Genomic DNA, 71,806 nt, shown 5'->3' with positions numbered 1-71,806 from the left:
CCCTGCAATTTCTTTTTCGGTGAAATTAGTGATAGTTCAGTGCTACCTTTATTCTATTCCAGAAAAACCACACGGGTCTTGATTTTTGGCTCAACACTGAACCATTGTGGTCGAAAAGCGGAAAATATTCCACTACGCTGTACACGGAAAGAGCGCAGTACCTCATCGCTAACAGAAACAAGTCAAAGGTATTGATATGTGTACTACTCTGATTTAAAAATCTTGGCAAAAATTTTCTATTAAACACATTTTTGGCATGTACACTTTTCTGCCTGAAGATTGTACGATTCACAATGAATCACTTTCGCAGCCGCTGTTTCTGCTGCTCAGCCATCAGGCCCCACACGGTGCGGAAGAATATGCACCCTTCCAGGCGCCGCAGGAGAATATCGACAAGTTTCCCTACATAGGAGAGGAGAACAGAACCATTTTCGCAGGTAAAGGAAGCCATCTGTTTACTATTTGATGCGCTGGTTACTGCCACATATTTGATTCGTTGCTTGAAGAACGTCTTAATGAACTGGTGTTTTAGTTGTGTTAAATTGACCCTCGCCTCATGTATCTATTTAGCATAAACGACCACGTTAGGTAGACCAGGTGGTTGTGTTTGTATCTGCAAAACATTACCGCTTTGTGTTTTGCGAGAAATGGTAAACATTTTAAATGTAGGCCCTCTCGCGCTGCCTCTCGGCACTAGCAATCTTTGAGGTGAAATATAATTTTTCAGCTTAATGCGATTCGCGATGTGATATTGTGTCCGGTGCGAATTAAGGCTGAGTTGCATGTACGCGAAAACTCACGCGAATGCGACGGCGACACGCGGCGCGCGAAGACTTCGCGCGAACAGAAATGTATGTGTCGCTTGGCTCGTCGCTCGGATCTGCCGAAATTGAAAATTTCGCCCGTTCGCCCGAAAGTGCATGCGCGATCAGCCAATCGCATGAACGCTCAGCGTCCGTCACTGCCGGTCATTTCGCGTGCTTTTTTTTCTGTTTTGAAGCGTTGCATTGCGATCATCGCGTATTCGCGCTTCCTACAAAACGATGGCCAACCAGAACTTCAATCAGCGCGTTATTGACGCCGTTGGGTGCGAGCAGGTCCTTTGGGACCTGCACCACAGGTACTACAAACATCGCGGCCATTTGATGCGGCTTGGCGCCGAGTTGCACAAGCCGTCGGTGCACCAGGCGCACCAGTTTTGTAAACAATTTCAATGAGTTGGTTTCATGTACTGCTAACTGCTTCCGTACGCAGAGTGGATATTTACGAAGCGAAAGCGCTCATTTGTTTCATGCATGTGGTCTTAGCTCTCGTCGTGCGATCGTTATCATTCGCTAGAAAATACGCGCTGCCGCGTAGCAGATTTGCCTTACAAGGAAAGCATGCACACAGAACTAGAATTATACTATCTTTTATTTGTGGCTTTTATCTTGTGGCGGGTTTAACGGCGGCCGGTTCAAATTATTGCAATTTTTTTCACTGTTGTTGCATTTGCTAATACCTTTGCGGTGTGCTGTGCCAGCAACACTGAGCGCTGTCGCCGTTTCGCGTTGCCGTCGGTTTCGCGCTGTCGCGTGCATCCGTCTTCCCCAGTACGCGACAGAGCGAACCATGAACGCTTTCGTCGCGCCGCCTTGTCGCGTCGCCCTCTTTTTCGCTTACATGCGACTCCCGCTTTAGGTAAAAGCTCGGACCTCAGAGCCTATCCTCAAAGAACGCAAGGAAAGAAGCTTGCCGAGGCTATGGCAGTGGAGATCGTGTTTGAGCGAACAACAGCAACAACAGTGGAGATAAATCGTGCACCCTGGCGAATCCCCCGCCGTGGGTATGTGCCGTTAAGCCTGAGGACATTATCATCATCATAATAGTAATCGTGCTATGGTTGGCATGGTGCCAACTTAGCGAAATACTTATGGCAGGACATGCATAAAGACTTATTGCAGGAATCTTAGTGAAGCAGCGCAATGGCACAAGGCCAAGGGAAGAAGAGGAAGTTGTGCTCTTTCACCGAGATGGCAACGGAAGGAGTGCTGATACAATTCGCACCCAGCTTCATGATCTCAGATGCCTCAATAATCTCTCGTGTAAGCTTATCCTTGTGTTTGGTAACAACTTGGCTGTTTTTGAATTCTGGGTAACATGAACAGTCACGACAGTTAGCATCCGGAATAAACATTTGTTGTCAGTTCAGCGCTGTGTTTGTCCTCTTCTTCCCTTGGCCTTGTGCCGTTGCGCTGCTTCACTAAGATATGTCAGACCAACTCGCCCACCAGTTCATATTGCAGAAAATGACAGGAGGGGCACTGACAACTGAACTATGCTTGAACAAAGGCTGGCTTGAACGAACATAAAACATACATCTATTTTAGACAGTCGCAAAATTAAAAATTGGAGGCTTAACTTAAGCCCAGTGGATGCGAAGCATGTCCTTAGCGTTTGGAGACATCTTGACCGCATACACGCCCGGCGCAAAGACGCTGGCGCTGTTGCGGGCACAGACTGACGCGACGGCGGGCGCGCGCCGCCTCATCCCTGGCGTGACGTCACATATCACGTGATGCAGCGATGGTGGCGCCGCCGGCGCCAACCGAAGCGTGGAGGCCTCCGCCGGGCGACGTCCGACGGCGCGATATGAGGCCCCATCTGCAGCCGGTGTGACGTCATCACGTGACGTCACATCATGTGATCTCACTTCAAGGTCAATGGTGGCCACCGCCGGGAGGCGACCGACGGCGCGATATGAGGCCCCATCTGCAGCCGGTGTGACGTCATCACGTGACGTCATGTCACGTGACCTACTTGAAGGTCACTTGAAGGTCACTTGAAGGTCACTTGAAGGTCAATGGTGGCCACCGCCGGGCGTCGCGCGAAGGCCCGAAACCTACGTTAATATGCTTAGCATAAAATCTAAAGTAACCACCAAAAGAATTAAATACATACATCCTCACAGTAACCACCGCCCCGCCGCGGTGGCTCAGTGGTTACGGCGCTCGGCTGCTGGCCCGAAAGACGCGGGTTCGATCCCGGCCGCGGCGGCCGAATTTCGATGAAAGCGAAATTCTAGTGGCCCGTGTACGGTGCGATGTCAGTGCACGTTAAAGAACCCCAGGTGGTCGAAATTTCCGAAGCCCTCCACTACGGCGTCCCTCATAGTCTGAGTTGCTTCGGGACGTTAAACCCCAAGAAACCAAACAGTAACCACCAAAACAAATATATACATACAAATATATACAAAGGTAACTACCGAAACAAAGAAATACATACATTATGAACTCGTTGATGTCATACTCCTACGGACCATAGAAATGTAAAAGATGACGAATTTCATAAGATATCAAGGGGGTAGACGGCTGGCTGACGCACTTCCCCGCCGCGGTGGCTCAGTGGTTACGGCGCTCGGCTGCTGACACGAAAGACGCGGGTTCGATCCCGGCTGCGGCGGCTGAATTTCGATGAAGGCGAAATTCTAGAGGCCCGTGTGCTGTGCGATGTGAGTGCACGTTAAAGAACCCCAGGTGGTCGAAATTTCCGGAGCCCTTCACTACGGCGTCTCTCATAGCCTCAGTCGCTTTGGGACGTAAAACCCCAACAAAAACCAAACCAAAAATTCCGCTCGTACAGTTGTAATAGTAGCAGCAAAACATTTCTACTACAATATGAAGGATTCTGCGTCCGCCAGTAATGTAATAGCTCTCGTAAGTAACCATCTGGAAATTGATGGGCCTATCGACACTTTTATTATCGTACTCCATGAAGAGACGAGTGTCAGTGAGCAGTCAGTGACCTTCACATGTCAGAAATAAAGTTAATATTCTGTTACATGCTTGCCGTGTGCAGTACTGTCAACACGGGTATGTTTAGTTTTCTTCTTTTCGTGATTATTTTAAATTTATGCCCCTGTATAGCCTTTGGCAACAGGTTACATATAGTGTGTCCAATCAAAGAAGGCTTACACTCAAATCCCGCTAACGCTTACTACAGTTAGCGGGATTTGCGCACTGCTTAGAATCTGCATCACTCACTACTGCAATATCATTTTTTCTTAGACTGAAGTGATTTCGAGAGCTAGAAAATGAGCGAACTGAGAGAGTCTAACCACTAAGAGAAAAATGGTTGCCCGATGCATCAGCGGCGGCTTTCCTTCATAACTTCGTAGCTTTGGAGAGCAAGATACGCAACTTTAGGGCGCCTCAGAGGTAGCGTCACCCAGCTGACGTAGCGGTCTAGCTCCGTACCAAACAGAGAATTGAACGGCTGCACTGGACGCCAAAGTGACACACGCGCCCGCGAGCAAGCCGCTTAATGCGGCTGGGTGATGTATTTGCCAGCTTAAAACATGGTTTAAGTCACAAAGATTGCAAACAATGGGAAGAGGCTATTGGCGAGTTTTGCGTAATCAGTTGTGGATCATTCCACGCAAACGCCGTGCACTTCTTGATAAAAACAAATACCAATCACTCTTTAAACAGCTGTTTCTTTGCATGAGTGGCATTCAATATCGTTGTAGAGAACAGATGCGTGTGGTCTTCGTTGCGGCAAGCGCCTGATACCAAATTTTCCTGGCTCAGGGAGCTCCTATTTGAATTCGTGCTCGTCTTTTCACGTGTCTAAGTGCCCTTGCGGATCAAATCAAATTCTCCGGCTGAATGACTGCAGTTACAAAAACAATTCACGCCAGCGTGCACTCATTGTGTATTGCAGGGATGGTGGACGTGCTCGACCAGTCTGTAGGCAAGGTATTCCAGACGCTAGGCGATGCCGGCATGCTGGACAACGTCGTCGTCGTTTTCAGCAGCGACAACGGTGGTGCCCCCTTCGGCCCCCACGCCTCCCGCAGCTTCAACTGGCCACTGCGCGGCGCAAAAGGCGCGCTCTGGGAAGGAGCCACTAGGTCTGCCGCCTTCATCTGGAGTCCCCTGCTCAAGTGCAACCGCACGGTGTCCAACCAGTTGATGCACATCACGGACTGGGTGCCCACGCTGTACTCAATAGGCGGTGGGTGCACAGGTTTCTGCTCTTGAAATTTCCTCAGAAGCATGACGTCAGGATATAAGCATGCAGTACCTTAGGAGATGGTGTTAGGGCGGTTTCTAAGGGAAGGACAATGATTTAGACTGATAGGATTATATTAGGGGAGAAGCAACGAACACGTATGGCATAAAAGAGATCGGTGATTTTGCGCAACTAGGACACTCTACCAAAACGCTTTGGAAGCTGGTAAACGGCTATAAATTAGATTTATTAACAACCCGGCTCTGAACAGATTCGAGAGTTTTAATGAGGTTAATATGGTGAAGATGATAAAGACCACAGGAAAATTCAAGTTCTGAATGCATGTTTTGAAACAGAAGTGAAAGTGATGTGTGTGTGTGTCAAGTAACGGCATAGTTTTTGATGGATGGTGGAGACAATGTACAAGAACTTGCCGCCTTCAATATACGGTGCGTGACGACCTCGAGAATACCACAATCTCAAAAGAACGACGCTGACATCATCTACATTCATGACAAGCGACACCTCATGGACTTGAGCAATTACAGACCGATGAGCTTACTTTTCGTTGTTTACGAGGCATTTACTAAGGTATTCGCTAGTCGAAAAAGATAAACCTCAGGAAAGGACCAGGCTGGCTTTAAGAAAGGATACTCAATGATAGATCAAATTCATGCCATAAGTAAAGTGACAGAGTAAAGCGCAGAATTTAACCACCCTCCATATAGGTTTCACGAATTACGAGAAAGCATTCGACTCTGTCGAAACGTGATCAATCATGCAGGTTATGAAAGAATACCTAGAATTCATTTTGCGAAAGTAGAAATATTGGTTAACATGACAAGTATTGTTAAAAAGTTATTAGATTAGAGATAACAAATTAGTTGTGGGAGGTAACTGAAATTGTGGGAGCTAACTGTGAGGTTCTTGTAGGTCGCGCCGGCGATAGAAAGAAAAGTTTCAGTGGACCGAAGCGACCGAAGCCAGTAGCTGCAACATTCTTGGGCGGGCACATGGTCTTCCAGGACGGTAATGTGTGACGGAGGTAAATTACACAATCGGTGAAAACAGCCTCACACCCAGCCAGCGTCTCACTGCGGCAAAGAATAGAGCAAAATGTCGTCATGATTAATGGATATTTTGACTAGAGGCAGAATGAGAGCCGGCGTAATGTTCTTTGAAAGCGAAGTTGTATGACAGCGCGAGGAGAATGTGCAGTGCCTGTGCCAAAATTATCCCCGGTAATTACTGTGCTGATGAGCCAATAAAAAAAACCCATGCAAAATATTACGATGTCTCCATTAAGAAGTTGTCGGCCCAAAGCCTGATCTGCTAGAAAAGGTGGCCCACACCAGTGGACAATAAAAGCTTCTTCTCTCTCCCTGTTACGGGATACGTAATGCAGCATGAATTTTTCCGGACGCAGAAGAACAGCTGATGAGTAAAAAAAAAAGTGCGTTTTGCCATTAAGCCCGAAATTGAGAAGCAGCAAGTGAAAACTGACACCAATGATGGTAGTTAAATGTTTGTTTGGTATCAATTGCACAGTAAATAACAAGCTTACGACCAATTCTGTATATTCAGTTGAAGGAGAGTGGTATGGGTCCAAATACGCACGTGAGCGGGAGACAATAGCCACCGTCTCGGCCCATGTGGATAACTGACCGCTGGTTGACTGCGGATGTCTCATGCCTTCCACTGCACTGAAAACCCTCTACCATCCTTTTCTTTTAGAGTGAGAACTTGGTTTCTTCGCCTTAGCGTCGTAGGAATAGTATAAGTCTGTTTAACCGCAGAGCCGTAACCATAGGAAAAGTGAAGGAAGGGGATTATAGCAGAAGGAGGGCACAGCGAGAGCGTAGCCGTATGGCTGCGCTTGGGTGGGCGCCAGTGAGTAATTGCCCCCTTATTACAAATCTACGACACCTTGGAGGTTCCCCTAAACATTTCACCGACACTGTTCCCATTTCGAGTTATTGATCAATTCGCTCTCTTCTTACCAGATGCTTGACGTCCCGGTTCGCTCAGCTCGTAGACCGACTGCTCCGGTGAAGTGGGGGTTCCGGGTTCGAACCCCGGACCAGGGCGGATTTTTCTTTAACGAGAAAGTTTCTGTGGAAACTGTATAACTTTCCTTTGTAGCCATATGGCTGCACTTGAGTGGATGCCAAATAAGTATCATCGGAAGTAGTGGGGCCAGTTGGCTCATTTTTCTACTTAAAACAGTGCACAGGGACAGGACAAAGTCGAGAAACACACAGACACAGCACTGTGTCGTGTGTCCAGTGCTGTGTCTTTGTGTTTCTCGACTTTGTCCTGTCCCTGCGGACTGTTCCAAATAAGTAATTACTCCCTTATTACGGAATGTGGTTACGATGAAAGGAGGGAGGTACTGGACAGCAGGGAAATGCGCAAACAAAGAATGGTTACGGTGAAAGGAGAGTATGCGTAACTTGCTAGTGGTTACTAAATGAACCACCTAGAATGCGGCTAGCGCGGAAGGAATAGGTTGGGGCGAGAGCGGTGAATTGCACAAGCCGACGGAGGTTACCTTAGAAGGAGTTGAGAGAGTATGGCGAAGCGGATTGGATTGTAAAACATTTATTGTGTCGAGAGCAGGTTGCGGAGGCACGTACTAGATGGCCGCTAGCCCATGGCTAGCGGCAACCTCGTTGGCCCGCTCGATTGCCCGCACTTGAATCTTGGGGTCCGAGCTAACCAGCACGGCCTCCCACCGCTCGGGAGAAAGGAGCTGTATCAACTCCGCCGGAGGCGGATCATCTGCGCAATTCCACAGAATGAGGTCATATGTTGCCCTTTCACCAGATTTATGGCAGTTTGGGTTGTACTGGCCAGGGTACATGAGGGCAAGCAGTGCCGCATTGAGAAGGGAGCGTGTTTGCAGACAGCGCCAGGTAACTTCCTGCGTTTTTGTTAACGATTTGTGGGGAGGGGGATATGCGCGCCTCTGCAGCCTAAAGTCATGGGTGATGTGATGAAATGAGATGAACCCGTCCCTCGTGAAATTCTGGTCAGAGGGCGCGCTCACTGCGCGGTCGACGAAACCTCGGGCTTGCGCGTGAGCCGCCTCGTTCCCCGGATTAGACGAGTGGGCCGGGACCCTGATCAATTCAAGTTCTCTGATCGGAAGGGGGGTGTTTTGAAGGATGCGGAGTGAGGTAGATGTTATACGGCCGCTCGCGAAATTGCGAATGGCTGTTTTGGAGTCGCTTAATATAATATCAGAGGAAGTATCAGTTGCGCCGCGCGCATGGAGCGGTGGACTGGGTTTATGGCCTTCGAGCGACTCAAGCTAGAGGGACGCTGCAGTGGAGGGCTCCGGATAATTTCCACCACCTCGCTTTCTTTAAAGTGCTCTGAGATCGCATGGTACACATGCCTCTGGCATTTCGCCTCTATCGAAATGCGACCGCCGTGGCCAGGATCGAACCCGCGTCTTTCGGATCTGCATACGGGCACCATAACGAGTGAGCCACCGCGGCAACAGTGATATATTAGGATGCAACTAAGAAAATGGCTAGCGGTTTAGCATTAAGTATGAAATATTGCGCGAAAGCAGTTTTTGTTTTACAGGTGAACACCAACGCCACGAACCTGAAAGCGCAGTTGAGGTGTCCACTGACCCAGAGAGCCAGTTAAGCGCGTTTTCGACTGTTTCATCGTCAATCCCAATTTACTCAATGTACGGTGGCGGCCTATGCTCCAGTGCCCAGTTTCTGAAGCAATGTTGTCAACGCCAACGCTTAGTGCTCTTGTGCCTTGTTTCTGCCATATCGTTGTCCACATCGCTGTTCGCTGCGTTAACAAGACAAAGCGGTTGCTGTGAAAGGACGCATCGATCATATTGCACTCACGATGGCACTTCGGTCGCTGTCATAGCAAGTTAAACGCTTCGCCGCTGGCCTTACCCTTGCGTGGCATTCGTTTTCAGGAGGCGACGTAGCGGATCTGGGGAAAATGGATGGAAGGGACATGTGGAAAACATTGTCTCGTGGGCTGCCCTCACCTCGCGTCGAGATGGTCTACAACTACGACAAGTGGATTTTGAATGCCTCGGGCATTCGCCATCAGGATTACAAGTTGGTACTGGACGGCACCCGCCTGTTCAACCTGCGCTATCCCATACCGGGCGGCAGTCGTCCGTACGACGACCTCGACGAGCTGCTCGCTCAGTCAAGGGCGGCGAAGACTCTACGGCGTTTCTACGGAACAAAGCATCTGAACTTACCCAAGGGCTGGAGAGATACAGCTACTCTGAAATGTGGAAAGACTAAGGAGAACTTTTCAGAGGGGGACTCTGTATACCTGTTCGATATTGTCCAGGATCCCTGCGAGCTGAACAACATTGCAAGCTCGCATCCTAAGGTTAGTACGGATGTTTGTACTCTGTAGCCTCACATAAAAAAAAAACGCACGAAAAAGAGGGAATACGCGGTGAGTATGGGTGCGACAAGCAGTAAACTGAGCACAAGATCAGCCATTGAGAAGTTAGCGCTTGGCTTAATCTCTCCGTCGTTGAGTGCAGTTCTGAGTAAAAATGCACAAGTGACAGACAACCGGAAGGGTGCTAATCCATCGCGCGGCCCTGTGGTTTGCGAAGTTGCTGATAACGGCAGTGGCAGGGCGCTCCGATGTTTACAGCTAGGGGAGGTCCGCAGAAAGCAAATTTTGCCCAGCGCTCCATTTCCCAAGCGTGGCAGTGGCGCTGGGCCAGTTCAGGCGTTATTCCGCAGTGCATGACTCGGAACATTGGCTTTCTACACTCGGCGACAAATTTACATGGCAGTTAAGGAAAAGGCAAAGGAGCGGAAAGTCTGCAAATGTTCCACCCAGCCAATAGTTCGGTCGTAGGGGGTGGAACGGCCGCCACGCATATTTCTCGCTCGACGGTTGCTCGCTGCGTCGCTGTAGTGTTCCACGTTTCACTTCACATAGGAACACTACGTCGCTGGTGCAGCTGGCTCCATCTCTGGAAGCGCCTTGCAACTGGATGTGCCTAAGCACAGTCCTTGCCAAATCAAGACGTGGTGATCAATGAAAGCGGTTATTCTGTGAATTTCCAATAGTAAAATTAGCAGTTGTGGTAAACATATGCCTCCAATGAAGAGTATTAAATATATTACATTTTAAGAGGTAGATATTAACTGCAACCGGGGACTATACTGGTAGCGCAGGAAGAGACACTGCGGGTTGGCGCTCTGCATCTTTGGCAGCATTGTCAGGAAACGTTGTCGCGAAGTATAGCGTTGTCGTCTCTAACGGCTATATCGATTTTTATTAGCGTGTTACTGCAAGAGCATTTCATCAATAAAAGAGAACAAAGCATTTTGTCCAAGCGATGACATGCTGCTAGCTTCCCCTAGACTGGAGAGCATGGGAACAGCCTTTCGCTCTCGTTTGCTGCTTTCTCTTGCAATTCCAGCGCCACGCATTGCCATTCTGCCGCTCTGGGGATCGGTCACTTGTACTCACTTGTCACTTGTACTGGAGATCGGTCACTTGTAGAGGTGGCAAAGGGCAAATCGTGAAACAAAACAATTAAAGAGGTTCAAAGGGCTGTCTAAAAACACAGCTATTACCTGCGACCCATTTTACCTTGCAGCGCCCAATGTGTCATATAGAGCCGTTGACAAATTAAGGAGCCCAAGGGATTTGTTTCTAGCCCATGTGGTGGGGCTATTGTAACATCGGCGTCGAAGTCGTAACTTTAATATGGGTGAGGACAATAGTTCCTCTCGCATTCCAGAGATCTGGGACAATGGCGATGTCATGACCAACCATTCCGACAAAGGCTTTGCGTTACGCACACTGCTGCCGTAATTTCAACAGGAAAATAAACGCGCAACTCTCTCCTTCCTAGACTAGTCTAATTTCCCAGCGTCTTTCTCAAGGAAGAGTTGAAATACAATCTGCTTCATATGTAAGAGGTACGCTAAACATGACTTAGTGCTTGGACCGAAAGCTTCAATTCTTAATTGCTGTGTTTTCACAATCGCGGAAGTATTAGCAGGCGACTGATTGATTCTGATACGCGCTATGTATTTGCTGCATGGACCACTCTTTCAGTGCATGGGCACAATGAGAAGCGAGGCTTAATTATGCGCTTTTTAATAACTCAAGGATTCTAGTTAACGATTACTATCTGCACTAGTATGCACAACGTTGCCATTGCGAAAGAGCGAAATGTGCTCATCGGAACATTTCTTTTTTTGCCACTGCATGATTCGATTTTAACCGAGAGTAACTGGAAGTAGCTCCCTGCGGGAGCATATACAGGAACTCTAACTGGATGGAGCGTGCAGAGCCGCGTAGTGGTGACCCTGCATACTGTGATTCTGCGTAAGAATCCCATCGGCCTGACGAACTATAGCAGACATTTGTTCTCCAAATCAGCGCTAAGACGGAGCCCCGTTGTAGCTCTGTGCTAACAAATTGCTAACAAATAACGGGAGACAGAATGACACAAAACAAAGCAAACCAGTGTTGAGAGGGATTTGGCTAGCGGACTGAAGCTTCCTCTTAACCCTTGTTAACTTTGTTTTGTGCGACGTGTTTTTGTTTGTTTTGTGTCACATGTGTTATGCGTCCTCTTAGGGCGAGAAAAGTAGTGGAAACGTGGTTAAAACAAGCATTCTTGTCCCCTTTGGCGGATCCTAGTGTTCTGTGAGGAAGCGAATGAATCCAGCCCTAACGTTAATATTCCTATCCTTCTACTGGCTGGTTTCAGATGCACACTATATTGCGTGCTAATTTTCGCTTGCACATCCAACAGATTGTGGAGGCCCTCAAGCAGCGCATTGCTTCGTACGCCGCCGTAGCGGTACCACCGATGACAGCACCGAAGGATCCCGCCGGATTCCCCGAGAACAACAACGGAACCTGGGCACCCTGGTTGGATTCGCCACTTTGAGAGCGGCTTGCTACGATAACCAGATCCGCAACAGTATTTTCCTGCCTCAGTGTGTGCCTGTCGTCAGAAATGACGGTTCATGCACAATGCGTCGTCTAATATGCGCCCTGTGCTAAAATGCCAAAACGCTGAGATTATAAATGCCAGGTGGTTTATTTTTCTCCGCGTACATCGCCCAATAAAATATCGCTTGGTGAAAAAAAAATCACAGCAAAAGGCCGTGATAGATCTATTTTGATTTTACTTTGCTTTAGTTCCTCAACCCGGAGATCCTAAGCGTTTTTTATCTGTAGAATATAAAGGGGACTACACTGATGGAACTCTGCCATGCAAATATGCCCCGACGAAGGGAATACCATTGCCGAAACTGCTGGTGAAATAAACAATATAGGAGCTCTGAAAGGGGCTCCCAGTAAAGTTGTGGTGTGCCTAGGGTGTTAAAGGACGCGGCTTTATAAATATCATCCAGAAAAAAAAATTGGCAGTGGTTTAGCTTTCGTTAAACCGGGTAAATTGCATTAGCAATGGTGTGCGCGTACTTCTGGGGATTCTTCGGCGCGTTGCCTTCGCCTGATAGCATTTCGGCGTTCCTGAGCAGTCAGGTGTTGAGATTCATCGGTGACAGATGACGTGGAACCACTCTGCGAGGCAGAACGTTGTCGCGTCGCCGAGCTGCATCTTTAGCACGACGCTTCGCAAGACGTTCTTCACGCTGTTCTGGCGTCCCTTGTGCGCGTTGTTGCTTTCTCTCTTCTTCCTTTCGCTGTCACTTCTCCTTAGAGGACTGCATAGCAAAGCATTCACGCTGTTGTTGTTGTTGCGACTGAGAGAAGGATGAAAAGGAAAATGCACGGGCGTGCCTACTGGCTCGAGCCAAGCCACCACCGCTGCCACATACAGATAGAGGAGAGTTAAAGATCAGAGGAAAGAGAAAAAAGAAAAGACGCGCGTCGCAGCAACAACTGCGTCCGCCGGAGCGGACGCTGCTGAAAAAAAATGGCTGAGGCTTAGCTAAGGTTAAGCCTAGTCAGATGCGAAGCATATTGATGGCTAGGCTTGGTAATACATGGCTTTCCTTGGTTGAATACTTGGTCATTTTAATACAACCACTAGAAGTGTAGGAAGGATTGCCGTGGCAGCTATATACGGGATCATCGGTGAATTCAATGCAGAGTGTACAACCGCTGCCCCAGCACCGGCTACAACAGCATTCTTGGCGCCCATGGAAAGTACATTGGAAAGCTGAGGCAAGCTCAGCTTTATACCGCTGCTGTAGTGTCACGTGGTCAGCTGCAGCGCCTTTGATGTGGAGCCTCCACCGCCGCGGCCGACCGCGCGAGCCGGCAGCCCATCTGATTGATTGATTGATAACAACTTTTATTTCCACCGATGTAGGAGGCCCCCTACTCCCCGTCCCTGGCACGCAGGCCTAGGGGACGGGGGACGGGACCTCCGCGACTAAAGACTGGCGGCTGAAGCCGAGAAGAGACAATGTATCTTCGGCAGCCCATCTCTCCTCTGCTGTGACGTCATGTTGTCACGGGGTCAGCCGCCGCGCCTCTGATGAGGAGCCTCCACCGCCGCGGCCGACCGCGCGAGCCGGCAGCCCATCTCTCCTCTGCTGTGACGTCATGTTGTCACGTAGTGTCACGTGGTCACGCTAAAGGTCAATGGTAGCTCCACCGCCGCGCTCGACGGGCTGTAGTGTAGCTCTAGTAATATGCTTCGCATAAAACATAAGCGGCCGAAGCCGCGCTCGCCGAAGCGAGTAACACTCGCTTTACTCAATCAGCATTCGGTTGGTTGCGACTGAGAGAAGGATGAAAAGGAAAATGCACGGGCCTGCCTACTGGCTCGAGCCAAGCCACCACCGCTGCCAAGTACAGATAGAGGAGAGTTCAAGATCAGAGGAAAGAGAAAACAAGAAAAGACTCGCGTCGCAGCAACAACTGCGTCCGCCGGAGCGGACGCTGCTGAAAAAACAAGCGGCCGAAGCCGCGCTCGCCAAAGCGAGTAACACTCGCTTTACTCAATGAGCATTCGGTTGGTTGCGACTGAGAGAAGGATGAAAAGGAAAAGTCCCCCTGCCCCCCTATACAGGCGCCCCGAATGCCACCCTCGACGCAGAGATCACGGAGACAGAAGTCAGAGCGGCCCTCCTGACTCTCCGTTCTAACTCCACCCCAGGAGTTGACCGGATCTCTAATGCCATGCTCCGCAATTTGGACGATCAATCGATCGCCCAGCTCACGGAGTACTTCAACAAATGCTGGCAGGAGGGCACTCTTCCCCAATCATGGCGTCACGCCAAAATCATATTCATACCAAAGCCCCACAAACCACTTACACCCTCAAATCTCCGTCCCATTTCACTAACCTCATGCCTAGGCAAGCTTTTCGAACACGTCGCACTCGCTCGACTCACCCAACACATGGCGGAGCAAGACTTCTACCCCCACAGCATGGTGGGCTTCCGTCCCCATCTGTCAGCACAGGACGCCATGCTCCAACTCACGCAGGACATTTTCGACCCCCTCATTCCGGGTCACACAAAAGCTGTCTTAGCCTTGGATCTCTCCAAGGCCTTTGATCGCCTGGACCATCAAGCGATCATGGCGGCTCTCTCCCCCTTGAACATAGGTGAACGTATGTACACCTATATTCAAACATTCCTTACTAACCGCACGGCCGAAATTCACTTCGGTCCCCACATCTCCCCCCCATACACCCTTAGTGGGGTCGGAACCCCCCAGGGGTCCGTCCTCTCCCCTTTCCTCTTCAATGTCACTCTCATTCCCCTTGCCCACAAGCTACAAACCATCCCTCACCTTCGGCATACACTCTATGCCGATGATATCACGCTATGGACCACCCATGGCAGTGATGGAGACATAGAGAACACCCTACAGTCCGCGGCTATCCTCACCCAAACGCATGCGCGGAGTATCGGACTCTCCTGCTCACCGGAGAAGTCGGAGCTCCTCATAATCCGCCCCACAACACGAAACTGTCCCACAGCCCCCATCACCGTGACACTGGAAAACCGGCCCATCCCGGAGGTAAACACTCTCCGGGTACTTGGCCTCCACATCCAGAACAACGGGAAAAACACACTCACCATACGGAAACTCAAGCAGACAACTGTGTCGATATCACACCTAATCCGCCGCGTTTCTGCACACCACAGGGGCATGAAGGAGCATGACCTATGTCGTCTCATTCATGCCTTCGTCCTCAGCCGCTTTATCTTCACGCTCCCCTACCTGAAACTCCAGGCTGGGGAAATCTCCACCCTGGATGCCATGATTCGAACAGCATTTAAGATAGCATTACACCTACCCCAAAATACCTCAAACGAAAAACTCTTTCAACTAGGCCTGCACAATACGATAGGGGAGCTTATTGAGGCCCACCGACAGACACAATACATACGTCTCGCGAGAACCACCACCGGGAGACACATCCTACACACCCTCGGTATACGCCTACCAGTTACCGATCCCACACAGCTCCAGGTACCCCGCCTCATTCACCGCGATTTATTTATTAAACCTCCACCCAAAAACATGCATCCCACCTACCACGAACCCCGCCGCAGAGCTCGCGCACGGGCACTCCACAAATACTATGGCACGGAACCGTATGCCGTTTGGGTGGATGCCGCATGCACGGGCGAGGACGCGGTTGTCGCCATCACGAACCCCTCCCTCCAACCCATTGCCACACTTCACATAACCCCTACTGCCACTTCGGAGGAGGCCGAAGAGGCCGCCATTGCCCTGGCCATCACCCGCACGGAGGCGCGATATATACTGTCAGATTCCAAAACTGCCATACTAAATTTTGCTCGCGGGAGAGTTCACGTCCCTGCATTTCGCATACTGGACTCCCTCGCCGCGCACCCGCCCCGCCATGTGGAGCTGATATGGGTGCCTGCCCACTCCGGGAATCCCGGAAACGAGGCCGCCAACGCTTTAGCCCGAGCTTCTCTCAACCGGGCACCGGCGGCCTCCGACCTGGGGTTCTCGCGGGAGCGCATGCACTCATTCAGTGAAATGACGCAGGCCTACAAAGCCGAGCGTCGGCTCTACCCCCCACCTCATCCTTCCCTCGACAATTACCATCAGACACTTTGGAGGCGGCTCCAAACACGCACTTTGCCCTCCCCTTATATACGCTCGCGATATCACCCAGTCCACACGAACCCTTCCTGTACCCTCTGCCACCACCCCAAAGCCACCCTCGACCATATTCTTTTCCTCTGCCCGGCGGATCCTCCCCCGCGGGGCCTGGAGCACCTTACCTCATGGGAGGCTTGGGAGACCCTACTGCGCTCCGAGGACCCGGCCAAGCAAGCCATCGCCACCGGCCGGGCTGCCAGCGTCATGAGCCTCCGGGACATGAACGTTTGAGTGCAGTGGGGCCGTGCGGGGGCCCAAGGACCAACGTGTCCAAAACTCCCTTGTTATAAATAAAGTTTTCATCATCATCAAGGAAAAGTGCACGGGCCTGCCAACTGGCTCATGCCGAGCCACCACCGCTGCCGCGTGCAGATAGAAGAGAGTTGAAAGATAAGAGGACAGAGTAAAAGAGAGAATAAAGACGCGCGTCGCAACAACCGCGTCCGCCGGAACGGACGCTGGCTGAAAAAACAGATACACGGCCGCTGCCCGGAGGCTGCAAACCGAATCGTCACCAGCATTCACGCTATGTCACGCTATGGCAAGTGCGCATTTACAGACGCTTAACAGCGCGGGAGCATGGCCGCCGCCATATTTGGTCACGTGACCATTCCGCTCCGCTGCCAGGGAGTCCACAGAACGCCATCGCCCGTTCGGCTGTACGCCTTGCTCGTCGGTAAATTGGTTTTTGAGGAAAGGATAGGGCGTTTCGCGATGAATCTAAAACGTAGAAAAGCCTCAGCGCCAGCAATATCGAAAGTTGGCGACAAAAATATTGCCGCCAGCTATAGACCCACCGCCAGCTCGGTTGACCGTAAGCACATTTCCACTGGCCCTCTTTTTTCATTTCATTTGATTTATTTTCTCCTTGAACCCGATGGCATTACATAAAGGGAGGCGAATTAACATGATGTATATTTCTTGAGCATCGAAAAAGGTGAAGAGAAAGATACAAAATACAACGAAAGCAATAAAGAGCAAGAAAAAAAAACGCATTAGAAATGCAGAAATACAGCTAAGTGGAATAACAGCAAACAAGCAAGAGCAAGAGAAACAAAAATTACACTAAGGCGAAGATATACACGATACGTCACTCCTCGCATTAGAACTAATTACAGTATGCAGATGACCTCGTAAGCTCTTAATTAATCCCATTCATTTACACCTTGTCCCAGGATTTCAAAACTCCTCGTTCATTTAAAAGTGTTATTAAACTTTACATTCTTTCAATTGTTTGTATTTGAAGCGGTTTTCTTATTCTCTATTTGCTGTTTAAGGCCTTGTCCGCTGTGTAGTGTTTCATGAAATGCGTGTTTCATGCTTCAGTGGATGTATTCATTTCCTATTTTGTGTTGATGCAAGTTTCTTTTTAAGCATTGCCCGACAGTGAACTGCTGTAAACGTATATTTGTACTTAAGTTTTTTTTGCTTGGGGCCCGTGGCCCTGTCAGGCAGAATTTATCTGCCTTTAGCTCCGAGGTCAAGGATTTTTGACAATCCGAAATAAAATTCAATTCAATTCAAATGCAACTAAACGAAATAACAACATAATACAAAGGGTGCAGTTTATTCTGGATGGCTGAAGTTTTAGCTTATTACGGAAATGAGTTCTATCTGTGCATTCGACTATGGTTTCGGGTAAGGAATTCCATAAGACTATTGCATGAGGAAAAAATGAGGTACTCATTGCAAGGGTGCGGGTAAACATTCGTGCTAGATACTGGCTGTGGCTTAAGCGGGAAGATATATTTAGTGGTGTCGTTAGTAGCTCATGTCTGGACCGTGGGTGATAATAAAATGTGTGAAGATGGCACAAACTAGATATGATGCGGCGTGGTGCGAGGGACGGCAAGTCGAGGTCTCCCTTCATTGAGGTGACGCTGGAGTGTCTTGAATAGTTCGAGGTGATAAATCGTGCTGCGGTATTTCGAATGGCTTCGAGGTTTGCGGCGAGGTATGATTGTGGCTGTTTCCAAATGGCTGACGCATATTCAAGCTTTGGTCTGGCGAACGTGAAATATGCTAGCATTTTAATGTCTGGGGATGAGTAGCTGAGGCTACGCCGCATGCAGCCCAGAAAGTGTGAGGCTTCGGGGCAAATGGTGTCGATATGTGTAATCCATGATAGCGATGGTGCCATGTGCGGGCCAAGATATATGTATGATAGTGCGTAGGCAACGGGGGTAGAGTTGAGGTAGTAGGTAGTCATAATCTGGTTGCGAAGGCGGGAAAATGCCATGAATTTACATTTGGTTGTGTTTAAAGCCATAAGCCATGCTTCACACCAAAGTGAGCGTTTAGGTCTTGTTGGATGGTGCACGTGTCGTCTTGGTTGGTTACGGCGCGGTATACGACGCAATAATCAGCAAACAATCTCAGTTTAGATCTGATGTTGGAAGGCAGATCATTGATGTAAATTACGAACAGTGATGGGGACAACACGGCACCCAGAGGGACACCGGATGCCACGCTCGAGAGAGGAGATATATAGTTGTTAGCGCATGCGAACTGAACACGTGTTTTCAAGTAGTGCTCTAACCGTGATAACCGTTTTTGTGTTAAACCAAGGCTGGACAGCATTAGCAACAAGTGATTATGGGGGACATGATCAAACGCTTCGAAAAATATAAACAAAGATGGAATCAATCTGCTAATGGTCGTCCGTGTACTGCAATAGATCATGAGTAAACACAGCTAGTTGTTTTTCACATGAATATAGCTTTCTAAAACCGTGCTGTTGAGGATAGAAGTCAACTGATTCAAGCTGTGCCATAAGGTTAGATGCAATAATATGTTTGAAGAGTTGTGGAAGAATGCTAGTCAGGGATATTGGGCGATAGTTAAATGGTTGGGTGAGTCGGTAACTGTGATTCATGGTATGCGAGGTAGCGCAAAACGGGACAAGGGACGCAGAAATACGCACAATACAGGCGCTATGTTGTGTGCGTCTGTGTTGTGTGCGTCTTTCTCTGTCCCTTGTGCGGTTTTGCGCTTCCTCACATATCATGAATCATTGTTAAATGGGCGTGAGGAGTTACCTGATTTAAAAACTGGTATTATACGGGATTTTTTCCAGTCTTCAGGTACGCTCTCAGTGTCCAGTGATTGAGAAAAGATTAGGCAGAGTATGCGGCTCGACAATACTGCAGTGTTTTTTAACAGTTTGCTGCAGGGTAGCAAACCGATTATTCATCGGTTAACCTCCCTGCCTTTCCTCTTATTCCTCCTCCTCCCTCCCTTCTGTTGATTTCCACGCAGGCACCTGATATTGATGGCGGAAGCGAGCTAACGAGGTTTGATATGTCCTGTGAATTAATTTCTATTTATGTCAGGGGGTGTGAATGAATTCTAGGTGTGTGATTGACTGAGGTAATGTTGGCGGGTGTGAAAACAGGAACGAAGTAGTCGTTTAGTGGGGTAGCGCAATTCTCAGGGTCAATAGTGTCGCCATCGGGATTTGCGAGTTCAATTTGGCTAGGACAGTTTTGTTCGAAAGAAGACGCCACAGTTTGTTGGGGTTAGATCGCAGAATTCGCAGATCGCAGTGAAATGTTTGAAATTTCGTCTTAGCCTCAGCTAGCTTCTGTGGGTACTGTTTTACGAATAAGTGGTACCGTCCCCATTTTTCAGTATTGTTACTCTTCTTTGAAGTCCTGTAAAGACGTTTTGTACTGTTGAGTAGTTATTTGAGGCGTTTATTAAACCAGTGGTTGTTATTGTCAGATTTTACCGGAATTGTAGGAATGTATTGGTTTTTAAGTTCACTAATGTGTTCTTAAACGATTCCTGATTAACATTTACAGTGCGAGATAAAAAATAACTGTGTAAATTTGCCAAAAAACTCATCAAGTCTGTGATTAATTCTTGAAAAATGTGCTCTTTGGTAATCCATGATTAGTTTTTTCGCGGGTGGTTGTTTTTTGATTGCTAATGAAATGGTAATGTGAATCAGGTTGTGATCGCTGATACCAGGCAGGAGATTTATATTTGTTACATTATCGGGGGATGATATGAGCAGGAGGTCTAGAGTGTTATCGCCTCTGGTAGGCAATGGTATCATTTGCTGGGGGTAATGATCTAGCACCAGGTCGGCAAATTGTCTGGAATCGGCAGACGAACCATTTGAGATAGACATGAGAGACCAGTTGATATTAGGGTAAATAAAATCGCCAAATAAAAAGATGGGTATGGCACGAATTGTTCCACGGTGACAAGAAAATCCAAATAGCGTTGGACAAACGGACCAGAAAGAGGAGGAGACAAACATGACGCTGATACTTACAACTGAATTTATTTGAAGAAAAACGTTGTGGAGACGAATCGTGGGCACCAGTCATCGTCGGGTCTCCCCAAATATATTCGGCTGGACGCGCTCAGCAGGCTGGGACGGAACAGCGCTGCGCCGGCCTTGCAGTTAAGCAGCCATAAAAAATCCAGTCTGCGCGTGCTTGGCAGGCGTACTGGGACAGTCGTCGTCTTCTGCTGCCGGACCACGATGGTACACTACAGGGCCCCCCTCTAGCGATGAAGCCATGAGCGAGGTGTGAATGGCGAAAAGCGGATAGTCCTGGCGCAAATCGTACGCGACGAGGACTGGCACGGTCGGGAGGGAATGCAGCGGCACAGTTAGCGATGATGTCGGTGTCAAGATGAGCAGGTTTAAGACGGTCAACTGAGATTGTGTCCTGCCGGCCGTTGATGAGCAGGAGAAAGTGCTTAAGAGCACGCCGGAGCACTTGGTACGGACCATCGTACGGTGGCCGTAAGGGCGGGCGTGCGGCGTCGTGGTGAACAAAGACGTGAGTGCACGCTGAAGGTCGGAGGGGACGTGGACACGACGGGAATACTGGCGTTGACGTGGTGGAACTACACTGCTCATAGCGCTACGTAGGCGGTAGGCGTAATCTGAGACGTCAGCAGGCGTGGGTGGTGAGGGCTCGAAGAATTCGCCAGGGACACGGAGAGTAGTGCCAAACGTTAGCTCTGCTGCACAGGTAGAAGAGTCACTGCGAAGTGCAGTGCGGAGACCAAGCACGAAGAAAAGTGGGTGCTCAATCCATGGCGAAGGAAAAGCGGACGCCAGAGGTTTGTGGTCAGTGAGGATATGAAAGCTGCGTCCCTCGAGAAAATGTCGGAAGTGCTTCACGGCTGAATATATTGCTAGCAGCTCTCGGCCGAAGGTGCTGTAGCTGCGTTCAGGGGGCGCAAGCTTCTTGGAAAAGAAGGCAATTGGCTGCCAAACACCAGCGTCGAACCGTTGCAAGACCGCGCCGACAGCAGTGTCCGATGCGTCAACCATGACGGACGTGGGCGCGTCACATTTAGGATGAACCAGCTGCGTCGCTCCGGCAATGGCTGCTTTGATGCCGCTGAATGCGCGGTCAGCGGCATCGGTCCAAGCAACAAGAGCGGTCGGCTTGCGGTGGCCCGAGAGAAGGCCGCGGAGAGGCGACGCCCAATGACTGGAGGAGGGGCGGATGAAGCCAAGCTCTAGCATATGCTCAAATTCCGGTTTGGCGACAGCGAGGCGATCCGGTGCGAGGCGTCGAGCACGAGCAAACACGGGAGGCCCAGTCATCACAATGTCAATATATACATAAAAAAATAGGCACATGTGCGCACAGTCATACATCGAAGTTCAGATAAAAACAACAAACCACAATAATAGCACGTATTGTACCTGACTCCAAGCTACCCATTGTGCAGCAATGTTATTTCTTTTGCTGACAAACCTCAAGAAGTTTTGCTGACGCACCATTAGATTTTCTGATGACATGGAATGCTTCGGTGACTTCGGGGCAGATGGCTTTGCACTTCAGCAAAAGCTATCTGTTGATGAAAACACGCTTTTGAAAAGAGCACCGAAGAGAATAAAAACAATAAACTCTGCCTGGACTTTCTAGAAAAGGAAGCACAGTGGTTCGAACTCACCAAGAAAGGGTGTTTCATTTATTTCTCTAGAATAGGGTTAGATGACATAATTCCATTAAATACAATTGGGCACAAAAGTTGCGAATAAAATCTAATCAAGGTGTGTTGCGTAGTTATAAAATTAACATTGAAAATAAACTTTATGAAAGAACCGGCCTGCTCGATAAGCTAACTTCTAGAGCGGTGCTCGGCAGCCATTATAAGTTTGTCGTAAATAAATCGTAATATCGTAGAGGTAGAACAAAAAAGTTATGCAGCTTTCTCAGAAGCGCCGCCGTTGAGGAAAAATTTACCATGGTCCGGGGAACAAACCACGACCACCGCCTGTCTGGAGCAGTTGCTCTACCAACTGAGCTAACGAGGACGACTAGCAGATAGTAGGGCGAGGCTTAATCGCGAGGCAAGCTGCGAGAAACTAGTAATGCAGAAAGTAGTTCGTTAACAAAGAAATAATGAAACCACAGAACAGCGTTTGCATGCAACTGCATGCAGCAGAAGCAAACTGTGGCAGCTTTTTTTGTGCCGTTTAGGTTTGTCCATTCCTGAATTCTCGCCAAAAAGATGCGCCGCACGAGTTGACCGGGTGGCGATGAAGGAAAACTGCTGAGGCAAGTGAGCGGGCAGCGGCGGGCGTTCCGTTTGCCCTGGATGTGTAGTAAACCCATGAAGCCTTGCACTTTATACAAGACCAGGCATAAGACACTCCGTGAAACGAACTGTGTTAAGTCTTCTCGGAGCGGAAAGGGAAACCGAACGACGCTGCGTTACCCTCCAGAAATAAAAGAAAATTGCAAACCCCCCTCTCTAAATAAACTTCTTTCCTAGAATTATATGAAGAGATTCTTAAAAACGTGAAATGGAATTAGTAATTGAAGTTTGTGCGTCGGGAATCGTTGGTGAAGTATCGTTGGTTTTGAAATCGAAACTTCGAAAAGAGCGGCCATTACCAAGTGCCGAAGACCAAGTATGAGCAGCACTACACGGAAAACTGGCCCCGCAGTTGTCGCACTTCAGTGGATCCTTCCTGCACCTAGAAACCTCAGCTAGAAGGCACGCGTTACAAGCGTGTAATGTGAACAACGCGAGACCTGCGAGCGAACGCAGACCATTTATTGTTTTTCGGCGACTGCTTGCGTCGTTCTTTTTCCTACGAGAGACAGGAATACTAATTTAGTTTAGGGTAAACAATGATTATCTTCTAGAATCGCTACAGAAGGTAGCAACTTTTGGTCCTGACCAAGCCAGCCAAGTATCCCCCCATGACGCCACGTAAACGAAAACAAACCGCCATTAGACGGACTACGTCCGTTGTTTGGCTCACTCCGGAAACACGACCCCCGTTCCCGTTCGCGCCTCCGACGGGTACATCGCGTTTCGGTAGGGTAACAGCGTCTTAAATGTCATTAAAAGCTTGCCGTATGACAAGGTTAAGACTTCCAATGCACCCAGAATACCAATGGTCAAGGCTTGAGGAGGGCCCTATGTTTCCCGTTCTTATATCATACCCAGGAAGTTGCCTAACTGCTACACGCCGCCACATGCAGGCGTCATCTGCTACAGAGCTTTTTCAAAGATTGTAGCAACAGTACTAGTTATGTAACACGCATGGGACTTCGTCACGATTAGTGTTATGACATGTTATGACAGTGGGCAAGGCAACAGCGGCGGCGACACGATGTTAAAGCGTTGTTTCTTCATTGTGCAGATCCTTGGATGTGTCGTCGAACCAGTATCGTGGAACTGTGCGCCGAGTGACGTCATATGCGCGCGCTTCCCCTACGAGTCATCGTTCTACGAGCAGCGCGCGTGGACCTTCGCCCGTGCATCGCCCGACTGCCCTATCGCTGTGTGCGATGGTTATGGCTTGCCAGGGGGATCAGCGGCCTGGCTCCTGCGTGTTCCATGGAACTTTGGCACTTGTGAGCGCACAATTGACATCAGCAGCACCACGACGTCACCGGTCAAGGGTATAAGAACGCCATCTGAGGCTTCGATCGTCAGTGGGCAAGGCAACAGCGGCGGCGACACGATGTTAAAGCGTTGTTTCTTCATTGTGCAGATCCTTGGATGTGTCGTCGAACCAGTATCGTGGAACTGTGCGCCGAGTGACGTCATATGCACGCGCTTCCCCTACGAGTCATCGTTCTACGAGCAGCGCGCGTGGACCTTCGCCCGTGCATCGCCCGACTGCCCTATCGCTGTGTGCGATGGTTATGGCTTGCCAGGGGGATCAGCGGCCTGGCTCCTGCGTGTTCCATGGAACTTTGGCACTTGTGAGCGCACAATTGACATCAGCAGCACCACGACGTCACCGGTCAAGGGTATAAGAACGCCATCTGAGGCTTCGATCGTCAGTGGGCAAGGCAACAGCGGCGGCGACACGATGTTAAAGCGTTGTTTCTTCATTGTGCAGGTATGTTACCTTGAGAATTCCCGATGCTTGAAATCAGACAATCGATTGTTGCTGCTGTTCCTTTGCCCACAACCCGCGGCTGATTTGTGTTCAAATGTCTTGCACTGTATCAGTCGCCTTTTGTTGAGTGGTGACGTGGAGCTCAATCCAGGCCCCCCTAAACAGGACCCCTCAAAAAAGCCCGGTAACTCATCGAAATTCAGTGATCCTAATGACAGTCTTTCTGTGCGCTCTACGCGCTCTGCAAATGCCACTCAACATTCGGCTGCTGGCTTAAGTTCGCCCGAAACTGCTAATATTGTCACCATGCTTGCGGAAGTTCTTGAACGCCAAAAGCAAATGGCCGAAGACCTTAGCAATATTAAGTCATTCCAAGCTTCCGTGAACTCACGTTTTGATGTGCTTGAAACCCGTTTGGTTGCTCTTGAGTCGTCTCCATCAAATCAGATGGCTAGCGCCACTGATTCCGACGATTTGCGCTCCATCATTGAAACATTATCTGGAACTGTGGCTCGGCTGGTTGCAAAGAATGATGAACTCGATAACCGCTCACGTCGCAACAACATCATCATACACGGCTTAGACGAAAACCCGGATGAAAATGAGAGTACTTTGCTAGATATGGTTGCACCGATATTCTCCGATAAACTGCAAATTACGCCCCCCCACATTGAGCGATGCCACAGAATCGGTCGAAAGCGGGAAGGGCATCCACGCCCAGTCATTCTCAAGTTGCTGGATTTCCGCGAAAAGTTGTTGGTGATGAAAAATGTCTCGAAACTTAAAGAGTCTGATTATTACATTAGTGAAGATTTTTCCGCCAACGTCCGTGCTATTAGAAAAAGAATTTGGGATGCTTCAGCAGTTTTCCGAAGCCAGGGTTCTGTGGTCAAGCTACGCTATGATCACGCTTTTATTGACAGAGTTCGCTACATTTGGGACGACGTGTCGAATGCTCTTATCAGAGACCCGAGGTTTTCCATTAATCGCATTTACCGATCATCATCTCGCGATGCCTCTCCTACAGAACAATTTTCTCAGTCACCACGTTCCGCTTCCCCTCGTTGACTTCCACATAATTCCGATTGTAACCTTTCAGTTTTGAACTTAAATGCCAGAAGCATAACTAACAAGTTCGCAGACTTCCTCTCTTTAATTACTGCACACTCACCTCATGTAGTTGGCATTACAGAAACTTGGTTGCATGACGACATATTAGACTGCGAATTCACGCCTCCTGGCTACGTTGCGGTTCGCACAGACCGACGTCACACTAAAGGTGGTGGCGTTGCGTTGCTTTTTCGGTCTGATCTCAAGTTTTCAATAATATCACCGCCAGGTGACATAGAATCAGTCTGGTGTAAACTTTATCTGGATAAAACGCATGTCATAATAGGCGTATTCTACCGTCCGCCTAGTTCCTCTTTAAATGAAGTTCAATCTCTTATTCAGTATATTAACGAGCAGCATTTCAATGCGGGCAACCTTATTTGCATGGGTGACTTTAATGCCCCCGGCATCCACTGGCCTACCTTAACGCTGGTAAAAGAAACCCCCATAAATAGAGAACTACTTTCCTTTTCTCTTTCATTTGACCTTATTCAGATTACCAATCAACCTACAAGATGCGACGCTCTGTTAGATTTGATTTTCGTTAGTTCTAACATTGTCAGAAAGGGCTACGAATGTGATGTCATTGAAGGAATTTCCGACCATAAGGCCGTTCTTGCCTCCTTAAATTTTTCTATTACTAAACAGAATTACGTATTTTCCACATTTCCCGATTTTAATAACGCTGATGACGTTTCAGTAATTGACACCCTAGCTGATCGATTTGAAGAATTCGTTGCACTGAGTTCTACATGTGATGTCAACACATTGGTGAGCTATTTTGAATCCTTAGTTACAAAATGTATTCAGTGTTTTATTCCTCAGAAAACAAAGAAGAAAAATACGAAAATTCCCTGGATGACACGAGATATACTTCATCTTACACGGCGTGTACATAGACTTAGGCGTACGAAGCGCTTAGGCAATCAGGCAGCCATGACACGTTTCATCAAAGCGAAAGAAGAGCTTCGATTGAAAATGAACTCCGCTAAGGATTTTTTCTTCCGAGTACAGCTACAGGATCTACTAAAGACTAACCCGCGTAAATTTTGGTCATCTGTTTTTCCACGGGATACGACAGCTACTACAATGAGGGTTAACAATGAATCGACTAACGATCCATTTCATATATCCAATGCATTTAATGAGTACTTCCACTCTGTATTTTCTCGTGACAATAACGTCACCCAACCAGTCACCATTGCTCGTAGTGCCGTGCCAATCAATGATATTAATATCAGTGAAGAAGGTGTTCTCAACCTAATTTTGAAACTTGACACTAAAAAATCTGCTGGACCTGATGGTATCCCGAACTTGTTTTTGGTACGCTACTCATTATGGACCTGTCGCTACCTAGCTGTCATATTTCGCGAGTCTCTTGCTTCCTGTACAGTTCCTTCATCCTGGAAAATGGCCCAAGTCGTCCCTCTATTCAAAAGTGGTGACAAGCAAACTATATCCAATTATAGACCAATCTCTTTAACCTCTCATGCATGTAAAATTTTAGAGCACATTATTTACAAACACATCATGGAATACCTCGAATCACATCATTTATTAACAAATGTTCAGCATGGCTTCAGACGCGGTTTCAGCACTTTGACACAACTTAACGAATTTACTCACGACATTTGCAGTAACCTTGATGCAGGCAATCAGATAGACGCAATATTCATTGATTTTTCGAAGGCATTCGATACAGTGATTCACTCAAAACTTATGTATAAACTTGACATGATCCTCAATAACCCCCGCCTTCTCAATTGGATTTCAAGTTTTCTTTCCAACCGTTCTCAATTTGTGTCCTTCAATTGAACTAATTCTAGGGTAGCAGACGTGCCCTCAGGAGTTCCACAGGGTTCTGTATTGGGCCCATTGCTTTTTTTGATTTTTATAAATGACTTACCTTGTAACATCACCTGTAACCTACGTTTGTATGCTGATGACTGCGTGTTGTATCACAAAATTTCCTGCCTTGATGATCACTTATACCTTCAGAAATCATTTTCAGAATTTAGCTCTTGGTGTGCTACATGGCAAATGACTATTAACATCCGCAAAACCGTTGTTATGACTTTCACTAATAGAACGACACCTTCCGTGTTTACTTACACAATTAGCAATACCCCCATCCAGAGTGTGAGTCAATACAAATACCTTGGTCTTATTTTCACACCCAGTATGTCATGGTCCAAACATATAGATTTCATAACCTCAAAGGCACTTAAAAAGTTAGGATACCTCCGTCGCACAATAAAAGCTGCTCCTAGAGATACGAAACTACTGATGTTTAAATCGCTAATCCGTCCACTACTTGAATACGCCTCCCCTGTATGGAACCCGCACAAGCAACGCGAAATTAACCAAATCGAGGCAGTGCAGAAGAAAGCCGTTCGCTTCATATGTCACAGGTTTGGTAGAGATTTTTCGCCTTCCACAGCACTTTCATCACTGGGCCTGCAACCACTCTCATCTCGACGAAGGACTGAGTCTTTAAAATTTTTGTATTGCATTATTAACTCTTTCTGCCGGACCCCTGCAAATGATTACCTAATCCCTGCTATACCATCTAAAACTAGAAGTCACCACAGCCTAAACATCACGCCTTATTTTGCCCGCACGGACACTTTTAAATACAGTTTTTTTCCGCGTGCAATCGAATACTGGAATTGTTTACCCGGTTCTACTCGCTCTCTTCCTTTAGAGCTGTTTTTAACGGCTATTGAATAGTTTTTTCGTTTTTCTTGTTTTCACTCGTACTGTTTCGGATGTTTGCCATTGTTGTGCTCCATGTTTTCCTACACTGTTGTTCACACCCACCCCTGCAATAGCCCAATAGGGCTGCAGTATGTATAAATAAATAATAAAATACATAAATATACACCAGGTTAAGACCCATTGTGCGCAAAGTAAAATTGCACTGCTGTTGGCTTTTATATTCCTAACGGCATTGTCAACACCAGTAGCTCTTCGGAACTCAAGGAACGCAGCGACGACAAGCGCCACCCTGCTGCGCTGTCCAGCGCACTATCGATTCGTGACCCGGGAAGCTCCGCGTTGTCGCATGACGAGCAGTTCTTTAAAGATACGTGATGTTCTACAGAGCAAATCATGTCTTGGGTTAATGGGCTTTCGGAAATTGCTTGTCTCTTGCGCACCCACACCCCACATTCGGCCCCCACAGTTGTTTACTTTTCTTTTAGTTTGTGTTGCGATTCGTGTCTGAGTCTTTCATTTTGATCTTTTGCGATGCCGGAGAAGGCTTCAAGTGCCGTGTGAGCAAGCAGGTGCCACCCAATGGCTCCTTATAATAGAACTGAATCTCACCTTGATACACTTTCGGTTTCGGTTTCACCAACCGAATGATAGCTCTGACGCATTGAGAGTGTTTCGGTCATGTCAGACACGAAAAGAACTGCAATATTACCCCTGATACGTTGGTTGTTGCCATGCCAACCCTTGAAGAGTGCTGGCATAAATGTGGTAATGAATTAAAACTACCCATCAGCAGTTATAAGTTTTTTTTTGTGCATAACGTGACCTAAGCGCTGCCAGCGCGTCACAGCTATGTTCGGTCGATGAAACGAAAACCAAAAAGCTGCAAGAAAAAATTCAGTTATAATATATTTAGCAGTTGTAGGCGAATACCACGCGGTTAGCCACACGTTATAATATATGAAGCATCATTTGAAAGCAGAAAACATGCGACTAAAAACTCGGGATCTATGATCATTTAAGTTACTTGGCAAGCCGATTCTACAGAACTGGAAACTTGACAGCAAGCTCGACAATGCTCCTTGTCTGCAAATATCTTTTGAGTAGATTTTGATGCGTAGTGTATTTCCTTAGTTTGTGAACACTTCTTATGGTCGCCTCGTACCAAGCCAACAACGAAGACCAGATTCAGTCTACAGCGTAACCGAAGAGAACTTCAGGCAACATCCGCATCGTCGCTGATATTTCAGTAAACTTCCCCCCAGCCCACCTGCTATATACAATTTATTGTTGTGACCATGCTGGGACGTTTATTGGAGTTGTGGGTTTATTGTTTATACTTGCGTGTGTTAAAGGCGCCAGTTTAAGTTACTTATAACGAACTACAGGATGTGCGACGCGCGTTTTATGCGGTTATACGAGGCAAACAACAGCGCGCAACAAACTTTCGTTAAAAACTTCTTGTGAGTGGGCCCACGAAAGAACAGCGCACAAAAAACAGCGCAGTGAAAAAATAGCAAAGGCAATAAACAGCACGGAGTCAGAACAGGAAAGGAAAAAGAAAAGAACGGCACGACGACAAAACAGTGCATCGCAGTGCGACGTACAGCTTTCGGTGGAGTGAACTATGGGAGTCATAACCGCAAATGGTAAAGCACAACACATGCGGCAGCGGGTTCGCCATTAGCCCATTGTGAAGTTGTATGGCCATCCGGCATGAGATCAAGGCATGCTACTCGACAAAACGTACAGGTGCTGTTTTGCGCAGAAATACCGCGCCGCCACTAAAGCCAGACGACAAATGTAGACGCGAATCAGAACTGTTTTGAGAGAAGTTACGAAGGAATTTGATAAGAAAAAAGGGTACTAGTTTGGTTATCATACCTCCAGAATGATATACGCGTTGTTTCTGGGCATGTTTTGCTTTTGTGTTAAATGTAGAACGTTCGAAGTCAGCGTTTTAAGTGCTGCATATGGCTAGTACGAGAAAAAGCTCATTTTTTTTTCTCCTATAACAAATTTAAACACGTACGTTGCTTGCTAGCGTGGCAGGCAGCAACCGGTGTCAAAGCGGTTGAACTGCCGAGAAATTTCACTCCAGCCGCAAAAAAATGTCGCTAGAAAGAACGTTGTTGCGATTCTCTCCATGCAATTTGTGTCGTCCTTCTCGAATTTCCTGAAAACAACTTCCAGAAGCTGCAAAATCTTTTTTGGTCGCAGCAGTGAGAGGCAGTTATCACGTACACACCAAACTGTTCAAAGGGATGTGAACGGTTCGAAGGTAATTTAACAAAAAAAAAATTGCCAATAGTCTAGCTCTGGTTAAACCTGGACGATTGCGAAAGCAACGAGGAGGGAGAGAGAGAGGCGATGGAGAGCGCGCGGCAGCGGCGGCGGCCCCGGCACGCTAGCTATGCGCGGCTACTGCGCATGCGCAACTGGCGAGCGCGGCGGCGGCGCCTCTGAGGCACCCACGCAGCGACGGCGGCGGCGCGCCAGCTGTGCGCCGTGTGACGTCACTGCTCCTCGCGCATGCGCAGTACGGGCTTTCCTCGGCTCCGCGAAATGGCTCGGCGACTCGCGTAGTGTTGCTTTCGCAACAAAAATGCTCAAAGAGCTACCTTACCCTTGATTATACTGTACTCAACTATTGAAGCGAGGAAGAAAAGAGCGCATAAACTTGAGCTACACCATGTATTTTTCCGCTTGCAAGGTGAAGTCAGGAACACGTGCCGGAAGTGGTCCACCTAGAAACACGTATTTTTAAAACCTGCTTCTACTCCCCTCTTCCCGACACGCACACGCACGCACATGGCATAGTGGGAGTATGTGCTGATTGGTTTCCAACATTTCTTCCGCTCAAGGGACAAAGAAAAATGGAGCAGGAATCTGCACTAATAAGAGATGCTCTGTTTAAACGACGCGTGTGAGTATAAGCAATTATGTCCGGTTCCGGTTGTAGATGGCTCATAATGAAACAAAAAATCAATGAGAACATATGTACAGGATTGGTGAAAAACTCCCAGGCCACAGGAAGAAACACGTTGGTAATTATAAAGAGTAAATTTTGAGCAAAGCACATTTCCTGTGCCGGTGTCCTCCAGATAATCCTGACTGTGCACATGTAGCGCAGCGCAGCTAACACACGTGCGGTTGCTGCCCTGAGCGAGCCCTATAAATAAGACAAGCAGCAGAAGCCATCCTGCAGAGGGAGCTATTTAATTGTCTTTCCTGGGCTGAGTTCTACGCACTAACTTTACTTGAGTACAGTGTCATCTCTATCAGGAGTGAATTTCTCACCTTGCAGTCACGTTGAAGTGATAGCGGTCATGCCAAGCACTGTAAACGCCAGCAGCTGGGCCTGAAGCCGGTAAGAGTGTGCTAAAACGCAATATATCCTTCGAGGACAAGGTTTTCGGTTGAAGTCAATTATCTGTTGTGCGTAAAGTGATCGTCGTGTGTATTCAAAGTTCGCGTTACTTAGTTAAAGAGACAACGTTTTCTGTTTACTTGCAAGCTTGTTGATACCCAGCAGTGAAAGCACCGGGTTTCTTCTGAAATTTGAAATTTATTGAAATTCAGACAAAATACAATTGTCTAGGTGAAGAGGGCTAAAGGTGACACATGAGGTCACCTGACTGGGCCCTAAGCACCCTGCATTCATACAGCACAGTGTGGACATGAAAAGCAATTCAGCAAAATTCTGCAAAAATATCGTAAGACAGCAAAAAAACACACCCCTAAAAAAAGAAAAAAAAGATTACAACAAAATTCTACAGGAATACCGTGTGATTCCACATACAACAAGACTTTAAAAGCACACCATTGCTACAAGTCAAAGTAATTGAGTAAAGAGAATAACCACCAATGTGTTCCCTTGACAAAACAAAGATAACCGGAATGAAGGGTAACATGACAGTAAATATACTGGCACCGCAGTTTCTCAAACATAGTCGGGTTTATCGGCAAGTCAAGAAAAAATTCTTTGCCTGCTTTCGGAAAGCATGCAGAGAAGAACAGTTTTCCATGAGGCCCAACAAATCAGGATGAAGATTCAGAAGGTTCGGAATAAGTCAACTGGATAATTGCTTTCCATAATTAGTCCTACATTTAGGTTTTATAAAAGCAGTTTTCCTAAACTCGTAATGAGACTCATGCTTCCTATGCTTCGATATGAATAGTTGTGGATCACTTTTAAAATCTAAAAAGGCAGTCTCTGACCAACGCAACTTACACAAAGATTCAATGTCCAAGATTCAATTTTGCATAAAATATAACGATGTTGAGTCACGTGCCGGTAAGTTTTCAATGAAGCGGACACCTTTCTTCTGTAATAAATATAGGCTTTCCATGTTTGACCTACCAGTGGTGCCCCATACAAGCACACAGCAATCAAGCCGCGATTGAACGGTATTGAAGTACAGCTCACGTCGTAAATAGCGAGGTAACAGTAGACGGAACCTGCTAAGCACACCAATGCATTGCGCAATATTGCGTTTAATAAATTGAACATGAGAGGTCCAGCGAAGATTTTCGTGAAACCGGACGCCTAAAAATTTGATATCTGAAACTCGTTCTAGTGGTCGCGATTGAAATGTCACTTCATTCCTTTGTTTTGCCAACATTTAACGCAAGTTCATTTGCAACAAGCCAGTCAGATAGATTTATAAGACATAAATTTACACGAGGAATTAAGGAACCTAAATTTTGTGCAGAAAAAAATACACTAGTATTGTCAGCATAAGGGATGACGGAAGGAGTTTGTGGGATGGATACACTGTCGTTAATATACAGGAGAAACAGGGTAGGTCCAAGGATTGAGCCCTGAGGGACACCAAATTTGATCCCGGATCGGACGTGGCATTATTAACTGTAACATACTGAGAACGACCTGACAGGTAGTTTTCTAATAATTTGAGTGAGATTCGTCGTATGCCATAATACGGTAACTTGCTAAGAAGTACATTTTGCTTAATTGAATCGAACGCTTTGCTGAAGTGTAGGAAGACACCTATTGTGTACAAATGATTTTCAATGTTTTCAATGAGTTCATTTTTAATACTAAGCAACGCAGATTCAGTTGATTTCATCTTTTGAAATCCGTACTGGCTAGGAGAAATCAAGTGATGTTTATTAAGATAACCTGTTATCCTTTTATTAATCGCTTTATCTACTATTTTGGAAAACAAAGGAAGAACTGATATAGGTCTATAGTTACTAATTAAATTTGCAGCACCTTCTTTAAACAATACCGCCACACGTGCCACTTTCATTATTTCGGGGAAAATGCCTGTTGTCAAGATTTGATTTGTTAAATGACAAAGGATGTCAACAATAAGGTCAGCAATTGCTTTAATTGCTTAATGCCATCAAAACCACACGAATAATATTTTTAGGCTTAATATTATATCCCTAATCTCTGAAGGACTGGTGGGATATAAGAACAGGCTGTGCTGCAAATTAGATTCCAGGTATTCTTCAAAATTTCTGGGCGTTTCAGCAGAAAAAGCTCCAAATTCAAAAAAATGTCTGTTGAACTCATTTGCAAGAGCTTTACCATTAAGAATGGTGCGTTCAATCGTCATTTGAATTGGTATATTTTCTTTTCCGGATTTCTGCAGATCTGTTACAGCACGCCAGGTTCTCTGAGGATCAAAGTGAATGTCAAAGAGTTTTCTAGCGTAGTAGTGAATTGTAGATTTTTTTTATGTCTGCACCTAATTTATTTATAATTTTTTGTACTCTTTCAAAACTGTCAAGTCTTTGGACTTTACAAACTGGCTGAAGAGTCTATTTCGTGCATTGATTCGTCTAAGCAGATCTCGTGTGATCCAAGGCTTCCTTCCTTTTCTGGATTTTTCCATTGTAACCATTGGGAAAGCACATTTATACAATTCTATTATTTTGTCTAAGAATGCATTGTACAAAATATTAGGGTCTTCCTCGCATAGGAGTCTGCTCCAGTCGACTGAAGAAACGAGCCGACGAAAATGTTCAATTTTTGTTTGGCTTATAATGCGGAAATTCTTTGCCGCATCAGTTACTTCGATGTTCTGTTTAGTTGACCTTGCTATAAAGCAGAAAGTTGACAGGCGACCACTAATGTCACTCAAAAGTACACCTGCAGTTGTACTGTTAATATCGCTATTTGTTAGGGAAATATTAATAAGTGTTTCGCTGGATCCTGTGATGCGCGTGGGTGCTGTAATTATGTTAGAGAAACCATTGGCAGATATCATGTTAACAAATTCACTGACAGAATGTGACTGTTCAAGTAGGTTAACATTTAAATCACCCATCACTACCACAGGTTTACCATGAAACGAAAAGCCCTCTAACACAGGATCGAGAAAATTAAAAAAGCTCTTGAAGAGGTGCAGAAGGCGGCCGATAGATTACGCCAAAAATAAATGTATTCGTCTCAATGAAAAGTGATTCATAGGAAGGGTTTAAACTTGTGCACTGCTGGAGTAGCTCATAAGGAATGCTGCTTTTTATATACAAAGCTACACCACCTTCCTCTATAGTCTTTCTAAACAGCGCTTCACACCTATAACCAGGAAAGCGGACAACATCGCTCAAATCAGTATACCACGTTTCAGTGAATGCCAGTACATCAAATTCATGCTCTAGTGACGACTAAAAAGTATCCACTTCTTCTTCTTTGTTTCTTAAGCTACATACATTCAAATGATAAAAGGAAAAACAACCAGATTTTGATTTTGCAAGCTTGGTACATCTCAGAGAGTTGGCATCATGATAAAGACTGTTATCCATCGTAACAGTCATTTCAGTCATCGTAACAGTCATCATCGTAAGTCAGTCAGTCAGTCAGTCATCGTAACAGTCATCGTAACAGTCTGGTGCCTAGAAACCAATTTAGCGGGTCGGTCAGGCGATAAGGCAATAGTGTGGTGGTGGCGCTGCTGCAGTGGCCGGCGCGGCGAAGATGACGACGGCGTAGTTCGCGTGGAGTGTGGAGTGCGCGTGAGTGTGTTCGAACGCCGCGGTTGTGGCTGGGTCGGCTACGGAGACCCGTGTGTGGGAGGGGGGTGTGCCGCAGTGATGTGACGGCTACGGGCGGCCATCTCTCCTGGGCCATCCTTCAGCGACCACTGGCCAGTGTCGCCGGGCAGACCAGCGCCCGGACCGGCGACTCTGCCGTGTCCTCGGGCCCACATCGAATCGTGAGTGGCACGGGACATTAGTGGTGGCCGCGCAGGCATTGGGCCATTGACTTGAACGCCGTCGTGTTCCGTACGAGCCCCGCCTGTCTCTGTACACACTCCTCGCGGTTTGGGTGTTGATGCGCAGCGACATATAAAGGTGTCATAGCTAACGAGTCCATTGGTGTCTTCTTTGACGGGCGCGGCGAACCACCACAATTGCCTACATTCATGCAAAAACATTACCTTCTCAGACAAAAGTAGTAGGCACAAAACACCGTGGTGACTTGTGGCCTGATTACAAGCTCCTTCACGAAGTTATACAGAAGTGCAGCCCTCGCCAAAGGCGGCACGTGTTTTTAATTTAGCACTCGTAGCCGAACACCATGCCGATGTGATCACGGTGAGCCGAAGAAACGCTAGCATATGCGAAAAGAACCAAATAATTGCTTTTTACTCAGGTGATCACATTAGATGGAGTTATCTGTGTACACCCTCAAAATGGTTCGGTTTATTCAATGTTACCAGCTTCTCATCATTGTTTTAATGAGGTAATTGGTCGCAATTAACGAACATGTGTATAGCCGTGCCTCGTTAAATGGGCACCTTGGTTACAAGAGCAGGTCTGTCTGTAAAGTGAGCTATCCGTGGGTATAAAAATTAACATGCAGAAAACCGAACTAACGTACAACAGTCTCGTAAGGAAACAGCGATTCACAATCTATAGCGAGGAGCGAGAAGTGGTAAGGGAATACGTCTAATTAGAAGAGGTAGTGATCGCTAATACGGATCATGAGAGGGAAATAACTAGAATAAGAACGGGAGGAGCGTATGTGGCAGGTTCTCTCAGATAATGAATGGCAGTTTACCAGTATTCCTAAAGAGGAAAGTACACAACAGCTGTATCTTACTAGTACTCACCTACGGGGCAGAAACATGGGGGATAACGAAAAGGCTTCAGCTTAAGATAAGGACAACTCAACGAGTCAACGAGCTATGGAAAGAAAGAGACCGAGTAAGAGACCGGAAACGGGCAGAGTGGATGAGGGAACAAACGCGGGGTAATGACATCCTAGTCGAAATCAAGCGGAAGAAATGGGCTTTGGCAGGGCATGTAATGCGAAGACAAGATAACCGCTGGTCTTTAAGAGTAAAGGAGTGGATTTCAAGAAAAGGCAAGCGTAGCGAGGGGCGGCAGAAAGTTAGGTAGGCGGATGAGATTAAGAGGGTTGCGGGGTTACGGTGGCCGCAGCTGGAAAAGGACAGGGTTAATTGGAGAGACATGCGAAAGGCTTTTGCCCTGGAGTAGTCAGGCTGGTAATGATGATGAAGACGAAAAAGATGAGAAGTTATTAAAACTACAATTTTTGATTTGTTGTTTGGAATTAAGGGCTGCTTCCAAGCATAGTGATGGGCAGTGATGGGAAAATAGATAATGTAGAGAGCTCGAAATGCATTATGCTGGTCGTCATTGCCCTTAAAGGCAGTGTAGTGCAGTTCGCACCCCTTGTGGTCTTTGAGGCACGCGTGGCTTATCTGTCACCATGGATGTTCACATCGTGCGAAGAGTAGAACACATATCTACCGAGTTAGTTGACAGCTTCCGAACGCGTATTTCAACATCTCAGACGCTGCTGCGAGAGCTTCTGTCCAGCCGTTCATAAAATACGCTAAATGGAAAGGCGCATCGATTCTGCACATTACGACTACTGCATGAAACCCCGAAAAAAAAAAACAATAAACAATAAGAAAAATGTGGTCGCTTAAACATTTCACTTTCGGCCTGCCTACCGCTGATGCTCTGCACTTGAAACACCGTAAAGGAACTATGTGATCGAGGTATTGGAACTTTTTTGTTCTGATCTCCGGTCGTATTAATGCAGCCCGAATCCATGGGCGCCAATGAATTCCGTGCATTTTCACCCTGTCCATTGTCCGTACAGCAAGTTTCTATATTAACGAGAAGATGCACGGGAAAAGTTTCTTCCCTCCCAAAAATTGTCCGTAATTTGAGTCGTCCATATTATTTGGCGTCATAACACTCTCTATACCTCTCTTAGTTCGCAAACAGCATGACGTCAAGGGGCAGTGCCTGTAAAGGCAAGCACTCACTTTTTGTTTGCCCAACTTGTATGCAAACGAAACGCTGGGCTGCCTTTCCTCTTACGGTCTCACAGCAGGTTGCCCACGTGCCGCAGCTCCACGCTGCCAGCAGCCGAGTGCTTCGCCCGCCATGCCTTTCTCACTCAATACACCATTGACGTAGGCTATTCGTTTGCAGAGAACGCCATATAGCGCTCCTCATGAATGTTTGCTTACGGACTGTATAAAACTAGCTTGTTGTCGAAAGACCAAAGTTTGCACATTGCGCTCGGCGTGATTGTTTAGCTTTGCCAGTGAAACCAGTATGCAGACATCAGAGAGTATTACGTCATTTACGTGTGAGCGCTCGCTATGAGCAGGAATATAGCAGGAGATCTAGATTAACTTGAGAATCGTTTCGATAGTGAAGTGAGGAAAACTATAAGCAGTGGTAATTTATCTTCCTCCTAGCACTCCGCCATCCCGAATGTCTTACCTGAGGATTCTGCTTCTGCTACTGCCATTGGTCCGGTGTACGAAAAGGCCACCTGACATTGTGTTCATCCTAGCCGACGATCTGGTGAGCGAATAGTTGACTATTTCTACCTTGAGAAGTTCACTTCAGAATTCTCAATCCCCATACCGAAACTCGCACCTGACAAACGCGTACTATCATAAAATGAGAACCGCACTTGCTTGTTTTGACGTCCGCTCTGGTTGACTAAGTGTTAGAGCACGTTTCTATGAAATTTTAATTCTTTCAAAGCTGTCGCGCAGTTCGTTTTCCACATGCTGCACACGTGCCCATTTATCACCAGCCGGCGCGTTGGTTGTAGATCAGGACTAACGCAGAAGTATTTTTGGGCAGCAGATGTGAATTGTTCGCTGGTTTACTTTTTTAAGGCAGGTGAAAGCTCCCTAGGGAGCCGTAGAAATTAAATGGCCTGGCATTTCAGTTTGCACTCTCTTAAGTACTAAGTTGCAAGTGAAAGCGGTACTTATCTCGTCACATGAAGCCTGTTTAGTACGGACGCTGTTTTTTTAAGAGAAATTCCATGCGCAATGTCCGCAACTTTGTACATTCTGAATTCAATGTTTTCTTTTTTTTCTCTCTGGGGAGAGGGGGTGGGGTGCGAGTCACATCTTTTTAGAGACCAATTTAGCAACCACCGTACTGAAGCCGGGGTGCTTTTTAATGTTCGCTAGAGGACGCGGTAAATAATATTTCTCAAAATAGCTTTCTAACACACGCTTCGGGCATACTCCTGCTCGTAGATTTTGTCCTCAATAACAGCACTGTTTTTTGCTTCGTTTGTAGTCTTCGACCCCGCATTCTCTTTCAGCGGATGCAGCGTTTTCGCTCCCCAACAGTGAAGTGGTTCGCGCTCGATCAGAACAGAGGCGGAGGGACAAGGCATGCACACTTAGAAGTTAGTTATTACAGTCGCAAGTACTAAACAGATTCACAACAGCGCTACGGAACGAGGACAGAAGGAACACGAAAAACACAGGACGGGCGCTGTCAGAGCGGGCCAGATAGCTGCAAAACAGAGCGGGCCAGATAGCTGCAAAACATCCCCGAGGCATTCCTCGGAAGTCGAAGGCTACGTACGTACGAAGGGATTCTGACTTCTGACGAAGGGCGAAGGCAGGAGCCGGACTTCGGCGGCGAACGTTCGCACGCACTGATGGCGCGTTCACACTTGGGCTTGTCGGCGGCGACTGCCACCTAAATCCGCCGCCGCCGAAATCTGCCTCGTTCACACTTCCCGGCCACCCCGTCGCCGCTCGTCGTCTGCTCACGACGTACACAGATATGGCAAGAAGTTAATCGATGCTGTCTACATACCATAACCGAATGACGCTAAACGCAGCTATTTTGCCGCACGTTACGTCATTTCTAACTCCTAAAACAGAGTCGCAACGATGTTTAGCCTAGTGGCGCCATATGGAGGTCAGGAGGGGAACCATTATTGTCAACAGACCGACGTCCCTGGTAAGCCTAAAGGGGGCAGAGTCATCACTCTAAATAAAAAAAAAAATTCGCTGTGGCTTAGCTTGGTTAAGCCCGGTAATTGCGAAAGCAATATCCTTACCTACGCCATGGTACAGCTGGTAGTGTAGCTGGTGGTGGTGCTTGTGGTCAGACTTGGGGTGATGCATCGGTTATACAATCCAATCCATTCCAATCCACTACAATCCAATCCAATGTAATGTAATGTAATGTAATCTAATCTAATGCAATCAAGGCCAAAGGAAGGTCAATGGTGGTCACCGCCACGGCACGATGGCGGTCACCGCTGCGGCACGGCAAAGGCGTGAAAGTGCAAGTAGTATTGCTTTCGCAAAAAACTAAAACAAATTTATACTCGTACATTTGCTTATGGGCAAGATGAGAAGAAGCGAAAGACAAGTGGCTCATTTATGGCCAGTGAACGCGCCGAAGAAGGCAGTAACAACGACGAATCCAGTCCGAAGCGAAGCGTCATGCATCGAAGGGCGCCGCCATGTTTGTCGCCGCGGGAAGGCAACTTCGTACTCGCCGTCCTATTGGCCACTGAGAATCGGTGGGATTTTTTCCGGCGGCAGAAATCTCTCCTTGATCAATCGGGCTGTCCGCTGGATATTTCGGCGGATTCTCTGCCGCGACGGCTGATTCAGATCGCTCTCGCCGCCGAATGTCCAAGTGTGAACGCCCCTTGAGAATGGCGGACGGGTCTTCCCGAGTGCGTCCAATTCTTTGGACAAAACAATCTTCTGGAGTTTGTCGGGGAAGGCAGCGAGAGCGCCGCTTGTGACGCTGCACGGATCCCGAACTCCCGACGCGTCCGTAGCGTAGAGACGGACGGGGAAGAAGGCTTCCACAACGTATAAGTTTCAGCCATTGGGACATCTCACACAAAATTTTGTGCTTGCCTGCAAAAAAATAACTTCTGGTGTTTTCAACTGCGAACCTGAGTGAATGGCTTTCTCGAGGCCTGCATGCGTAGCCCAATTAGCAAAAAAAGAAAAACCACTAAAAGGAAATAGAGTGTGGCGGCGGTGCTGACTAGACAAGACTCCATCCGTATGCTCAATGGCGATCGCGGTCTTTCCTAGGGATGGTGCGACGTGAGCTTCCACGGGTGCCCTCAGATTCCCACGCCCAACGTGGATGCCTTGGCAGCGGACGGCATCATACTCAACAGCTACTACACCCAGCCAGCCTGCACACCTTCGAGGGCGGCTCTCATGACAGGAATTTACCCGTTGCGCACAGGTGCTCTTATGCAAACAAATCCCGGGCAACAGCCCTACATGCCTACCGTGTTAGTGTAGAAAGGAAAAGTTCGGCATAGTGCAGTGTATTGGTGCAAGCCGCTATTCTTGCATCGCGAATGTAGCTGGGAAGGATTGATGCCGGTGGTGTCCTCAGATATGGTGGGAAGTGGTATTGCGCATTTCTAAAGGAGGGGACATGCGTAGGCAGTGTTCAATGTTCAGAATCGCCATAGGTTAGAAATATAAATATGGCATTCTGCGCCCGCAAGCTTCATCAGTTCTCAAGCTCTTTTGCGCTAGCCAATTTAAAAAAACGTGTATTATCCGGCGTACTTGTTTGGTCCCGTAAACTGTGTGTATTAATTAATTTGAAACATTAATTTGAAACATTAATTTGAAACAGCTTGATGCCGTTTTACAAGTACCACTCTCATGTTATGGCGAGCACAGTGAAATTGATGAAGCAATGTAACAGCGACAAGCGCTTTCGAAGTGTTTTTAATTTACGTTATTTATTGGTTTTGTACCGTAGGGTTTCAGGCCTCGTCACGCTGTACTTTTTACATTTTTTTAATAGGCGAAATAGGCGAAATTTATGTAAAAGCCGGCCTTGAATTTATCAGATGGAACCATGAAATTTTAACGCTAAAATGCATCATCAGCGGCTTCTAAAAGAAGCTAATCTTTATTCAGACATATTTTGTAGTGACTTCTCAGCAGCCCCGCGAGAGAAGTACGCATAGGAATGAAACTATAGAGAGAAGGCGTAGTTACGAGTCTGGTCGGGATGAAAACAGTTACGGAGGAATGTTTGTGCATTAACTGTTGAATCAAATATTCACAGAATAATACGAAATAATTAAACTGCGTTGTTTCTCTGCCTCTATCGTTTAGGTATGGAAGGCCTCGCGGTGGACGTAGCTGAACCATGGGGATTACCATTGAACCTGCGCATTTTGCCCCAGTACCTGCAAGAACTTGGTTACGAATCTCACCTCATTGGAAAGGTGCGTCTGTCTGAGGTGCCATCTCATGAGTAGCAGGTTAACCTTCCGTTTTGTTACGGTGCATGGGATACTGAAAATTTAAGCCAACCGCAGCCCCAGTATCGCTTCCGCTACAGTGCCGTTCACCTACGACCACCTTAGGTATGTATGTTTAGACATGCGCTAACTGACCGCACCGGCAGTTGGCGGTCGAAATAGTGGGTAGCCCTTACAGGATGCTATTGGAAATTTTCACGATCAAGAGGGGGCACGTCACCAATTACTATACTGTGACTTAGGTTTTCTCATTTTTTTTGTTTATTTCGTGGACTGCACGCTGTGCTTTGTCGGTCTGCCTGTGACGGTGGATTTGACTGTGATGTGCCTTTTGTATCCTCTTCTCCAAGGGGGTGCTTATGGGGCTGAAGCCCCATAAGCACCCCCTTGGCTACGCCCCTGGCCGGCGGGCTCCTGGTGTTCCAGGTTATAGCCTACGTGTTGATATCTGAGTTAAATGGTGTGGGGTAATTTTTTTTGTAATGCAGAATGAGGAAAAATTGACTTTCACTTCCTGTGCGCAGTGGAACCTTGGATATCACACAGAGGATTTTACGCCAGCACGTCGAGGCTTCGACAGCTTTTATGGCTTCTACAACGGAGAGGAAGACTACTTCTCCCACAGTATTACATACGTACGTTCCAAATGTGTCCTTTGCGGTGCACATTTACGTGTTACGAGTTTTTCTATCGAAAAAAAAGCGCCTCGAGTAGATAAACACTGAACAGCCAGTTGATCACCGCATAGCCTTTACCGCAGAGTACAGTATTTGTCAAAGTTACATCTGAATATACAGACATGGCATGTAGCCGTCTCTTCGAATACCCTGCGATTAGCCTCTTTCTCTTCGCCATCTTCGCATCGCCGCTGCGCCCACTTCTTTGGGACTGCTGTAGTCCTGGTCACGACTGCGGATCTGAAAAGAGAGCTAGGCGCCACGTCAGCACAGACGGCGGAAGCTTTTTTTTTTTTTCACGCGCGACACGTGCACATCGAAATTTCCTTTCGTTGAGCTCAGAGGTCAAATTCCTCCCATTCAAACTACGACGGTCCGAAACCATGTCAGGATAGTTTCGTTATATCGTGACGTTTCCTGTTTTATTTTGAAAGCACTACTTCACGAGCACTACTGAAAAATCCGGTGGGCCTCTGAAGCCTCAACTTTTGACACTTGACCTTTGAGTTGAAATGACGGGTAGGGGGTGGCTGGGGTGAAGGTCACGTGGTACAGAAGTTTAAAAGAAATTGTCTTGGAGGACAACGTAAGACTGTCTAGGCAAGAGTTAAGCGATTTCGAAGGGGAAGATAAGGCACCGTTTAGGCAGTAGTCAAGCTAATTCGAAACCAGGTCCTCTCGCACGTTATGCTCGGTTCACCAGGGTTAAAACTCTATTTTCTTCTATCCGTGGAATACTTGGATATACGGAACTAACTAGTACTCTAGATGCCTGCGATTTTTGTTTTGTTTTCGAAGCCTTCGAAGCTCGTATAAAAATTAAGGGGGCACTTTGGCTCTCTAAAGTGCTGCAAGGCGAAAGCGTTTCCTGCTGCACTATTTGTTTTTTTAATACTGTGTTTTTTATTTCAGTTTTGTTTTTGTTTCCTTTCTTTTTTTTCATATTTTTATTTTTGTTTGTTTTCTTATATTTTTTATTTTATTTATGAAGTCCATACATTCACTGGATGCGCCTTTATTCATGCTCAAACACTTAGCCTTCGTGGGGGAGTGTACCTCAAATGCCAAAGGCCCTGATTCGATTCCCAGCCTCGACACAGCTTTTTAAGGCGGAAGCCTTTAATGCCTAATCCTTGTAAGCAGGAGTTGTCGACAGAAATTTCACGCTTTTCAATTGGACGAAATGGTCGTGACGTCACAGCGCTCGAATTTCAAACGGGGCCAGTTGTACTTTGGCTAGTAACCATAGAACCAATTAAAGGGATGGTATAGTGGTGCTCCAAGTGGAACTGAGTTTAGTTCATTGGTTAATTAACCAATTAGCCTAAGTAACATTTCTAGTCAGACCAGATAAATAAATAAAACCGGGTAGGAAAATGGTCGAGTTGGAGAATCTAACCAGGGTCTCCAGAGTGCGAGACGACCACGCTAACCACTCCGCCATGCCAGCTCGAGAGTTCGGAATAAACAAAGGCGCGTCTAGCGAATGCGGTGTCTTCGTTCACTTCCATCTTCCTCGCTTCTCTTATGGCGAGGTTCAGATGTCCACCGAGATATATTTCCTTTCCTTAAAAACCAATTGACCGACGAACAAGGCCTAGAGCCGAACGGGAGATGACGTTCTGTGGACTCCCTGGCAGCGTTGCAAGACGCTTCCGCGTTCCACTCTTAAGCCCCAACTCCAACGGCCCTTCCTGGGCGTACGCGCTCAGCGTCGGCGCTCTTGGCGTACGCTAGAACCGGTCTGCGCATGCGCACTGCAGGAGACGCCAGCGAACCTCGGCGAGGCGCCGATATCTGTCACTGCTAGATATCTGCGTAAGCGCTAGCGCGAGCGCCGGAAGCTGCTCACCGTCACGTCTCTCATACACCAATGGAAGGACGCGGTTCTCGGGACATCCGGTGCGGCTTTTCGCGCGCTTTTCAATTGCTGTCTACATTTTTGCTTGGTGCCGAGGCTGTTCGCGCCATGTCGCAAAATAAAATAATAAATGAAAGTCTGATCGCCGCAGTAGAAAGGCGGCCGTCGCTCTGGCAGGCGAGCCATAAAAGCCATAAAAATAAGCTAATAAAGGCAGCATTGTGGCTTGAAGTGGCAGCGGAGATTCTGCCAAGCCTGCCAAGCACAGGTAAGCCGATATCTTGCTTGTGACGAGTGCTGATTGAGTGAAATGTGCTCGAAAACGCTTGTGGCAATCAGACTGTTTTGGCCAGCATCTGCCTGTAAGGTCTGGCAACCACACAGCAGCGTGAGCACAAGCGCGAGCAGCGTGCGGCAGCGCTAGCCAGCGCCTAGTACCATGGAGGTGCGTACTGCTGCCAGCGCCTGTCGTTGCGCGGCGCCAAGAGCGCCGACGCTGAGCGCGTACGCCCAGGAAGTGTCGTTGGAGTTGGGGCTTTAGAGGCGAAGTTTAACATCTTAGCCACACAGCAGTGATACAGGCAGCAACATCGCGCTTAAGGCTTCCGCCTCACAGCACTTTAGGTCAACAAAGTGCCTCCCTGATTTTTTTAAAGTAGTGACGCCGAAACGCGGACACACTTGCTAACAATACTTGGTCACGACAGTATGAGGCATTAAAGGCTTTCGCCTTACAATTTCCTGCGCCGCCGCGGTGGCTCAGTGGCTATGGTGCTCGGCTGCTGGCCCGAAAGACGCGGGTTCGATCCCGGCCGCGGCGGTTGAATTTCTTTGGAGGAGAAATTCGAGGCCCGTGTACTGTGCGATGTTAGTGCACGTTAAAGAACCACAGGTGGTCGAAATTTCCGGAGCCCTCCACTACGGCGTCTCTCATAGCCTTAGTCGCTTTGGGACGTTAAACCCCATAAACCAACCAACAATTTCCTGCGCCCCAGACGGACGCGCTGCGCGCAAAGCGGGTTCACAGCGCGTTCATGGGTGTGCGATGGTGGTGCTCGCGGCAGATTCGACACGCAGGATTTGCAACGAGTTTCTCAGATTTGCTAGGGTGAGGATGTGTAGGTATCAGCTACGCGAGAGAGGGTGCGGGCAGAGCTTTCTTTAGTACAGCTGGAAAACTTCGTTTCGCAACCTGACCAAACACTAGCCACTCTGCGGAGGTCAGCCGGGGGGTCGCGTCAGGGCTGTCAACTAAAGGTACAGTCCCACAACTTTGATTTCTCGGCTGTGTTCGCGTCTTGAGCAGCGCTGAGCAGTTTGTCTGACCGCTGCAAGTGGCGTGACACTGATTTAACCTCCGAATTCTAATCCATTCAGACGGCAGGATTTTAATACGTGCTCTTGACGGGGTGTTTCAGATTTGTAAGCTAGGGTAAGTGTTTGACGAAAAATTCACCCAGCAGCCTAGCGAGCCGCATGTACGCTCTGCGGGGAGGTTCCCTCACTATATCACGCCTCGTGGGGCTGCAAAGACAACCCGGCAGTCTCCAATTTACAATACCCATCACAGGAGCATTGGGAGGAAGATTTGTCCAGATAAAACCTGGAAGACCAGAGAAGCATGGTGGTCCGGGCGAGAGCTACTGTAGTCTCCATAGGGATCCTGGACTAGAGGCTCCACCCAGTCGCCAGAAAAGGCTTAGCTCGACTCGATAAATATTTTAACCCGAAAGCATTGCGCCCATACTGCTGAAAAGCCGGCGTCGGTGACCGTGAGAGAAAATCAGCGAAAAATCCCCAGAAAAACAACATAGGTGGGCAACCTTGGTGTCCGAAGGCCACGTAGATCAGGTGACCTTGAGACGTTGTCCCAACTTGCCCACCAGAGCACACTAGCCACCGTGACGGATGGTGGGTAAATTAATGAGTTGTCGCGAGAGGTCGAGCAACCTGGTTTGCACCGGTGACAGCGCCTGCCATCGCAGGGCAGCGGCGCATCGCTTAACCGCTGCACCACTGCGCCAGGAATTGTTTGAGGAGTCCCGGGGTTATATGCATGTAAAGTAGAGAATAACCAATTCTGCCTATTGGGCATTAACCCATCAACACTGCCACGACATACCTGTAAGGCTTAGCTTAAGTGTCCCCTCCAATTTCTTCTTCGGTGAAATGAGTGATAGTTAAGTGTTATCTTTATTCTATTCCAGGAAAACCACACGGGTCTTGATTTCTGGCTCAACACTGAACCACTGTGGTCGAAAAGCGGAAAATATTCCACTACGCTGTACACGGAAAGAGCGCAGTACCTCATCGCTAACAGAAACAAGTCAAAGGTATTGATATGTGTATTACTCTGATTTAAAAATCTTGGCAAAAATTTTCTATTAAACACATTTTTGGCATGTACACTTTTCTGTCTGAAGATTGTACGATTCACAATGAATCACTTTCGCAGCCGTTGTTTCTGCTGCTCAGCCATCAGTCCCCACACTGTGCGGAAGAATACGCCCCCTTCCAGGCGCCGCAGGAGAATATCGACAAGTTTCCCTACATAGGAGAGGAGAACAGAACCATATTCGCAGGTAAAGGAAGCCATCTCTGTACTATTTGACGCCCTGGTTACTGCCACATATTTGCTTCGTTGCTTGAAGAATGTCTTAATGAACTGGTGTTTTAGTTGTGTTAAATTGACCCTCGCCTCATGCATGTATTTAGCATAAACGAGCACATTAGGTAGACCAGGTGGCTGTGTTGGTATCTGCAAAACATTACCGCTTTGTGTTTTGCGAGAAATGTTAAATATTTTAAATGTAGGCCCTCTCGCGCTGCCTCTCGTCACTAGCAATCTTTGATGTGAAATATAATTTTTCAGCTTAATGCCATTCGTGATCCGATATTGTGCCCGGCGCGAATTAGGTATAACGTCGGACCTCAGAGCCTCTTTTCAAAGAACGTAAATAAAGAAGCTTGCCGACGTTCTGACAGTGGAGATCGTTTTTGAGGCAACAACAACTGTGGAGATAATCGTGCACCCTGGTCAATCCCCCGCCGTGGGTATGTGCTATTAAGCCTGAGCACATTATCATCATCATAATCGTAATCGTGCTATGGGTTGCATGGTGCCAACATAACGAAAGCCTTATGGCAGGCCATGCATAAAGACTCATGGCAGGAAATGTCGGGAGGGACATGACTGACAACTGAACTATGCTTGAACAAAGGCTGGCTTGAACGAACATAAAGCATACATCTATTTTAGACAGTCGCAAAATTAATGTATAACGAAACCACCAAAAGAAATAAATACATACATCCTGAAAGTAATCACCAAGAGAAATAAATACATACATCATTAAAGTGTCCACCAAAGCAAAGAAATACATTATTAGTTCGTAGATGTCGTACTCCTTCGGACCATAGAAATGTAAAAGACGACGAATTTCATAAGATATCAAGGAGATAGACATCTGGCTGACGCACTTCCCCTCGTACAGTTGTCATAGTAGCAGTAAAACATTTTTACTACAATATGAAGGATCGTGCGTCCACTAGTCATGCATAGCTCTCGTAAGTCACCATCTGAAAATTGATGGGCCCATCGGCACTTTTAATGTCGTACTCCATGAAGAGACGAGTGTCAGTGATCAGTGAGTGGCCTTCACATGTCAGAAATAAAGTTATTATTCTGTTACATGCGTGCCTTATGCAGTACTGACAACACGGGTATGTTTAGTTTTCTTCTTTTCGTGATTATCTTAAATTTCTGTCCCTGTATAGCGTTTGACAAAAGGTTACATATTGTGGGTCCAACCAAAGAAGGCTTAAACTCAAATCCCGCTAACTCTTGCTATATTTGGCGGGATTTACGCACTGCTAAGAAGCTGCATCACTCACTGCTACAATATCAGTTTTTCTCGGAATAAAGCTATTTCGACAGCTAGAAAATGAGCGAATTGAGAGAGCAGCCGCTCTAGCCACTAAGGTAAAAATGGTTCCCCGATGCATCAGAGGCGGCTTTTCTTCATAACTTCGTAGCTTTGGAGAGCAAGATACGCAACTTTAGGGCGCCTCAGAGGTAGCGTCACCCAGCTGACGTAGCGGTCTAGCTCCGTACCAAACAGAGAATTGAACGGCTGCACTGGACGCCAAAGTGACACACCCGCCCGCGAGCAAGCCGCTTAAAGCGGCTGGGTGATGTATTTGCCAGCTTACAACATGGTTTAAGTCACAAAGATTGCAAGCAATGGGAAGAGGCTATTGGCGAGTTTGGCGTAATCAGTTGTGGATCATTCCACGCAAACGCCGTGCACCTCTTGATAAAAACAAATACCAAACACTCTTTAAACAGCTGTTTCTTTGCATGAGTGGCATTCAATATCGCTGAAGAGAACAGTTGCGTGTGGTCTTCGTTGCGGCAAGCGCCTGATACCAATTATTCCCTGCTCAGGGAACTCCTTTTTGAATTTGTGCTCGTCTTTTCATGTGTCTAAGTGTCCTTGTGGATCAAATTAAATATTCCGACTGAATGACTGAAGTTACAAAAAATTCGCTGTTGCTTAGCTTGGTTAAGCCCGGTAATTGCGAAAGCAATATCCGTACGTACGCCATGGTTCAGCTGGTGGTGTAGCTGGTGGTCGTGCTTGTGGTTAGACTTGTGGCGATGCATCTGTTGTACAATCCAATGCAATCCAATCCAATGTAATATAATGTAATCTAATCTAATCCAATCTATTCTAATCCAATCCAGTCCAGTCCAGTACAATCCAGTCCAATGAGGCCGCCGTTCATGTGCACCGCCCTCGCACACGGACGGCGCGAGATCGCGAAGCAATGTTAAGCCGCTGGTGGTTGGCACAGCTACTGCTTTCTAGCGACGTGAGTGGAGCCTAATCTCTTCAGCGTAACGCCACAATCGCGCTCCTAGCGGAGAGCGCAGGAGTGGGGCGCCGGTGGTGGCACCGCCGCGGCTTGCGACGGCGCGAGTCGGTCGCCCTTCTCTTCGGCGTGATGTCACACATGACGTCACACAGAGGTCAACTAAAGGTCTATGGTGGCACCGCCGCGCCACGGCAAAGGCTGAAAGTGCAAGTAGTAAAGCTTTCGCTTTAAAACCATTCACGCCAGCGTGCACTCATTGTGTATTGCAGGGATGGTGGACGCGCTGGATCAGTCTGTAGGCAAGGTATTCCAGACGCTAAGCGATGCCGGCATGCTGGACAACGTCGTCGTCGTTTTCAGCAGCGACAATGGCGGTGCCCCCTTCGGGCCTCATGCCTCCCGCAGCTTCAACTGGCCACTGCGCGGTGCAAAAGGCGCGCTCTGGGAAGGAGGCACTAGGTCGGCCGCCTTCATATGGAGTCCCCTTTTACATCGCAAACGGAGGGTGTCCAACCAGCTGATGCACATCACGGACTGGGTGCCCACGCTGTACTCAATAGGCGGTGGGTGCACAGGTTTTTGCTCTTCAAATTTCCTCAGAAGTACGACGTCAGGATTTAAGCATCCAGGACCGACGAGATGGTGTTAGGGCGGTTTTTAAGGGAAGGACAATGACAGAGTTATTTTAGGGGAGGAGCTACGAACAAGTATGACATAGAAAAGACCGGTGATTTTACGGAACCAGGACACACTATCGAAACGCTTTTGAAGCCGGTAAATGGCTCTAAAATTTAATGGGAGTTTTAGTGAGGTTTATATGGTGAGGATGATAAACGGCACAGGAAAATTCAAGTTATGAATGTATGTTTCGAAACAGAAGTGAAAGGGGCGTGTGAGAGTGAAGTAACGGCAAATTTTTTGATGGATGGTGGGGACATATCGTGCTAGAAAAACTTCACACTCTCAATATAAGGCGCCTGAAGACCTCGAGAATACTACAATATTGGAAGAACGACGCTGACATCATTGAAGTTCATAAGAAGGGAGACCTCAAGGAGTTGAGAAATTGCAGACCGATCAGCTGACTGTTCGCTGTTAGTTAACAAGGCATTTACTAACGTACTTGCTAATCGAACTAGATCAACCTCAGGAAAGGACCAGGCCGTCCTTAGGAAAGCCTACTCAATAATAAATCAAATCCATGCCATCATTAAAGTGACAGGGTAAATCACAGAATAAACAATTCCTCCACATAGACTTCCCGAATTACGAGAAAGCATTTGACTCTGGCGAAACGTGATCAATCATGCAGGTTATGAAGTAGATTACCTAGAATTTATTTTGCGAAAGTAGAAACATTGGTTAACATGACAAGCAGCGTTAAACAGTTCGATCACAGATAACACAATGCTTTTGGGAGGTAACTGAAAGATAGTGAAAATAATATTCTTGCAGGCCGCGCCATGTTGTTCCTGCCGGTCATGGAAAGAAGGAGTTTCAGATAGCCAAAAGCGACAGAAGCTAGCAGCTGCAGAGCTTTGGGCGGGCACATGGTCTTACAGGACTATAATGTCTGACGAAGATAAAATACACAATCGGGGAAGACAGTTTTACACCCAGCCAGTGTCTCCCTGCGTCAAGAATGGAGGAAAATGTCTCTATGATTAATGACTGTTTTTACTAGAGCCAGAATGATAGCCGGCGTAATATTCGTTGAAAACAAGGATGTACGACAGCGTGACGAGAATGGGCCGTGCCTGAGCCAAAATTATCCCCGGTAATTACCTTACTGAGGAGCCCCGCCCCCCCTCCCCCCCCCCCCCAAAGAAAAAAAAACGCATGCAAATATTTTACCTTGTCTCCATTAAGAAGTTTTCGGAGCAAAGCCTGATCGGGTAGAAAAGGTGGCCCGCACCAGTGAAAAATAAGTTTCTTCTCTCTCTCTCTCGCATGGAATATGTTATGAAGAACGAATTTTTCCACACGCAGGACAAGTGATGAGCAAGAAAAAAAATGTGCGCTTCGCCAATAAGCCAGAAATTGAGAATGAGGAGGTAAAAACTGGTACCAATGATGACAGTTTGATTTTTGTTTGGCATCAACTGTGCGGTAAATAACTGAAGCTTATGACCAAGTCTCTATATCCCGTTTAAGGAGAGTGGTATGGGTGCTGTTGTAACTCAAGGTAGCACAATCCCACCGCTGCCACCCAGTTTTTACGGCTCGAGGTAGCGTAGCGAGTTGTTGCATCACCAAGGGGGCTCGTCCGGGATGAGGAAACGGTCCTAGGCTTCGAAGGTTGGGGATACGAAAACAAGAAGGTTTAATGGCACTTTTTTTTAAGACACTTATTTACATAATGAAGAAAAGAGCAAAGAAACAAAAATTAAGAGTTCATAGCGTGGAGCGTCTGGATGAGCCTATTACCCAAGGCTCAGAGCCACTGGATGAACCTATTACCCAAGGTTCAGAGCCTCTGGATGAACCTATTACCCAAGGTTCAGAGCTACTGGATGAACCTATTACCCAAGGTTCAGAGCTCTCGTGCTCACTTTGGGCGCAGGTTAAATAGCCCAAGGCTCCGCCCTTTCACCAGGCGGCAATTCATCGCGACACAAAGATCGGCACTACACAACACAGCAAACGAAGAGACCTGTTGTAGAGTCCACCCCTGGGAACTGGCGAGGGGGAAACGTAAGTCTGCAGCTCTTTCGCACTGCGAGGCAACCATACTGTTGGCAGCTCGGGTCCATCGAACACAGGCGTGGCATGATGACGTCGCAGCCGCAGCTGCGCTGGCTTCCTCTGATTTGTTCCGGGTCTTCTCAGACGAGGAGCATCCTTACTTCCCCTGTCGTCGGTCCTTCTATAAGGGAAGGTCGTTGGCACCGAGCCGAGCGTGGGAAGAGCTCCATCGACCATTTCCCAGCTAGTCATTCTTTTTGGTGGGGTCATCTTGGGGGTCAAACGACCTTTCGAAATTTCCGCTATTGAATCCGCCACCGTTATCATCGCGGGTCTCAAGTTGGGTCGTGACAGTGCAAACACGCGCGTGAGCGGGAGACAGTAGCCACCGTCTCGGCCCATGTGAATAACTGGCCGCTGGTTGACTGCGGATGTTTAATGCGTTCGACTGCACTGAAAACCATCTACCATCCTCTTCTTTTACAGCGAGAACTGTGTTTCTTGGTTTTAGAGTCGTGGTAATAGTACTAGCCGATGTAACCACAGGGCCATAACCATGGGGCAAGTGAAGGAAGGGGAATTAGTACATGAGGGCATAGCGAGAGCGTAGCCGTATGGCGGCGCTCGGGTAGGTGCCACTGAGTAATTACCCCCTTATTAGAAATGTACGTCACCTTGGGGGATTCCTCTAAACATTTCACCAACACTGTTCCCACTTCGAGTTATTGATCAATTTGCTCTCTCCTTACCAGATGCTAGCCGTTCCTGTTCGCTCAGTTGGTAGACCGCCTGCTCCGGTGAAGTGGTGGTTCCGGGTTCGAACCGCGGACCAGGGCGGATTTTTCTTTAAGGACAAAGTTTCTGTGGAAGCTGTATAACTTTCCTTTGTAGCCATATGGCTGCACTTGAGTGGATGCCAAATAAGTAATTACTCCCTTATTACGGAATGTAGTTACCATGAAAGGAGGAAGGTACTGGAGAGCAGAGAAATGCTCAAACGAAGAATGGTTATGGTGAAAGGAGAATATGCGTAACCTGCCAGTGGTTACTAAAGGAACCACCTGGAATGCGGCTAGCGCTGAAGGAATAGGTTGTAGCGAGAGCAGTGAATTGCACAAGCCGACTGGGGTTTTTTGCCTGATAAGGTTAGAGAGTATGGCGAAGCGGAGGAAGTGTCGGTTGCGCCGCGCGCATGGAGCGGTGGACTGGGCTTATGGCCTTGGAGCGACTCAGGCTAGAGGGCCGCCGTAGTGGAGGGCTCCGGATAATTTCGACCACCTGGCTTTCTTTAAAGTGCACCGAGATCGCATAGTACACGGGCCTCTGGCATTTAGCCTCCATCGAAATGCGATCGCCTTGGCCGGGATCGAACTCGCGTCTTTCGGACCTGCATACGGGCACCATAACCACTGAGCCACCGTGGCAGCAGGGATATATTAGGATGTAACTAAGAAAATGGCTAGCGGTTCAGCATTGCTATAATTACGAAATATTGCGCGAAAGCAGTTTTTTTTTGCAGGTGGACACCAATGCCACGTACCTAAAAGCGCAGTTGAGGTTTCATCGTCAATCCCAATTTACTCAATGTACGTTGGCGGTCTATGCTCCAGTGCCCTGTTTCTGAAGCAATGTTGTCAACGCCAACGCGCATTGCTTTTGCGCCGTGTTTCTGCCACACCGTTGTCCACATCGCTGTTCGCTGCGTTAACAAGACAAAGCGGTTTGCTGTGAAAGGACGCATCGATCAGATTGCACTCACGATGGCACTTCGGTCGCTGTCATAGCAAGTTAAACGCTTCGCAGCTGGCCTCACCCATGCGTGGCATTCGTTTTCAGGAGGCGACGTAGCGGATCTGGGTAAAATGGACGGAAAGGACATGTGGAAAACCTTGTCTCGTGGAGTGCCCTCACCTCGCGTCGAGATGGTCTACAACTACGACAAGTGGATTTTGAATGCCTCGGGCATTCGCCATCACGATTACAAGTTGGTACTGGACGGCACCCGCCTGTTCAACCTGCGCTATCCCATACCGGGCGGCAGTCGTCCGTACGACGACCTCGACGAGCTGCTCGCTCAGTCAATGACGGCGAAGACTCTACGGCGTTTCTACGGAACAAAGCAACTGAACTTACCCAAGGGCTGGAGACAGACAGCTACTCTGAAATGTGGAAAGACTAAGGAGAACTTTTCAGAGGGGGACTCTGTTTACCTGTTCGATATTGTCCGGGATCCCTGCGAGCTGAACAACATTGCAAGCTCGCATCCTAAGGTTAGTACGGATGTTTGTACTCTGCAGCCTCACATAAAAAAAAACGCACGAAAAAGAGGGAATACGCGGTGAGTATGGGTGCGACAAGCAGTAAACTGAGCACAAGATCAGCCATTGAGAAGTTAGTGCTTGGCTTAATCTCCCCGTCGTTGAGTGCAGTGCTGAGTAAAAATGCACAAGTGACAGACAACCGGAAGGGTGCTATTCTATCGCGCGACCCTGTGGTTTGCGAACTTGCTGATAACGGCAGTGGCAGGGCGCTCCGATGTTTACAGCTAGGGGAGGTCCGCAGAAAGCAAATTTTGCCCAGCGCTCCACTTCCCAAGCGTGGCAGTGGCGCTGGGCCAGTTCAGTCTTTAGTCCGCAGTACGTGACTCGGAGCATTGGCTTTCTACACTCGGCGACAAATTTCCATTTAAGGAAAAGGTACTGGAGGGCAAAGCCTGCAAATGTGCCACCCTGCCAATAGTTCGGTCGTAGGGGGTGGAACGTCCGCGACGCATATAAGACCTTTCCAAAAAGGGCTCCCTGGGCGCTGCCATATTGTTGCCTGGACTGCAGTGGGCACCTCGCGCTAGCACGGTGGAAGCGGCGAAACGCCTCCTCTCTGGACTGCTGGAAACCGGTTCCGCCGCCGCTTCCACCGTGCTAGCACGAGGTGCCCACTGCAGTCCAGGCAACAATATGGCAGCGCCCAGGTTGAAAAGGTGTTCCACGTTTCTCTTCACATAGAAACACTACGCCGCTGGTGCAGCGGGCGCCATCTCTGGAAGCGCCTTGCAACTGGATGTGCCTAAGCACAGTCCTGCCAAATAAAGACGTTGGGATCAATGAAACCGGTTATTCTGTGACTTTCCAATAGTAAAATCACCAGTTGTACTAGAAATGTGCCTCCAATGAAAAGTATTAAATATATTACATTTTAAGAGGTAGCTATTAACTGCAACCGGGGACTGTACTTGTTGCGCAGGAAGAGACACTGCGGGTTGGCGCTCTGCAGCTTTGGCAGCATTGTCAAGAAGAGTTGTCGCGAAGTGTAGCGTCGTCGTCTCTAACTGGTATATCGATTTCTATTAGCGTGTTACTGTAAGAGCCTTTAATAAATAAAAGAGAACACAGTATTTTGTCCAAGCGATGACATGCTGCTAGCTTGCCCTAGACTGGAGAGAATGGGAACAGCCTTTCGCTCTCGTTTTCGGCGTTCTCTTGCAGTTCCAGCGCCACGCATTGCCATTCTGCCGCTCTGGGGATCGGTCACTTGTACTCACTTGTCACTTGTACTGGGGATCGGTCACTTGTAGAGGTGGCAAAGGGCAAATCGTGAAACAAAACACTTAAAGAGGTTCAAAGGGCTGTCTAAAAACATAGCTATTACCTGCGACCCTTTTTACCTTGCAGGGCCCAATGTGTCACATACAGCCGTTGACAAATTAAGGAGCCCAAGGGATTTGTTTCTAGCCCTAGTGGTGGGGCTATTGTAACATCCGCGTCACCCATATTAAAATATGGGTGAGGACAATAGTTCCTCTCGTATTCCAGAGATTTGTGACAATTGCGATTTCATGACCAACCATTCCGACAAAGGCTTTGCGTTACGCACACTGCTGCTGTAATTTCAACAGGAAAATAAACGCGAAAACTCTCTCCTTACTAGACTAGTCTCATTTCCCAGCATCTTTCTCAAGGAAGAGTTGAAATATAATCTGCTTCACATGTAATTGGTACGCTAAACATGACTTACTGCTGGGGCCGAAAGCTTCCATCCTTAATGGCTGTGTTTTCACAATCGCGGAAGTATCAGCAGGCGATTAGTTGATTCTGATACGCGCTATGTATTTGCTGCATGGACCATTCTTTCAGTGCATGAGCACAATGAGAAGCAAGGCTTAATTATGCGCTTTTTACTAGCTCAAGGATTCTAGTTAACAGTTACTATCTGCACTAGTACGCACAACGTTGCGATTGCGAAAGAGCGAAATGTGTGCATCGGACCTTTCTTTTGTTGCCACTGCATGATTCGATTTTAACCGAGAGGAACTGGAAGGAACGTGCAGAGCCGCGTAGTGGTGACCCTGCATACTGTGATTCTGCGTAAGAATCCCATCGGTCTGACGAACTATAGCAAAGACATTTGTTCTCCAAATCTGCGCTAATAGCGAACACCGTTGCAGCTCTGTGCTAACGAATTGTTAATAACATTGCTAACAAATAACGGGATACAGAATGACGCAAATGAAAGTAAACCAGTGTTGAGAGGGATTTGGCTAGCGTACTGAAGCTTCCTCTTAACCCCTGTTAGCTTTGTTTTGTGTGGTGTGTTTTTGTTTGTTTTGTGCTACATGTGTTATGCGTCCTCGTAGGGCGAGAAAAGGAGTAGAAACGTGGTTAAAACAACGATGCTTGTCCCCTTCGGCGGATCCTAGTGTTCTGTAAGGAAGCGAATGAATCCAGCCCTACCGTTAATATTCCTTCTACTGGCTGGTTTGAGATGCACACTATATTTCGTGCTAATTTTCATTTGTCCATCCAACAGATTGTGGAGGCCCTCAAGCAGCGCATTGCTTCGTACGCCGCCGTAGCGGTACCACCGATGACAGCACCGAAGGATCCCGCCGGATTCCCCGAGAACAACAACGGAACCTGGGCCCCCTGGTTGGAGTCGCCACTATGAGAGCGGCTTGCTACGATAACCAGATCCGCAACTGTATTTTCCTGCCTCAGTGTGTGCCTGTCGTCAGAAATGACGGTTCATGCAAAATGCGTCGGCTAATATGCGCCCTGTGCTAAAATGTCAAAACGCTGAGATTATAAATTCAAGGCGGTTTATTTTTCTCCGCTTTCATCGCCTAATAAAATATCGCTTGGTGAAAAAAAGCACTGTAAAAGGCAGTGATAAATCTATTTTGATTTTACTTTGCTTTAGTTCCTCAACCCGGAGATCCTGAGCGTTTTTTATCTGTAGAATATATAGGGGAGTCTACCATGCAAATATGCCCCGACAAAGGGACTACCACTGCCGGAACTGCTGGCGAAATAAACAATAAAGGAGCTTTGAATTTGGGCTCAGTAAAGTTGCGGTGTGCCTAGGGTGTTAAGGACGGCGCTTCATAAATATCCTCCAGAAAAAAAAAATTGGCAGTGGCTTAGCTCTGGTTAAACCGGGTAAATTGCGTAAGCAATGGTGTGCGCGTTCTTCTGGAGATTCTTCAGCGCGTTGCCTTCGCCTGGTAGCATTGCGGTGTTGCTGAGCTGTCAGGTGTTAAGATTCATAGCTTGACCGAGATTCATAGGTGACGCTTCGCAAGACGTTCTTCACGCTGTTCTGGCGTCTCTTGTGCACGTTGTCGCTTTCTCGCTTCTTCCTGTCGCTGTCACTTCTCCTTAGAGGACTGCATAGCAAAGCATTCACGCCAAAGCAAGCGCGCATTTATAGACGCTTAACAGCGCGGGAGCATGGGCGCCGCCATATTTGGTCACGTGACCATTTCGCCACGTTGCCAGGGGGTCCACAGAACGCCTTCGCCCGTTCGGCTGTACGCCTTGCTCGTCGGTGAATTGGTTTTTGAGGAAAGGAAATGCATCTGTCTCGGATATCTCGGTGGACACCGGTACCTCGCCGTAACGGGAAGGGAGGTGGTGGTGAAAACATTTATTCAGAAGGCACAGGAGGTGTTTGGATCAGCCCGTAAGGGACCGATCCTTACAAACACTGGCTGGAGGTCCCTAGTTTGGGACCCCAGTGGCGGTAGCCGCCGCCCGGGCGCGCCCGACTAAGTCTTGTTGGGCCTGTAAGTCGTGGCAGCCGAGCAGGGTCGCCTCCCAGTCCTCCCGGGTTGGATTGGGGATTGGGGGAATGGCCGGGTTGGAGGGGCAGGCCCACACCATGTGACAGGTGTCCGAAGACACCGCACTACAGCGTGGGGAGTTGCCGCTAAAGGAGGGGTCGAAATGTTTTAGGGCTCCCGGGCACAGCAATGTATTGGTGAAGAGGCGGAGAAGGAGCCGCTCATCCGCCTTCTTGAGGCCTTTACATGGGCTAGGGTAAAGGCGATGGCTATCTTGATAGAAGGTTGTGATATCTTTGAACGTGTAGACCGGAATAAAATCAGGTTCTTGATCAGGTGGGAACGAGAAAACAGCCCGGTGAGAGCGCGCGGGCGGCTGCGTCTGCTGCCTCGTTTCCTGCCAACTCCTGATGAGCGGGGGCCCATATAAGGTAACGGTGTGCGGGGTCCGTATCCCGTATGCAATTTTGGTATATTCGATAGGCTAGGAAGGGAGTGCAGCCTTGTTCGACGTTCCGACAGGCCCCTCGCGAGTCGGTGATTATGTATTTTGAATTGAAATGTGAGGCCGCGAGAGCAAGCGCGACCTCTTCTGCTTGTGTTGCACTGCGGGCTCTGAAAGTGAGGCCGTTAATTGTGTTGCTGTTGTGAACTACCGCGGCCGTGTACCATCCCCCGTGGTGAGGGCCGGAGGCGTCCACGTAGTATACACCTGTTTTGTTGCCATAATATCGGGTTAGCGCTTCCGCTCGTGCCAGGCGCCGACCATTATATTCTTCATGCGACATGCTTGCTGGTGGTGGTGGTGAAAAACATTTATAGTGCAATAAATTTTTACAGAGAGGTGATTGGGGTAGGCCCTATTGGCCCTTTCCCCTAACAACACTAGGTGGAGCCCCTATTCCGGGGCCCCATTGGCAAGCAACGCCGCCCGCGTCTGGTGAATCAAGGCCTTTTGGGTCTTTAGGTCCTGACAGCGAGCAGGGCCGCCTCCCAGTCCTCTCTGGTGTGGTTGGGGTTGGGGGGGATAGATGGGTTTGATTGACACGCCCAAACCATGTGGAAGGTTTGGTTTGGTTTGGTTTATGGGGTTTAACGTCCCAAAGCGACTGAGGCTATGAGAGACGCCGTAGTGAAGGGCTCCGGAAATTTCGACCACCTGGGGTTCTTTAACGTGCACTGACATCGCACAGTACACGGGCCTCGAATTTCTCCTCCAAAGAAATTCAACCGCCGCAGCCGGGATCGAACCCGCGTCTTTCGGGTCAGCAGCCGAGCACCATAGCCACTGAGCCACCACGGCGGCGTAACCATGTGGAAGGTGTCAGCCGCCTCCCCACAGAACTGGCACGTGCCATCAAAGGATGCGTTGAAATGTTTAAGTACCGCCGGGCACAGTACAGTGTTAGTAAGAATTTTGATGAGGAGGCGCTCGTCAGCGCGATCCAGTCCCTTACAAGAGGCCGGGTAGCGCCGGTGCTCCTCCTTGTTGTAATCGGTGATGTGTTTGAATGTAAGGGCCAGATTGTCTGTTGGGAGTAGGCTTCCAAGGACAGGGAGATAGCCCGGGGAGAGAGTGCGCGGGCGGCCTGATCGGCCTCATCGTTTCTTTGGAGTCCCTGGTGACCGGGGGCCGAAATCAGGTTACGTGGAGTTGGATCTTCGCATCGGCAGCTATATTCTAGTATGCGCCAGGCAAGCGGGGGAGCCCAGCCCAACTCATAGTTCCGGCAGGCCCCTCGCGAGTCGGTGATGTGTTTCGACTTGGGAGTAGTGAGATCCAGAGCAATGGCAATCTCCTCCGCGTGTGTTGCGCTGTAGGCTTTGAAAGTGAGCCCGTTAACTGAGTTTGTGTTGTTTACGACTGCGGCCGTGTACCACACCCCGTGGTGTGGGCCGGCAACGTCCACGTAATACACATGTTGTTGGTTACCATAGTATCGCGCCAACGCTTCCGCGGGCGCCTGGCGACGACCGCTATGGTCTTCTCTGGACATGTTGCGGGGAAGGGGTCGGACCCGGAGGGTGCGTCTCCAGGGTTCTGGCACTCTCTCCCTTTCCTCAATATGGTAGTCGTGTTTGATATGTAGCCGGTCTAAGAGGCGGCGACCGGACGTGGTCTGTGAAAGACGCGTGTATTGGTTGACTAAGTGGGCTTCTCGAAGCTCCCGGAATCTGTTTACCACGTCCAAGGACAGAAGTCGCTGGTTGGACGTGGTGACCGGGAGGTCGAGAGCCCGCTTGATGACTTCTCGGTGGATGACCTCCAGTTGGTCATCATCATGTTTGCGCAGGTGCAAGTAGGGGGTTGAGTAGAGGATTCTACTCGTTACGAAAGCATGGGCAAGCCGCAGTGCATCCTTGCTTCGTAATCCGCCCGGCTTGTTGGAGACCCGGCGGACCATGCGGCCCACCTGGTCTCCCACTGTGCGAAGTTTGGCTAGGGTAGTGTCGACCCTGCGTTGATGGTGTATGAAGAGACCAAGGATGCGGATCTCCTTGGCCTCCCGGATCGGTCCCGAGGGGAGACTGATGCAAAGCGGGGTTGTGTCCCGAGGGGAGGGACGTATGTGCACAAATTCTGATTTAGATGGGGCGCACTGGAGTCCGCAGTAGGCCGCGTAGTCGTCGACTAGGGTCGCCGCTGCTTGCAGGCAGGATTCCATGTGGCCGGTTACCTTGCGTGGCCCAGATTGTAATGTCATCCGCATAAAGAGCGTGACCCAGGCAGCACAACAACATTGGCCGAACGTCGCGCAAGTGTTGGCAAAACTTGGCACGAACATCGGTCCTACACTGGCATTTGGGCCGAGCGCTACCACTTCACACATTGGCCTTACTTTCATGCCAGTTTTGGGCCAACGCTCGGCCGATCAAGCGGCCAACGCAGTCCCGATGTTCGTTCTGCAGCATGGACCAGCAAAGGTCTCATACTGGCATCCAACTTTCGAACATTGGTAGCCAACTTTCAAACATTGGTAGCCAGCTTTCGAACAATGGTTTCCAGCTTTCGAATATTGGCATCCAGCTTTCGAATAATGGTTTCCAGCTTTCGAATAATGGCATCCAGCTTTCGAACGCTGGCACATGCAATAAACCCACTCGCCAATGACCGGCACTGTGGATAGATGTACATACAGGGTGCGAAAGAATTCCAGAAAAAAGACCCGTTTATTGCTTTGAGTTACAAGAATCACGCTTCTAGCGCACACAGGATGGTTTGCGCTACCACCAGCCACCCTGGGGAGTAAAGAAAAGAGGTCCAAGAGCATGGTGGCAGAGGCTGTGGGAAAACAATTTATTTTCATGTTTGGTGAGTGCCGATCAGGTTGGACAAAGCATCTCGGCAAGCTGCTGCGGCACGGCTAAGGCATCCATAAAGCGCTCAACGGAGCTGTCCTCCAGTGAACTGATAAGTCATATCCGAAGTAATCGTTGCACTCCACTTGCAAGGGGGCTGCTGGACTGCATTCAAACAAATTCCTCGTCCAGTTCTTGCACGATGGCCTCACGAAGTGCCAAGCCTGCAAAGAGATGCATGATGTCATGGTAAGTTGAATTATGGCCATCACAGAACAAAAACAAACATAACATAACAAACATAACAAAGATAACACCGAATTTTGTGAAACACAGTAATCGTGAAGACACTAGCAACATATTTTACAGGATAATTTTTAATTTATTCTTAAGAACCAGCCCCACATTAGTTGCACAAAGTGGAATTTAATTTACTAAACTTCCCTTACACCAAATGGTTTAATTTAGTTTAATGCGTCGTGTCGCACTCCCAGTAAATATATTGAATGCGAGATAAGGAAATTAAAGTGATATTGAAAACAGATTAATGTATTATTTTGTTTTAATATCATAACTTGTGTCTCTAAATTGCGAGGTAATTTTTTATTCCAGTAAATATGCACAGGTTGTAGCGTCTCTTCCACATGGACGCCAAAACAACATTTTTGATTAGTTTTATTTAATGGGGTCAAAAATGCGGCTTGCGACTTTTGACGAAATACGCTGAACGCAAGGAACTCAGGGCACCTTTGTTTTACCTTAGTTGCTTCGCATGCATGCTATAGTTGGATTCGAAACTGCAACTTGAAAACCACACAAAAATACTAGTCTGATAGTCCAGAGTAATGCCCTTTTTCATTGCGAGAGAACTTGGGCAAAAGCTTTAACCAGTAATTGCGGATTTTCTATTGAGTCTGCAAGAGTAGAAGGCAAAAAGAAACACTACGGAAGTATTACACATATCCTTACCAACTAGTCTGCAGTGGAAAATTAATTAAGCGGTTCTGATTTCCGTCGTGCATAAGCGGTAAAGGACATATTCCCGAATGCATCCTATCTCAATTCATATGAGTTCAAACCCGCTGTTAGCCAAAGTAGTGAATCTTTAGTGAGTTCATCTCACCAAAGACGAAAAATTAAATTCTCACCATTCGGCCACAATTCCACTGCGCACGACGTCAAGCAAGCCATTTCGCAATGAGAGTGGGTACACAGAAGTCGTCCTCGTGCTTTTTGGCTCGCTCTCTTCTCCTGCCGAAAAAATAAAGGCGCATGTAGTCAAAGCAACATTTACTACAAAAACCACTTTAACTTCCAGACGTATATCAAGATAAAAGAGTTTTAGTACTTACAAAAGATCTTGCAGGCGGTACGAACAGCGTCGGAGCTCTCCTAATATATGAGTGTGGCTTTTCGCGTGCGCAGACTATGAACGGTGCTAGCTCGAGTGTGCATGCATTTTTGTCGCGTTGGTTTGCACGTGGTTGAGCTCCGCCGTGCAGTCAAGAATGGTTTCAAGACGAGCAGTGGAGACGATGGTGTGTGTGTGGGGGGGGGGGGGGGGGGGGGGTTGGCTGGAGGGGAGAGAGGAATTTTCCTTTACACAGGTTTTGCGGTTCCGAGAAAAGTCCTCGAGCTGAAAGGTGGAGACAGGGAGGTGGAGGAACAGCGAAGCGCGTAGCTGCGCGCGAGGGAAAACAGGTTTGACAAAGTGACAACCAAAAAGAAAAAATAGCGCTTCGCGGGGTGGGGTGTTAGCCCGCTACCTGGAAAAGGGCACGGCCGGGAGAACAGGTGGGGAGATATTGGACTTGAAGACTTGAAAGAGAAAGGGAAAGAGGCCAAAACACGTGAAAAGGGTTTGGAATTTTTGGAGAATGAGTCACATGACCACAGGCAGTACAGAAAGGAATATCTACAAGAGAGAAGTGGATGGGAAACACGGAAGCGTCAAAGTATTGCTACAAAGCTGCAGCAAAAGCCTGAAAATTTTGAAGTGAAAAACTTGGAGCTTCAAGATGCATTTCGACAAAACGACTTGAGACACTCGCGTATTTTGTGGGGCCGTATGATGTGGCTTCTGTTAGTTCAAGATAGCTTAAAATGTTACCACATAATAACAAAAATATAAAGCAAAAAAAAATATCCAAGCAGAATGCGCGCTCTTTCATAGTTTCATGTACCGTACATGCGCCAAACAAGCTAGGTTAACATGCGTCTAACGCCAGTTGTCAGTCCATTTATTCAGTGATCGTCGAAGAATCCTCAAATTGTTTGTTGGTGTGGAAGTTTCGCGCAAAAAAAGCAAAAACAAACAAAGGCATGTTGAATTGTGGTTCGCAACTACTTTCGACGGTTTTCATCAATAAAGGTCATGTTCGAAAGAAAAAAAAAACTTGCGAGTAAATATGCAAGGACGTGAGCAAGAGCTATATTGCTCCCAATGCAAATTACGCAACAGAAGAATAAAATGGTCAAAAACAACAATTTCCAACACAACGATTTGCAGAAAAGGAAGGAAATAGCAAATCAGAAAACACGGGAAAGGCGCAATCACAGGGCACGACGTAGGGAAGCGTAGGAATCGCTTAGCACGTGTCCGCGTGCGTTTATGAAGCACCCGCCTAATATTTCACGAGCGCAACGCATAATTCGAAATTACGAGGCGACTGCTTCGTTTCTGGACGTTGCCAAAACTGAGCACAATTTCGGTTTAGCGAATGCACTTGCGCTAATCTATTACGTTTGTATCGCGATCTCCCTGAAGCAGACACCAGCTGCGCACTGCGGCAGTGAATTCCTAGAGCAAATAAAAAAAAGTGATTTTTTATTCCAATAATTTAATCAAATGAAACTTATTTGATTTTTGTTGAAGGCACCTGTTCACAATTTTTGTTGAAGGCGTCTCGGGTGTAATCAGAACGTTAATTCTGATCAACAGGACTTCGATCGCAATTCTAAACGTATTATTGCTGCTCACTGCGCAACCAGAGTGCAGTTTTTCCAACGGAATCATGGGTAGCTTTGCTCACAAACTGCAAAAGTGTTCGGTTAAAATATAATAATAAATAAAACCAAATCTTTGAACTCGCATGTTTTAGCGCGTTCGAAAATTATGAACTGCCGATATGGTACTCGACAATAAAATTAATTTTGAACCCATTTTAATGGATGATACAATGTTTACCAACGTTTGCCAGTATACTTTGAACACTGGATAAGCGGTGGTAATCCTAGGCCAATATAGCCAGCTCCCGGAAATGGCATAGCCAATTCTGGCAAAGAGTGGAACAACACTGGCTAACATGGCCCATGATAGCCATGATTCGATGATGGCACAGCCAGCAATGGCAAACAGTGGGGCAATCCTGGCTAACCTGGCCCATGATAGCCAGGATCTAATGAGGGCTCAGCCAATACTGGTAAAGCGACGGACAACCAGGGCCATTGTTGGATGTGCTAAGGAGTGGCACAACCAATATCGGATGCTCACTGGCAACTCTGGGCCTAGTTAGGGCCACGCTTTGCCAGTGGATTTCCAATATTGGCCCGCCGTCGTGTGCTACCTGGGGATGTATCCTTGGCAAAGAAGACAATTTGGAGGGAAGATGAAGCATTGCCAAATTGAAGAGGAGGGGAGACAGGACCGCGCCTTGAGGTGTTCCCCTCGAGCCGATGGTGTATGGCCCGTGTTCCGCATCTTGTATGCGTATGTAGGCTTGACGGTCTGTAAGAAATTGTTTTATGTAGTTGAATGTTTTGTGGCCACAGTTGGTGTTACTGAGGTGGTCCAGGATTACTTCGTGTTTGACGTTGTCGAATGCGCCTTTAAGATCCAAGGCCAGGACCACCCTGTCGTTGTGGGGACATTCGACAGGATCTAAGATGTCGTGGTGAAGCTGCAGAAGTATATCCTGTGCTGACTTGTGAGGGCGAAAACCGAACATGGTGTCCGCGAAAGTGTGCTGTGTTTCGAGAAAATCGGAGAGTCTGTCGCGCACCATCGTCTCCATCAGCTTGCCGACACAAGACGTGAGGGAGATGGGGCGAAGGTTTCGGAATAAAAGTCACGAGAGCCGATTTCCAATCGAGAGGGAGAGGAGTCTCTCCGTCCCAAATGCTATTGATGTATTTGAGGAGCGCGGCGTAGGCTGCGTCGGTAAGGTTGGCCAAGAGCTTGACCGTAACCTTGTCGCGCCCGGGTGCAGTGCCCCGCTTTATTTGCTTAAGGCTGCCCGGAGGTCGTGGAGTTGGAAAGGCTTGTCCAGCTCCGTGTTCTCTTCGCCTGCATACGAGTACGCCGCCTGCCGGGGGTCCTTAGTGGTGCACAGGTATCGATCCCTGAGCGTGTGCGCTAGCTGTTTTGTCGTTCATGTAAAGTTGTGCAAGGCCCTATGTAATTGGCGTTGGGTTTCCGTGCGTGTTTGTATTGGATCCATGAGAGCGCGGAACAGGCGCCACGTGTTGTGGCCAGACATCTGGCGAGCAGCCGAGTTGCACCGGTCCAACCAGTTAGTGTCGGCTAGCTGAGTAGCATAATCCGCTGCCTGTTGTGTGAGTTCAAGGATGCGGTTCTTTAGGCGTCTGTTATGTTTCTGTTTCGTCCATCGCTTCGTGAGGCTGCGACGGGCCTCCCAAAGGTGGAGCAGGTGGTTGTCCACGTCTGTGTGTGTTTCTGTGATCTGTATCCGCTTTTCGTGTTGTGTGAGTGTAGACGTGAGCGATCTGGGCCAGGCGTCGTATCCCGACTGGAGGGTGTCTACGATAGGTAGAGAGGTGCGGAAAGTCGTCCAGTCAGGGATACGAGCTTGGCAGCACGTGGAGGGCACGTCTCCACAGTTCGGGGATGTGAAACCTGTCTTCCATTGGAGGGGTGTATTGGATACGGACTCGAGCAAGAAGGCGGCGACCCGACTCCGTTAGCGACAAGCGCGTGTACTGGTTTGTAAGGTGCGCCTCCCGGAGCTCCCGGAAAGTATTCACCACCCCAAGGGCCATAAGCCGGCTGTTTGAAGTAGTGATGGGGAGGTCAAGGGCACGTTTAACAATTTTGCGAAGGATGACCTCAATGGCGTCCTCCTCTTGTTTCCGTAGGATGAGATAAGGAGTCGAATAGAGAGTTCGACTAGTTACGAAGGCGTTTGCCAGCCGCAAGGCATCCTTACTTCGTAACCCTTCGCGTTTGTTGGAAACCCGGCGGACCATGCGGCCCACCTGGTCCCCCACCTTACGGAGTTTGGCCAATGTAGTGTCTGGCCGCCTGTGTTTGTGGATGTAGAGTCCGAGTACCCGTATCTCATCACTTTCGCGTATGGGACCACTCTCAAGAGTTATTTTAGTTGTGCACTTCTGTGAGGGGCGGAGGTGCACAAATTCCGATTTTTGAGGGAGGAAGATGGGAGTGAACGAAGACACAGCAGTCACTGGACGCGCCTTTGTTTGACTTTGTTTATTGGGGTTTAACGTCCCAAAGCGACTCAGGCTATGAGGGACGCCGTAGTGAAGCGCCCCGGAAATTTCGACCACTGGGGTTCATTAATGTGCACTGACGTCGCACAGTACACGAGCCGGGATCGAACTCGCGTCATTCGGGTCAGCAGTCAAGCGTCATAACCACTGCGCCACCACGGCGGCTGCGCCTTTGTTCATTCCAAACTATCGAGCTGGCATGGCGAATATATATACATATGTGTGTGTGTGTGTACACACCGTTTCTGGACAAAACCATGCAAATATATACCATGAAAGAAAGAAAAAAAGAGCTGGCATGACGGAGTGGTTAGCGTGCTCGTCTCTCACCCTGGACCCTGGAGACCCTGGCTCGATTCCCCAACTCGACCAATTTCCTACTCAATGTTATTTTTATTTATGTGGCCTGACTAGAAATGAGGCTAATTGCTTAACCGATATCATTCGGATGCCATCGATGCACTGCGCGCCAATGCTGCTAACGCCGGCTTCGAAGGCCAAAAGTGACGGACCTCCTAGTGGCGCCCTCTGTCGTAGACAGAGCAAACTGCTCGGCGCCGCTGCCGCGCGGCGCGCCGACGGCGCTGCCATCTGGCGGAGCGCGGCTGAAGCAACGCTGTTCAAGGTCAACCGTGGCCATCGCCGGGGCCTACGCGACGGCTCGAAACCTGGCGCAGTATTGCGTATGTAATAAAAAAAAAATATTGCCTTTTTCGGAAGCTGAGTTACCTGTAGTTAAAATACCTGTTACCTGTAAAAAAAATCCCCTGTGCCCCTTGGTTTCTGTGGCTGTTGGCTTCTCTCATACCTGTAGTTAGAACTTTAAATACTCATTATCGTGTCTTTCCCAATTCTTGGACTTTTTGCACGCTGAAATGTCTGCATGCCTCCGCCGGCCCCACCCACTCGCCCCTCCACCGGCGCGGCGACCCATCGATATCCCTCCGCCGCTGACGTCAGGTGCGCGAAAGCCGAGAACCGCTGGTCGCCACGTGATGCGGAAGCGGGAGTTTTTGAAAAAGTATTGTAAATTATCCACTAGCTGTAGAGACCTCGTGCGCGGCATGAACGCTCCGTGGACGGTAATCTACTTAATGGAACCATTTTATAGCCAGCATCGAACATCCCTTTAAAGGGGCCCTTTAGGGACAAGCAGAACAAGCATTGATTATTCGTATAGTATTTATGGGCGTAGTTAGATAAGGACAGCGATCGAAATTTTTATGTTGTGATGTGTTGGGTTTTATGGCACATAGGCAACTGAAGTCATCATGCGCCGAAGACAAGGTATTGCGAAATTTTTATATTTGATGGAAAATTGTATCGGCACAAAGGAATGAAACTTAGATTTGCAGTAAGCACAGCAGTTTTCTTGGAAAGCATCATATAACACAAGAGTTTGAAAACGTTGTCTTTGCGATTTCGCTAAATCGCTAGTCTTGGGTGACCGCAGAACGGAGTATAAAATTTTGTGAAGCCTGAATTTTTTTTCACCGATTATATAGGTGTTTGTTCTTGCAAGCAGCGCAAAAATTTTCTGGCTTTTGTAATTTTGTAGAAAAAAATTGAAAACGGGGTTCAAAAATGTATGCGTTTCAATAAGGAACATTTTTAGGACGACAATGGAAAAAGACGGAGCTAAAAATTGGCAGTGGCTTAGCTCAGCTATGTCAGGATATACGTATCGAGAGGTGCGCAGTCTCTCTCTCGGTCGGAGGCGAGCGGCGCGGCGCACCTGCTGCGCGGCTGTGACGTCACTCGGCTCCTCGCGCATGCGCACAAGTGGCGCCGAAGGCTCAGAGCGAAACGGCGAGACTGCGGTATAATGTAGCTCTCGCTACAAAACTTGTAGTTGAAATTCTTCCACGACATTCATTAGCAGTTTCTACTACAATCGGAGGTGATTTGTGCTTCTAGACGGATAAGCTTTTTACTTGCGCGTTAACATTTGCCGAAATACAAAAAGGAGATAAATGGGCAGCTTTGAATCCAATTAAAAAAAAACATCACAGCCGATTTTCAGTTAAATTTACCTGAAACGCTTTTAGCTCTTGGTACTTCAGCGTGACTACAGAGTGCTGCATTATATTCTTTTAAATTGCGAATTGAAATGCCAAATACAGGCCATATTTCGCTGAGATATCTTTACTGGATATTATATGTAAAAAAAAAAAACTGCGAAGAATACGACTTCAAACTGAATGCATTGGGTAGCATTTTTGCTAACACAGCGAGAAAGAATATCACAAAATTATTCGGAAGCTTACTGCTCAGCTCTTTATCCGCGGTTTTATTACGTTCACGTTAACAATCCCCCTATTTCGATTACTGTTCCTAGGCATTGTTAATGTAAGGAAAAAATTGCTCAAGGTCCAGCAGGCTTCATAGAAAAATCGGCGAAATCGGCGAGCTCGGGCTTTAACGTCAGCGCACTAAAACTACACCTTAAGGGTGCGTCCCAATAGCGTTAGTGGGTTAATGCTCAAGTAACACTTGTTGCTGGGCTAGCCGGTGCATTATTCTTCGTACAAAAGTTAGCGCAAAACACAAACTCACAAGAAAGGTGGACAGGACAACGCACTGTATTGGAAAGGTACTCAAGTAACACTTGTTGCTGGGCTAGTCGGTGCATTATTCTTCGTACAAAAGTTAGCGTGAAACACAAGAAACTCACAAGAAAGGTGGACAGGACAACGCGCTGTATTGGAAAGGTACTCAAGTAACACTTGTTGCTGGGCTAGTCGGTGCATTAGTCTTCGTACAAAAGTTAGCGCAAAACACAAGACACTCACAAGAAAGGTGGACAGGACAACGCGCTGTATTGGAAAGGTACTCAAGTAACACTTGTTGCTGGGCTAGTCGGTGCATTATTCTTCGTACAAAAGTTAGCGCGAAACACAAGAAACTCACAAGAAAGGTGGACAGGACAACGCGCTGTATTGGAAAGGTACTCAAGTAACACTTGTTGCTGGGCTAGTCGGTGCATTATTCTTCGTACAAAAGTTAGCGCAAAACACAAGACACTCACAAGAAAGGTGGACAGGACAACGCGCTGTATTGGAAAGGTACTCAAGTAACACTTGTTGCTGGGCTAGTCGGTGCATTATTCTTCGTACAAAAGTTAGCGCAAAACACAAGAAACTCACAAGAAAGGTGGACAGGACAACGCGCTGTATTGGAAAGGTACTCAAGTAACACTTGTTGCTGGGCTAGTCGGTGCATTATTCTTCGTACAAAAGTTAGCGCGAAACACAAGAAACTCACAAGAAAGGTGGACAGGACAACGCGCTGTATTGGAAAGGTACTCAAGTAACACTTGTTGCTGGGCTAGTCGGTGCATTAGTCTTCGTACAAAAGTTAGCGCAAAACACAAGACACTCACAAGAAAGGTGGACAGGACAACGCGCTGTATTGGAAAGGTACTCAAGTAACACTTGTTGCTGGGCTAGTCGGTGCATTATTCTTCGTACAAAAGTTAGCGCGAAACACAAGAAACTCACAAGAAAGGTGGACAGGACAACGCGCTGTATTGGAAAGGTACTCAAGTAACACTTGTTGCTGGGCTAGTCGGTGCATTATTCTTCGTACAAAAGTTAGCGCAAAACACAAGACACTCACAAGAAAGGTGGACAGGACAACGCGCTGTATTGGAAAGGTACTCAAGTAACACTTGTTGCTGGGCTAGTCGGTGCATTATTCTTCGTACAAAAGTTAGCGCAAAACACAAGATACTCACAAGAAAGGTGGACAGGACAACGCGCTGTATTGGAAAGGTACTCAAGTAACACTTGTTGCTGGGCTAGTCGGTGCATTAGTCTTCGTACAAAAGTTAGCGCAAAACCCAAGACACTCACAAGAAAGGTGGACAGGACAACGCGCTGTACTGGAAAGGTACTCAAGTAACACTTGTTGCTGGGCTAGTCGGTGCATTATTCTTCGTACAAAAGTTAGCGCAAAACACAAGACACTCACAAGAAAGGTGGACAGGACAACGCGCTGTATTGGAAAGGTACTCAAGTAACACTTGTTGCTGGGCTAGTCGGTGCATTATTCTTCGTACAAAAGTTAGCGCAAAACACAAGACACTCACAAGAAAGGTGGACAGGACAACGCGCTGTATTGGAAAGGTGCTCAAGTAACACTTGTTGCTGGGCTAGTCGGTGCATTAGTCTTCGTACAAAAGTTAGCGCAAAACACAAGACACTCACAAGAAAGGTGGACAGGACAACGCGCTGTATTGGAAAGGTACTCAAGTAACACTTGTTGCTGGGCTAGTCGGTGCATTATTCTTCGTACAAAAGTTAGCGCAAAACACAAGACACTCACAAGAAAGGTGGACAGGACAACGCGCTGTATTGGAAAGGTACTCAAGTAACACTTGTTGCTGGGCTAGTCGGTGCATTAGTCTTCGTACAAAAGTTAGCGCAAAACACAAGACACTCACAAGAAAGGTGGACAGGACAACGCGCTGTATTGGAAAGGTACTCAAGTAACACTTGTTGCTGGGCTAGTCGGTGCATTATTCTTCGTACAAAAGTTAGCGCGAAACACAAGAAACTCACAAGAAAGGTGGACAGGACAACGCGCTGTATTGGAAAGGTACTCAAGTAACACTTGTTGCTGGGCTAGTCGGTGCATTATTCTTCGTACAAAAGTTAGCGCAAAACACAAGACACTCACAAGAAAGGTGGACAGGACAACGCGCTGTATTGGAAAGGTACTCAAGTAACACTTGTTGCTGGGCTAGTCGGTGCATTATTCTTCGTACAAAAGTTAGCGCGAAACACAAGAAACTCACAAGAAAGGTGGACAGGACAACGCGCTGTATTGGAAAGGTACTCAAGTAACACTTGTTGCTGGGCTAGTCGGTGCATTATTCTTCGTACAAAAGTTAGCGCGAAACACAAGAAACTCACAAGAAAGGTGGACAGGACAACGCGCTGTATTGGAAAGGTACTCAAGTAACACTTGTTGCTGGGCTAGTCGGTGCATTATTCTTCGTACAAAAGTTAGGGCGAAACACAAGAGACTCACAAGAAAGGTGGACAGGACAACG

The 71,806-nt window shown here is 47.8% G+C and overlaps 2 protein-coding genes across 4 annotated transcripts in view; both read left to right on the top strand.

Moving 5' to 3' along the window:
* LOC149341992 (arylsulfatase B-like) overlaps positions 1–12,292 on the top strand; it is a 25,243-nt gene extending 12,951 nt beyond the window's left edge. For all 3 annotated transcript variants that reach the window (XM_089544290.1, XM_089544288.1, XM_089544289.1), the window contains exons 6-10: positions 63–188; positions 311–437; positions 4,702–4,995; positions 8,945–9,378; positions 11,786–12,292. In XM_089544290.1, the coding sequence (XP_089400416.1) occupies positions 63–188; positions 311–437; positions 4,702–4,995; positions 8,945–9,378; positions 11,786–11,923 (1,119 nt within the window). In that variant the 3' untranslated portion in view covers positions 11,924–12,292. The remainder of the gene's footprint in view (positions 1–62; positions 189–310; positions 438–4,701; positions 4,996–8,944; positions 9,379–11,785) is intronic.
* Positions 12,293–37,983: 25,691 nt separating this feature from the next.
* Positions 37,984–57,003, top strand: LOC149341991 (arylsulfatase B-like). Its single transcript, XM_089544291.1, has 9 exons — positions 37,984–38,101; positions 40,621–40,780; positions 41,677–41,789; positions 42,350–42,460; positions 46,571–46,696; positions 46,819–46,945; positions 49,511–49,804; positions 53,763–54,196; positions 56,730–57,003. The coding sequence occupies exons 1-9, from the start codon at positions 38,009–38,011 to the stop codon at positions 56,865–56,867; spliced, it is 1,596 nt and encodes a 531-aa protein (XP_089400417.1). The 5' UTR covers positions 37,984–38,008; the 3' UTR covers positions 56,868–57,003.
* Positions 57,004–71,806: the final 14,803 nt, after the last annotated feature.

This window comes from Amblyomma mixtum, chromosome 5 (assembly GCF_055824585.1).
Source record: "Amblyomma mixtum isolate Tamu chromosome 5, ASM5582458v1, whole genome shotgun sequence".
Classification (NCBI taxonomy): Eukaryota; Metazoa; Arthropoda; class Arachnida; order Ixodida; family Ixodidae; genus Amblyomma; species Amblyomma mixtum.
Note: the sequence above shows the minus strand (reverse complement) of the source record. Positions and strands in the feature narration are given on the sequence as shown.

What these genes read in the sequence shown, in the direction of transcription:
- LOC149341991 (XM_089544291.1), top strand. Translation starts at nt 38,009, where the DNA reads ATGTCTTACCTGAGGATTCTGCTTCTGCTACTGCCATTGGTCCGGTGT. An exon ending in GAACAGAACCATATTCGCAG is followed by an intron (nt 46,946 to 49,510) that starts GTAAAGGAAGCC and finishes TGTGTATTGCAG; the next exon opens with GGATGGTGGACGCGCTGGAT. An exon ending in CACGCTGTACTCAATAGGCG is followed by an intron (nt 49,805 to 53,762) that starts GTGGGTGCACAG and finishes ATTCGTTTTCAG; the next exon opens with GAGGCGACGTAGCGGATCTG.